The sequence below is a fragment of the Perca fluviatilis genome, chromosome 18, assembly GCF_010015445.1.
Source record: "Perca fluviatilis chromosome 18, GENO_Pfluv_1.0, whole genome shotgun sequence".
Classification (NCBI taxonomy): domain Eukaryota; kingdom Metazoa; phylum Chordata; class Actinopteri; order Perciformes; family Percidae; genus Perca; species Perca fluviatilis.
In genome coordinates, this window is record NC_053129.1 from 17,272,398 (window position 1) to 17,340,370 (window position 67,973).

A 67,973-nucleotide genomic window follows, 5' to 3' on the forward strand; every position below is an offset into this window, starting at 1 on the left:
AAAGCAAAATATACTTCTAAAGCAAAATTGCAAAACACAGCCTCACCATTCCTGTTTACTTCCTGGAAGCTTCCTGGGCTCGATGCTTGTCTGCACAAGCCCATTGGGGTAGAGCAACTGCTGCCACGGTAACCGTAAGAATGCTTCGGTGGGTACTGTGATGTCATGACATTGAAGGCAGAGTCACTAGGATCTACAGCGTAGCGCTTGGAGTCCACTGGTGGGTCACATAAGAAATCTTCAGGCATCGACGTCTCTGCTGGAGGAGGAACGACAGGAAGTGGCATCACTAAAGGTCCAATGTGTGGGAATTTCTCCCATAGGGTTGAGATCATATATCGCAATCAACTCTTCAACTCATTACAGCTACGGTAGCCTTCACGCTTTTTTTCTGATGACGCCAGTCTCTTGCTCTTTTCAATATCCTTTTTCTTTTTCTGGGCGAAGAAGAAGACTCCTGTTACTGAAATTTGGATTTTGAATACGTGTGGTTCTCCATGTTTCCTTCTTTAAACTTGCCGGGGCCCGGGAAGCTACGATACCCATTAGCAGCATTAGCAGCACCTGTGAGTTTATCATGTGACAGCGAAAACGCAAAAGGCGGAGCAGTATGTCCTGTATGTCCCTTACCGGCTAACGTATTTCAAGATGGTGCGTGAATATGGAGCGTCTACCCAAGGGGGTAAGCTTCGCTTCAGAACTCGAACCTCCGATGGCGCCATTTTGTTGCTACAAAGGTATCACCTCCTGTTAGCATTCCACTGACCACCTTTTTTTTTTTTACGTCACTTGACTGCGAATAACTTTACATCTGAAGCGTTTAAAGACTCTATTTGTCCATTGTTTAGTTCTAAAGAAACACGATAATGTATAAAAGGCTCCATTACCTTGTACCTCACGTTATGGCTCCGTAGCAGACATTTTTGTAAAAATAGGCTAACGATTGTGTCATAACCAAGTGACTTACTGTCGCACAGTAGAGGAATTACCGTATAGTACAGGAGAAGCTTGCAGGCAGTTTCGACTTACATTAGCTGTTTAGGTTTAATTGCTAATGTTAACTAGCATGTTAGTTAGCAATAATTAGCCTGTGCTTATGTTATCTCCTTACATATACCTACACTCTCCGTCTCTGTAAGATTGGGAATGATTGAGATTTCTCTTGGCACAGCTACCAGAAGACTTACAACTTTCAGACACGTTGCTCACGTCACATTTACGTTGTCTCCGTCAGTTGGAGGCTGCGCAGTAAAGCAAGGGATCACCGCAAAAGTGCTTCTAATAGCCTTCACTAGTCTCCGTCCAGAGCAACGGGATCTATTGGTCCATTATATATATGTCAATGCGTCTACCCCAGTTCATGCAAATGCAAATGTAAAATTGATGAATTATTGTTCATCACGCCCCTAACCCGGCACCGTCAGACACCGCCTACCAAGAGCCTGGGTCTGTCCGAGGTTTCTCCCTAAAAGGGAGTTTTTCCTCGCCACTGTCGCACTAAATGCTTGCTCTTGGGGGAATTACTGGAATTGTTGGGTCTTTGTAAATTATAGAGTGTGGTCTAGACCTACTCTATCTGTAAAGTGTCCTGAGATAACTCTTGTTATGATTTGATACCATAAATAAAAATTTAATTGAATTTAAAATTTCAAGCCAATAGGAATTCTTGGAATTGATGGTGATGGTAAATATTCATGAAAAAGGACAAGTTTGTGAACATGCAACACTGATTTTGATAATGAACAACTACAAACGTTACACACTGGACCTTTAAAGCCTAGCCCATCTGGGAAATGTTGTCTTTTTTTGTCTGTCAGCAAGGATACGTCGTCATTCATCGTGTTAAATATATCAACGTCAAAGGGTTTTACTTTGTGCTCAGATCAATATAACATCTGCAGACTATGCGCTGCATTAAACAGCAGATACATTTTTCATGTCTTTTAACTACTGAGTTAAATGAATACACAGCTAAGATGTGTTGAAGCTCCTTCAGCCTGTAACTGTATGGATGTAAAACGGCTGAAAGGTAGTCAGTAATTCCTCTGAATCTGCTCCCTTTGTGCCAACCGTTTTTCAGATCGTCAATAATGTAGATGCCTGCTGGTTATGCTAGGGATGGGCAGTTATGAATTCACTTGATGAGAGATTTATAAAATGGAAATGCTCCACTGAGATCATTTTGAATTGCCTCTACTTTGTGCTCACACAAAGGTCAAACGTACTTTATTGTATTCTGAAAAATCTATTATGTGATAGGATCTGCGCATGTGAGTTTGGAAGCTTATATATTGACACACACCAGACACACACAAGGTGCAGAACTGCCTTCATAGCCTACAGTAAATGCTTAAAATTTCCATCCAAACATCTGAAATATTGTTAAATGAACCCTGTAAATATTATAAAAGATAATAAAATGGTATGTTTTTTAATAAATTAACCTTAAAAGTGACAAAATTATCAGTATTTGAAAGGGAGCGTACATTGCTTAGACAGTATCCCAAAAAACACCATGAAATGTGTGTGTGTGTGTGTGTGTGTGTGTGTGTGTGTGTGTGTGTGTGTGTGTGTGTGTGTGTGTGTGTGTGTGTGTGTGTGTGTGTGTGTTTTTGAATGTCTACAGTCTGACATCAAACACCTTTTACGATTTGCAAGAGCAAAGAGAAAACTGCTGGTCCTTGACACATGAGATTCCCATTCCCACCTCAAATACACTAAAGGCAGTCTTTAAATATTTCCTTATTCAGAGCAGGACAGACCGAGAGGGAAAAAAGGAGAGAAAAAAATGAAAGCGAGACAGAAAGAATCGCTGTGTATTTTAATTTTGTGAAAGAATTAAAAATGTCTCCAGAGCAAAAGCAGGAAAGCAAAGCTTGGTGAGAAGATTGAAAGGGAATAAGAAATGACATGTTTGGGTTGTGTTTGAAGGCATGTATTTCTCATTTGAATGTACATTACGTAAACATAGTAAACCCATCTATGGGTTTACTATGTTTGTCTTTGATTCAACAAGCAGACATGCACAAGAGTGTAATGTTTTACATCCATATGCTTTTGGATGTTTTACATCCAAAAGCATATCTCGTCACAGAGAACAAGTCATCTGTGTATTTTAGAGAACAAAGAAGAAAGACACCACACTGACAGGCGTGCATTTTAGCACTGAATTTAAGTCGCAGTCAGAGCAGGGTAGCAGACAGATGAAAAAGATAAGATACAAAAATAAAAGAGAGGAAGGGAGGGCGCATTTCATATCACAAACACACCATCAAATTAAGCTGTGAGTGTATAATACGTGTTCAAATATTAGGAACCCCATCCTCATACTGAATAGATCCAGGTCTCAAGGCCTAAAAACATCATCAGACCTCAGAACTTGAATCAACCCGCTTGCTTCTTACCATTAAATGTCCTGATTAGGATTTTATTTAGTACAGACACATTATTGTTTATGAGCATGTTACTGGATAGCTGCAGTGGTGTAGTCTAATGTATTGTAGTAGGCATACTGTACTGTATATTGGCCAGATTCTGCCTTTTGGGTGGGTGAGGGGGGCATATCATAGTGGGGGGTGGGGGGCATATCATAGTGGGGGGGTCTGGGTGTCCTCCCCCAGGGAAGTTTTGAGCATCAACGACTTCATTTCCTGTATTCGGATACACTTTTATGCACCAATTTATGGTGAAAATACCTTTATTTAGCCTATGTGAAGAAGAAAAACACAGATGACAATTCAAATTATATAAAAAATATAATGGAAAGTGTGTTGTTGCGTGTCATTGGGCATTTTTAAGTGGGTATATGTAAATCCTGGTGCTTTCTTAGTGCGTATCACGTAGACTACACCACTGCTGGATAGAAAAACTTATGAAGGTTAAGATGTATGTGGTGGTGTTACCTGTTAGCACTTGAGGTGTGGCAGAGTGGGGGACAATAGCAGCATCCTGTGGGATGGAGCCCATCTCAGGCTCCGGTGTGCTGCTGGGAGGAGAGTTAGCTAGTGGGGACATCACCATCCTGGGCTTCAGCTACAGGCACACACACACACACACACACACACACACACACACACACACACACACACACACACACACACACGTACACATATGCACATTATTTAATGATGAATGATTCTCGAAACACATCAGAAAACAACAATTGTTGGATCTGTGAAAATTCTTAGATCCTTACTGCTACTCGGGCAAAAAAAGCGCCACAGTGTGCTGTGGTAGCAAATATTGCTGACGCTAATGAGAATATCATCAGTTTTAGAAATATTCATCCACTTAAGTGTTAAAAGGGTGTACATTTTGACCCATAGGTGGCACTAGATGAAAGGTCAGGGGACTGAGAAGGCACTGGCACCACTCAAACCTATAACATTACTAACAGTAGGCTACTACCACTAAATATATCAGCACCATACCAATAATAATATCAATGCCATAATATAATGGTTAGGACGCATACCAACGTCCAAACGTACCCGATTCATTTCTGGCTTAGGACGTGTGTTGCATACCATACCCTCTCCCTCCCAATGCTTGCTGTTTATGTCTACACTGTAGGCTGATCAATAAAGGCAAAATAGTGGAAAATGATCTAAAGAAATCCCGCTAAAACTACCAATAACAATACCAGTGCCAATATCAATACCATTATTAATGACAAAAATAAAACCAGTACTAACATTGATGTGACATTCACACTGTATTTCTACTGACAGTTTTCATTGACAGTTGGAGGGGGTATCGTGACATCAAACCTAGCAAAGCACCAGCTAAAGGCACAGAAGAAGACTGCTAGCTATGCAAATGTGGATGTAAACAATGCAGGTTTTTTATATATTTATAAATTGTGTTATGCAAAAATATTTCTTGAGGAAGGAAATGCTTTCAACACATTTGTTCAGCCACCAGGAAACACAAACTACCGTTCAATGAGAAATTGAATGTGAAAATAACATTTGTTTTTCAAGAAAACTTGAGAGTGTAGCTTTAAAATATGGCATTGATGCAAAGAATTATAAATAAATATAATGATGACTGCCTAACTGACCTTAAAGCCGGGTTTCCTGCCTCTCTTCTTCGGGACCTTGAGAGGCGACAGAGGCTCAACATAGTGACTCTGGAACTCCAGCTTACGGATAGGAGGCCGTCCCCTCTTCCTGCCAGGTACCTTACCCTGGGGCCCCGCTATGAACTGGGGGCAGAGAGCTGGAGTCTGCATCTCTGAGCCGGCGGACAAGGTATTCATCAGACCTGAGAGAGATAGAGAGATTATTAAATGCAATTTCAAAGTAACAGGAAGTGTCAGCTTTAAACTGCACCCACCACTGCCTCAGCTCCAAACTGGAACGGAAACTTATGTACATGTGAGACTACCCCGTCCACACACACACACACACACACACACACACACACAAACAAACACACACACGTCGTGAGACTACCCCGTCCACACACACACACACACACACACACACACACACACACACACACACACACACACACACACACACACACAAACGCTCGTGAGACTACCCCCGTTCCACACACACACACAACACACACACACACACACACACACACACACACACACACACACACACACACACACACACACACACACACACACACACACACACTATAGGAAATAGCAGAAACAAAGCCACATAGAGCTTTGTACTCCATCACACCCCTCCCCCTCTCCAACTGCAAAGATTGCAATAAATATCATTACTGCACAGACAAAGCCTCACACACACACACACACACACACACACACACACACACACACACACACGGCAGTGGTTTCAAGTGTTTGTCTTGGTATCATTAATTCACATGGTTATGACTTTCACAATACATCCCTTTCGCCATCATTTCATTCATGCCACACAATCCCTTACCAGAGATGGCCTTTTAAACTGAAGCTAAGTCGCTCTGTGCTGATTGTGCTTTTTACAGAGGCTGATGTTCTACTAATTAGCCGGCATATGCCTATTAGTCTTCTGTTTCTAATGGCTAAATAATATTATGCAGAACTGACTGGATTTCAATGCAGAGAGATGTTAGAGAATAAAATCCTCTTCTTGTGATGACAAAGTGTTTGTCATTGAGGAAAAACAGGAACAGAGACCGACAGAGCACGTGAATTTGCATGATGCCTCTCAGACCAAATCACACGAAAAAAGCTTCAAAATTAGCACAATATGATCATTGCTTACCATGCACACAGCCGTCTGGTAATCGCTGTCTGTGAGATGCTCCTCTGCAGCAGCAGGTTTCTGAATAATCCCCTGAAGGATCTCCCACAGCCTGTCTCTACTATTCTCTGCTGCAACACACTGTCAGGACGCCGGCAACTCTGTGTGGGGCTCTCTCTCTCTCTTCCTCAATCTTCAACCACCTTCCTCTGAAACAACCCCCTCCTCTACTTTCCTTCTACCCTAACCCCCTTCCTCTGTGTCCCCTTTCAGTTGTCATGGCAACACGCCTCTAACATCCCGCGGCAGCCGGCAGACGTGCTGAGCTCAAAACGATGTGTTTTGTGTGTAGGGGGTGGAGTGTAATGTAATTACAGCTGCCGCAGCTCAGGATTTTTCTTTTCGGTCTTCAAAAAAAGCTTAGAACGGGTGACAAGGGATTCACGCTGTGCAGTGTTTTGTGCTCCAAGCGCTCGAGTTACAAACTGTAATCTGTCCTCAAATTATTTCAGAACAATTCCATTTTCTGCGCAGGAAGCATGTTCTCATGTCCAAAGATTTTACCAAAATCCTAATATGTGAGATCTTTTAATCACTCCTAAATGCTTGAACTGTTCTGGTACAGTCTGGCTTACAAGGTGAAGGGATCAATGTCTCGGTACACCTTCGGCTGCTTTTCTTTCTGATAAAAAAATGATTGCTGGCAAAGCTCACAGCCTTCATTTCATTTATAGACTTCTTCTTCCTTTGTGTCAGCTGGTGTATGCTGCTTTTGTTTTTATCTGTAATAAAAAAATAATAAAATACAAACAAAAAAGACCAGCCAAAGGCAAGGTAGAAGGTAGCTGAGGTGTAGGTATTAAAAGAAAAAGCAGGCTCCAGAGGGATTATTTGTTCTTATAGTCTACAAAAGTACAACTTAGGTTTTCCCCCTTCACCACCACATATCGATTAGTTATTTACTCAGGTTGCTATGCCGATTCCCATTCGTGGTCAAAGAAGCTACACTGGTGGGTCTTAACGCTCAATCAAAATCAGGTCAACCTTTCACAGGGAGGATCAAACGCCGGCGTGCCCTCGCTCCAACACAGAAGCGCTGCCAGTGTGTAAAGAGATTTGTCAGGGGTTGGCTGCAAAGCGGTTGCGTTTGAATACTGAATGTGACAGGCCAGGCAAACTGCAGTATTTCATTACTTGAGGCCCATACTGTACATGATAATAAAAAAAGGGAAAATAAACAGCAAGGTCAGGACAATAAGGCTGAGATACTGAGTGCTGGCACACACTGACCATGATGGTAGGAGCGTGCGTGTGTGTGTGTGTGTGTGTGTGTGTGTGTGTGTGTGTGTGTGTGTGTGTGTGTGTGTGTGTGTGTGTGTGTGTGTGTGTGTGTGTGTGTGTGTGTGTGTGAAGGAAGAGACCCATAAATCATAAAAGTAATTACACAGTGAGATTAATCCTGATGTCCCTCCTCAATCAGCCCTGTCCCATTACAGTGCATCACATTACAGACAAAGACAGACTGAGAGAGAACAGATAATCACCTTTTACTTAAAAAGAATTGGATATGACGGGGGAAGCCCATTAATACCGTCTGACAATATTAGGCAGTAACACCATTTTTGCAGGCGAGGGGAAAGATTTGCACCTTAACACAATACATTTGGGGCCGCAGCCTCATTTTTTTATGGCTAATTTAGCAATTAAGAGATCGGTGAACCCCTACGCCCAATTTCATTTTCCGACTAAGGGATATTGTCTCTTTTTTGGAAGCTGAATGTTAGAGGAAGGCATGTGTTATGGACACAGTTATGCAGCAATGATCAGCAATGATTAGCATAACTTAATCACCAGCTTCAGGGGATGGAGATTTGTATCTGTTTTCACTTATGCAGAAGAAAAACTGCAATGAAGTGAACTATGCCTCACTAGACTGCACACCTACACACATATAAACAGTCTAAACACAGTGTCACAAACACACACACACACACACATACTAAATTGCATGCATAGAATGATCGCACTTTAACTAGAAACTATATACCCCCCGCCTGCTTGCCTAGCATAGATTAGTGTGTGTGTGTGTGTGTTTTCTCTAATCAATGTAACCAACCCCCTGAATTTATTTACAGCTCAGGCAGGGCGTCGCCATGGTAACAGACAGTGAAATCGGATTCTGTGCCAGAGACTTGTGATAAGGTGGGAATAAATAAACGCATAAACAACAATGTGTGTATTAAATAAGGCACGCTCACACACACACACACACATGCACACGCGCACACACACACACACACACACACACACACACACACACACACACTGCCCCTCCTTATCTCCACTGAGCTCCTTCATAACACAACACACTCCAAAAGAAAGGGAAGGTGGAGAGTATTGCTCTTTTCATCAGCTATGGATCAGGGAGAGAGGGGGAAATGAGAGAATTTGATACATAACATCCAGGAATACCTAAATGTCCTCTTCTCACAATCTCACACACACACACACACACACACGCACACACACACATACACACACACATAAACTGCACACTTTTGAAAATGACTACTTGAGTTGACTTGCTCTATTTCCTCTTAAACAGTGGTTGCATACATTTACTCAAGTACTGTACTTCAGTTCATTATTTAGGTATTAGAAGTATTTCCATTTCCACTACTTTTTACTTCAAGTACTGGAAAGTATTTCTGTATTTTCAACTCCCCTACATTTTTTTCTACCAGATGCAGTTATTTTACAGATTTGAGCTTCATATACAAAATATAGGAAGACCTTGCAAATATGATGCATTGTTTTAAATAAAACTCAACACACTTTAATGCGTCATTAATAAGGATCCAGTAATATAATTTATAATAATATAACAGTGACATTCGGCCACCATAACAAGTATTTACTAATAATTCTTACATACTTTTAGCTAAGACACATTTTTAATGTAGTATTTTTACATTGTGTTATTCCTACTTTTACTTAAGTAAAGGATCCGAGGACTTCTTCCACCACTGATGTTAAACTGAAACACCAACAGACTACCAATTACATTCCAGCAGATACTGGCTGTCTGGCCAAATCACCCCTTCAAAGTAAAGTGCCGAGAATCATTTTTTAAGAATCAGCTCTTACTTTGAGTGCAGGTGTCGGGGGCCCGGCTCCTCAGCCTCCGCCCAACTGGCTCTGACCCCGCCTCCAAGTCCACCAGCTGCCAGCAGCTCCGCCCCCGGTTGTCACGGCGATCCAAACGCAGACGAAGGCGTACACCCTTGCTGAGGACGCCAGGTAACCAAGCAACAGGATGGGGAGGAGAATGGGCCAGTTCCAGGTAGGAGTCAGGGTTGAAATCCCGGCCGCCTCGCAGTCTCATGCCCTCGCAGCCCGCCATGGGAAAGCGAGATACATCACACTGGAGAAAACAACAATGCACGTAAAATGTTGTACACAGGTACAGTACAGGCCAAAAGTTTGGACACACCTTCTCATTCAATGCGTTTTCTCTATTTACATTGTAGATTCTCACTGAAGGCATCAAAACTATGAATGAACAGATATGCAATTATGTACTTAACAAAAAATTGTGAAATAACTGAAAACATGTCTTATATTTTAGATTCCTCAAAGTAGCCACCCTTTGCTTTTTTGATAGCGCTACAAACCCTTGGTGTTCTCTCAATGAGCTTCATGAGGTAGTCACCTGAAATGGTTTTCACTTCACAGGTGTGCCTTGTCAGGGTTAATTAGTGGAATTATTTCCCTTATTAATGGGGTTGGGACCATCAGTTGTGTTGTGCAGAAGTCAGGTTGATACACAGCCGACAGCCCTACTGTTAGAATTCATATTATGGCAAGAACCAATCAGCTAAGTAAAGAGAAATGAGTGGCCATCCTTACTTTAACAAATGAAGGTCAGTCAGTCCGGAAAATTGAGAAAACTTTGAATGTGTCCCCAAGTGCAGTCGCAAAAACCATCAAGCGCTACAACAAAACTGGCTCACATGAGGAGCGCCCCAGGAAAGGAAGACCAAGAGTCACCTCTGCTGCTGAGGATAAGTTCATCCGAGTCACCAGCCTCAGAAATCGCAAGTTAACAGCAGCTCAGATTAGAGACCAGATGAATGCCACACAGAGTTCTAGCAGCAGACACATCTCTAGAACAACTGTTAAGAGGAGACTGCGCGAATCAGGCCTTCATGGTCAAGTAGCTGCTAGGAAGCCACTGCTAAGGAGAGGCAACAAGCAGAAGAGATTTGTTTAGGCCAAGAAACACAAGGAATGGACATTAGACCAGTGGAAATCTGTGCTTTGGTCTGATGAGTCTAAATTTGAGATCTTTGGTTCCAACCGCTGTGTCTTTGTGCGACGCAGAAAAGGTGAACGGATGGATTCTACATGCCTGGTTCCCACCGTGAAGCATGGAGGAGGAGGTGTGATGGTGTGGGGGTGCTTTGCTGGTGACACTGTTGGGGATTTATTCAAAATTGAAGGCATACTGAACCAGCATGGCTACCACAGCATCCTGCAGCGACATGCCATCCCATCCGGTTTGCATTTAGTTGGACCATCATTTATTTTTCAACAGGACAATGACCCCAAACACACCTCCAGGCTGTGTAAGGGCTATTTGACCAAGAAGGAGAGTGATGGAGTGCTGCGCCAGATGACCTGGCCTCCATAGTCACCGGACCTGAACCCAATCGAGATGGTTTGGGGTGAGCTGGACCGCAGAGTGAAGGCAAAAGGGCCAACAAGTGCTCAAAGCATCTCTGGGAACTCCTTCAAGACTGTTGGAAAACCATTTCAGGTGACTAACTCTTGAAGCTCATCCAGAGAATGCCAAGATTGTGCAAAGCAGTAATCAGAGCAAAGGTTGGCTACTTTGAAGAAACTAGACTATAAGACTTGTTTTCAGTTATTTCACACTTTTTTGTTAAGTACATAATTCCACATGTGTTCATTCATAGTTTTGATGCCTTCAGTGAGAATCTACAATGTAAATAGTCATGAAAATAAAGAAAACGCATTGAATGAGAAGGTGTGTCCAAACTTTTGGCCTATACTGTATATAAACCTGCTGTCAAATGTGAATGTATTCACAGTTCATTTTTTTAATCAATCTGAATTCTACTTATCACCCTTTGCTCATGATGAAGTGCTCTAATATAAGCTTTTTAAAAAAAAATTAGTTTTAAATCCACAAAAAAATTAATTGGGGTAAACGGTTATGTAATTACACCAGTGGGTTTTCAGAGGTCAAAGAAATAAAGAATATGACTTTGCTAATGATAAAAGTATTGGGGACAATGCATCTATTGTGCTGTAAAGTAAATGCAATTTGGCCAGCAGGGTGCTGGTGTACTGATTGACGTTTAACTAACTGAGCTTTCAGTCTCCCCTGTATTGGATGGAACAAAGGCAGGTAAAGAGGGGGAAGAGGGAAACTGTGAAAGGTTTAAAAGCTGATGAAAATGTTCGCATTATCACCCATTTCCCCATTTTGCATGCAGATCTTTTTTCTGTTTGGTGGTTGTTAGTCCTACCCAGGGCTTTTTTTTTTTTTTTTTACCACTATCAGTCTTAGAGCAAATAATGTGTACAATGGTATATCATATTTGGTTAGATTTTAGGTTGTACCATTAGACAACATTACTGCTACAGCATTCTGTCCCATCACAAAACGTATATACAGTAAAGGCTTCTTCTGCTTCCTTCCAAAGATTTGTGGATTATCAGCAAATACAATTTGACAGCAATGGAAGGAATTCATTACATATAATTAAATGAATTTATCTAAACTGTAATCAAATATTATGTGATATATATACTCTGTCACGCTCTACTTAGCCTTCGCAAGAATGACAGCAGCATGCAGGACTCGTACTGTTGGCTACTGGAGGAAGCTGTATCGAACACAGAGATCCGTGTCGGATAATGAATCCGGATGCTAACATGCTAACAATGACAATGCAAACATTTTGACATTTAGCAGGTATAATATTTAACACATCGACCAATCATAGTTTAGGGTGCCAACATTAGCTAATTAGCTGTAAACAAAGTACAGCTGAAGCTGATAATAATGTCATTATGGTATCATTTGTTTATTGGACTCATCCTCTGGTGACCATGAATGTCTGTACCAATTTCTATGGCAATCCACCCAACAGTTATTGAGATATTTCACTAAAAACCAAAAATGTCAACCTCATGGTGGCGCTAGAGGAACAGCCAGGGGATCCTCAACGTCAGTAGGATCCATCACCTGGGGACCATGGATGGTTGTACAAAATATCCTACAGTTGTTGAGATATTTCAGTCTTCAGTGGTGGACCTCGCAAAAAAATACTCACAAAGTACAGGCCCACTAAAAGATACTCAGTTAAAAACAGTGAATGTAGTAAATAACTTATACTTGTCCTATATATACAGAGGAGAGAGATATGAGAAAAGAACATGCAGTGGAAAACTGGGACATTTAAAGAGCAGATAAAACATTTTTTTAAGGGATGAACTGTCAGCCTGCCAACTGTCAGGTTGGTATTCCATATTACCAAAAAAGAAATCAGAAACATCAAACAGTCATCCTGAAAAACATGAAAGAAGATGGTTCTTCCACACACACACACACACACACACACACACACACACACACACACACACACACACACACACACACACACACACACAGAGACAAACATTCTATCTGTAGTACTGTGAAATAACAAGAATAAAAAAAGTTAAGAATTGATGAAACAGAGTGCAACCCAGCACACACACACACACACACACACACACACACACACACACACACACACACACACACACACACACACACACACACACACACACACACACACACACACACACATACAATGGGGAATGCTTCTGTTTCTATCTAAAGGCTCTGAGTCCCATGAGAGCAGGAAACTACTTTGTCTTGCCACTCTAGCAAAACACTTGTGGCTTGGAGCCCTGCCAGAAGTGTAGCTGAAATCAAATATGAACACACACACACACACACACACACACACACACACACACACACACACACACACACACACACACACACACACACACACACACACACACACACACTTGCTGTTCATTCCCAAAAGCTGTGGAAGAGCTAAGCAGTGATGGAGAAAATGCCTGAGTGGAGGAGAAACTCAGTTTTATGGCTTTACTAGAATGACCTACATACTAATACTTACATAAATAGTTCTTAGTCAGAAGTGAGAACTGTAAATTTTGTGCAAAGCAGAGGAAAAACCAATTACTATTATATCACATTTGTAAATAATAGATTTAATAGATTGATTGATTGGCTCAGTGGGTAGAGCAGGTGCACATATACTGAGAGGTTTATGCCTCGATGTTGAGGTCCCCGGTTCAAATCTGACCTCTGATGATTTCCTGCATGTTTTCACCCTCTCTCTCCCCTTTCTCACCTAGCTGTCCTGTCAAATTAAAGGTGGAAAAGCCCAAAAAAACAATACTTGTACAGGACCCTTTTGCCAATTAAGTCCTGGTATTGGTGTATAGTGCCTTGCAAAGAGGCTCAAAACAAACTCTCCCTGTGGTTGAGCCATAACTGCAGCAACTGGCTACTCTGCAATGCCTGTCTTTTCAAAAGAGTATGCACTTTATAAGAAATAAGTAATGAAATCAATACATTCAGTTAGACCCCACAACTGCAGACGTGCAGCGCCATCTGAAACATAAACACAGCTCAGGCTGGACTTGGTGAAATGATGGGTTACAAACTTCGTCCATGATATAACTTTGATCTCATGGCCTTGGTTTTAGATCTGCTAAACTCTTGCCACCCATCATTTTGTATCCCGGGAAATGTGAAAAGAAAAATGGATGACAAAAAAATCACACACCCACTGTGTTTATTTATGTGTTTATTTATATTAAGAGTCTGCAAAGGTGTGCATGTTGTCTGCATGGACTGTTTCTTTGTGTGGAAATGCAGTCATTCTGTAAAGTGCAATCATTTCTTAAACTTTTAATTTCAGTGTGCATGTTTCAAATTCACTGACCGGGCTTCAAATCCCCAAAAACACAGACCAAAATGTTCCTGGTGAGATGAGTAAAGAGGGACATCTGTTAAATTTGTTGCTACACTATTTGCATTATTGCACACACATTACCACCACTGCAGGTTGGCAGTGTGGTCTCAAGCTAATTTTGGTTTGAGGGGGAGTCAACGGTTAGAATATTCAGAATAATCAATGTGAGCCCACTGCTATCTTAAAAATGTGCATGTGCATTTAGGTAAATGAGGATTTATCAAGTTCATGCAGCACTCTGCAATCAACTTTTCTGTAATGAACTTAAGTAGGCTATTATATATTTTTTATGTCTAATGGACATTTGATAGTATATTAAATAAGTCCTCTTATAGGAAAATATAAGTCTAAAGTAGCCTAGTAGTATGATATCATCATGACATGCAAGCACCAAGCAGTCAGGTATTCTCTAGAGACTTCTATAGGGACTAAAGTGAGTTTAACCTTGTTGCAGTCTGCGTTTAATAATTTTACATTGACGTGTTCTATGCAATTTCATTTTACAAAATGTTAGGATAAAGGATGCCTTTAAGTTCGTGTTTGTGATATAGTCTCATATCTTTACCTATCTCGATTGGGTCGGTTCGACGACGGGAATCCAATTCTCCACAGCAGGCTGACAGACGCTGAGTCGGTGCATGGAGCAGCAGAAGCGGCAGGCACACAAGGGGAACTCTCGGCTTGGGTCTGTCCGGGTTCCACCCCTGCATATGCGGCAGGGAAGCGAGCGAGTACCGCTGGCTGGTCTAGAGTCTGCGGGGCGGGGAAGCAAAGCCGCAGTTTGACCTTCCCAACGTTGTCCGGAGGTTTTTGGTAGGCGTTAACGTGCTCAAGGGCGCAAGTTGGATGGGAAACGTGTTACTGACTCGTTAGCGGGTCTGTTGTTGAGGATAATTTTCCTATCTGGCTTTAAAGCTGCATCTCATTTACCTGCAGAGGGAGAGACAGCACGGTAAATGAAATAGGAGCACTCAATCTGAAGACGTTCAGCCCCCTCTTGATAACCCCCCAAAAACTCCTCGATAGAGATGGAGTGTTTGAGTCGAACCCAGAGTTTATGGTACGTTGCTTTTTATTGTTTCTCATAATAATAGTTGTGGTATAGCTATAGGCTATACATATCTATACAATATGCTTTGTCGTTTCACTTCATTAGCCAAAAAGTACAGATTTAGCCTCTCTTGAATAGCATTAAGATGTCTTTCAATCATTCAATTCAATTTTATTTATAGTATCAAATCATAACAGAGTTATCTCGTGACACTTTACAGATAGAGTAGGTCTAGACCACACTCTATAAATTCCAAAACCCCAACAATTACAGTAATTCCCTCAAGAGCAAGCATTAGCAGTGGCTGTTGAGACAGTGGCGAGGAAAAACTCCCTTTTAGGAAGAAACCTCGGCAGACCCAGACTCTTGGTAGGCGGTGTCTGACGGGGCCGGTTGGGGGTGTGATGAACAGTAGCAAATAATAGTCACGTTAAAGATAATGGAACAGTGACTTCGAAGGTCATCGAGGAAGTTCATGTCATAGCAGGGCACATCGTGTCATACTGAGTAGTGCAGTCTCCTATACCGGATCCTGACTACTACTCTGTGCATATGAACATCACAGCAGGGCGTTGCGGGATGTAACGTGGCGCTGCAGAGCATGGGTGGATGTGGCGGACGTCATGCTATCTTGAGGAACTGAACCCAAATTTGCAAACCATACTGTCAGGGAATTCCCACACCTGTTCAAATGAAACTGGTCTGCATAGCCGTTGCTGTCTCCAAGTAGAATGATTAATATGCTAAGACTAGAGTTTGACAGGGTCCCAATCAGGGGCGTCGGACTGGGGGGAAAAAGGGGACTGAGTACCCAGGGCCCTCATGTGAGGAGGACCCAAAAAGATGCTAGAATGAATAGCTGTGGATGCGGGGAGTGGCCCATAGAAAATGCCTTTCTACAGGGCCCAGAATGTTGTGCTACACCCATGGTCCCAGTATTAGGTAATAATGCAGGACCCACTTTAGTTGATATTGTGGTTTTCAACAGGTTTGAAATTCATTAAAATACCCGAAAAAAGAAAATCCTATGACAGGCATCCTCTCTGTAATTAGCTACCTACAGTCTATATGGAAAATAATGACACCATCTCATTTAAAAGTTTTTATTTGAAATGATTTTAAATACAAATAATATACTTTTCCATTTACAATGACAGTTCCTTTGTAAACAAAAGTGGCAGATAGATAGTCATTATTGGGTAGTTTGTCCAAACTGAGGCGGCCTGCCGGCCAGTCGCCTGGACAAGGTCTGTCATGGGAGAGATGGTGTCGCATTTAACCTCACTGCAGTTTTTTTTTTTTTTTTCCCCACACAGCGTCAATCACTGATGCTACATTCTATTGCAGAGCGATCAATACTCAAGAGTACAATATAACCTGTTAACATACACCTGCTTTGAACACAATTACGGGAGAGTAGTGGCGTGCATGTGAGTTTGTGTGTATGTGGTGTCAGGAGAGTGTGTCCAGAAATATTCATACCTTTATCTCTCCCACACTAACATGACACACAAGTATATACGGCAAAAGAAAACTTGTAACTGTTGAAAGCAGATATTCATGGTAAAAGATTAGTCATTTCTTTTAAACACTGTAAAGTCATCAACATACAGGAAGAGCCCATAGAGCTAAACAAGGAAGCTCTGATTTCTTTCTTTTTTTGCACTCGTGAGTCTAACGCATGTAAAAAACCAAGGTTAGATTGGAACAAAACAAGACAATGTGTTGCATGTTATAACTAGAGCTTAAGTGAGATGAAACAACTCATTTTGAATGAAAGGGGGTTCTTTTGGCTGGCCAGAACTGTTCTGTATTCCACAGACAGACAAACCTTTCCTTCTGAAATGGCAGTTGCACTAACAAAACTGAGCTTGTTCCGCTTTAATGAACAAAGAGAAAATGTGCTGGACAGAATATGCTTAGTCTTACACGAAAAGTTCCTTTTGACAGGTTCTTGTTAGCAACACTTTCATCCAGCTCATGAGTGCTGTGCGTGTCAGGGACCTCATACTCCAATCCCTTTAACACAGGGCCGCTCACATCACATCACGTACGATTGCTAATCCTCTTCCAGCGGGCAAAACTTCTTATTAGAGGCTTTGTCGTAGCAAGATCAGTGATATGTATACCAAGACTGGTGGAGCTAGAGTTTACTATGAAGAAACAAAAACACTTACAAAACACAAAAGAAGTTTTTTTCTGCTTTCCCAAGAACCTCTGGCGCATAGCACCCAAGGACTTGTATGTGGTGGTATTTCAGTTGTATTCATAAGGCCTTTTTGGACAATGAGTATACACTGGAATGTGCTACAATTGTAAAAGGAAAAAAAGGATGAAGAGAAAGGAAGTCACTTCACTGGAAAGCCACAAGTATGTATCAGTATCTGAGCCCCTTAAAAAGACTGAAAACTCACAACCTGAATGTAGTATATGGACAAGAAGAGTACTCAATAATTCAAACAAATCTTAACACTGCAAGTTTTGCCATTCCCCATTATACTTGAGGTCAATTCATTTCAAGAGCCACGTGCTTTCAACCTTTTCAAACAGTTTGGCGTGGATCTCAGGGGCAGAACAGGCATCACTAACAGAACTGACTGGAGATCAGTGTCTATTGGTAGTCGTCTCCTTAAACATACAGTGAGTATAAGTACATACAAGTGACTGGCTGGTTTTGACAGCGAAAAAAAAAAAGAATGAAATGTGAAGAGACTCAACTGTGCCCCCCGTGCTCTGAAAGGAGCAAACGTCCCAATGGTTGACGTGATCCGCGACGAAAAGGGCTAAGGCTCTTCTGCAGTTTTAAGTGTACATTAGAAAGTATCATTTGCGTGGAAAACATCAGTGCCGAGTGATTTTTAAAATTAGGAGCAAGAGCGAGGTCATGATTTCCATATGGAGGTCATGTATTTTTGTAAATTTTGCAAACGGAATTAGTTGTTCTACATCCCCCTCTCCCCCTCAAGAAAAGAAGAAAAAAACAACCAGATAATAGGTCCTTCAGTCCACAGTGTGTCAATCGTTCATACCTGTACAAACACATACAAGGTTACACACACACACACACACACACACACACACACACACACACACACACACACACACACACACACACACACACACACACACACACACACACACACACACACACACACACACACACAAAAAAAAAAAAAAAAAAAACACACACACCCACACACACACACACACACACACCCCCACCCCCACACACACACACAAAAAACCCACACCGGTAAGTATTCACAGAATTCTCTTCCGCCAGCAACGGAAAGAAAATGAACAAGTCTCTGTAGAAAAGGGGAAATGGAGGGGAGGGGGGGTCGCAGTCCATGAAAAGATAAAAAGGAAGGAGAAGAAGGAGGGATCTGTGTGTATAAATTGTCCCCGGTAATTCTGTGTGTGCGTTTGGTGTGTGTGTTGCAGGCACAGCTTTACTGCTCCTTGTTCACTGCTCTTGGGTACTGTTTGGGGCGGGGGGCTGAGTGTGTGTGTGTGTGTGTGTGTGTGTGTGTGTGTGTGTGTGCGCGTGTGTGTGTGTGTGTGCGTGTGTATCCGCATTCAGTCGTTGTCCTCGTCATCGTCCTCGCTCTCCTCGATACCGTCGCTGTCCTCCTGCTCCTCGTCCTCCTCCTCCGTGTCTGGGATGTCCCACTGTGGGTGGTTGTCCAGCATGGCTTTGGCCTCGTGGACCTCCAGCTGGGAAATCACAAGATGTATACGTATAAGCGCATGGAACTCCTACGTTTGGACATTTAACACAGGCCGGTACTAACTCTCTAGTCGTTGACCACTGGAAAGCAGTATTCATCAACATCTTGACTTGTTTCAACCATTTCACAAATAAAGCAGGAATGACTTATAAATTTAAATGACACTGGACAAAAAAAACAAAAAAAAAAAACAACTAATTTTAAACTGCAAACTGAATGTGCAACAGAGAGCACATCGAGGCACCTTGTCTAAATTAATTACAAAATCACTTTCTGCACTGTGGACAACCTTTCAAATAGCATTAAAAAGGTATGTTCTCATTATCTCTGAAACTCATCAATGTCTGACCAATTACAGCAACAATTGCACTCTATGTTACTATCTATCAGGCTGTATGAAATAACAGTACAATTTATGCTCCGTTTGGCTTGTAACATACGCGCTTGTTCCTAACACCTTGGCAGCAATTAACACCAATGTTCAGCGAGCTGCTGGTGCATTTTGGTGGTGGCCGCTGGCGGGTCTATTGTCTCAGCCGATTAGCAGGCAAACTGTAGGGGAAAGTGGCAGGCATCCTCCAAGCAATCACACACACAAGCACACGCACACACATACACACAGCTTTTTTTGTCACCTTGAGTGGTTTGATCTGGTCCAGTCCCAGGTAGGAATCAGAACGAAGGATGACAGAATATTGGTAATTGCCTGTTTTGGAGGGGGCTGGAAACTTCAGCTCCACCTGGGGAACAACACACACAAACAGCTGTCAAAAATCTAATCACACGAGCACTCCAGGTGAGGGCATGATTGCTGGATGTATTAAGTATAGTGTCAAAGTAAAGCATGTGGCGATGTTACTGTTGATGGCTAAATAAAATTAACACCACATAAAGAAACAAGGTGACTGTTATCAGCAGTTAAGCAATGTTCGCCTTCATTTTTTCTACATCAACAACAGAAACAGTAAGCGAAGCAACAAAAAGGAGGCAGACCTGTAAAAGGACAAACAATCTTACACTGCTGAATATTAGAAACATTCAAAAGACAACGTGCCGTTACTGATGACGCACTGATGCCATTACTTCAACATCGTTGAGCTGCAGAGGGACGCAGTGGTAGGTAATCACAAATTAACCATCTAAGGATATGATGTCCTATGCGGTACAGATTGCAAAGCCCCCTGAGGCAAATTTGTGATTTGTGAAATTGGGCTATATATGAATAATATTGACCTGACATGATGATGGGGTCCAACTGTAAATATTAGACTAGCATTACCTCAGGCTGCGATTGCTATGTAGTGCAATTTACATACGGCAAACATCTAATTATCAGCACAATGAGGCTAATTATTATTCAGCGGGTGAGCGGAGAATGAGCCGTGCCGACAGCGGCAATTTACTGCCCCTTCCTTGTTGATGAAAGAAAATCTGCCCTCCCTAAAAAATATGTCTGTCAAACATGCAGCGTATAAGCAGCCACACAACACAAACAACAGAAGGAATTGTTGAAGTGACAGACTAATTGATTGCTAGACAGTCAACTGTTCTGCATGGGCAGGTCACCTCTTGCCATAACATTCCTTCAGAGAGGGGACAGCTGGTCATGCAGACTTACACGAGCCTCATTAGGCTTTCACCTCGCTGTCAATTCTTATTGTTGCTGGATAACACCAGGACCAGAGGTGCAAAATAAACACACACACGCGCACACACCCTCCTCTGAGGGACATAATGACACAAGCGCAAAGGGTTGCCTAGCAACAGGATGTGCAAGAGGCTACGGTGCACAGGAAACAAAAACACACACACTTGAACTTATTAAGACCTTTCTACTCCAGACAGATTAAAGTATATGCCACATTACAACCTCAAAGTATTTTAATATAACACACTGATAAACCTGACTTTATAATAATGTGTATTACAATGGAGGAAAATGAATAGACTTTAATTTTGATAATCAACTCATGGTTTAAGTGAAGAAGAAATGCCAAACGTTTGTTGGTTCCAGCTTCTGAAATGTGAGTAGTTTCAGATTTTTATCAGTTTAATATCATCGTAAATTTAATATATTTTGGTTTCGGTCCGTTTGTTGGGACATCACAAGTAATTTGAAAAATGTCACCTTGGGCTCTCAGAAAATATAATGCCTCTTGACGGGTCAATGTTATGCTATATAATATACTACAAATTAATAGAAAATCTTGACAGAGTCATACTCCTGTGTGCTATCTAAACTCAGGTACACACACACACACACACACACACCTCTTCTGTGTCTTTTAGTGTGCAGACGTGGTAGGGCATGGAGACCAGGGTCTGATCTCGGCGGTCGGCGATGTAGAGCCACCACCACTCCTGCTTCTCCTCGGGGAAGTACAGGCTGTAGACGGGGTGCGTCACCTTGGACTTGGTCTCCAGCAGGGCCCGCTCTCGCCGCTGGATGCTTTGCTGCAACGCCTCCCACTCCTGACGGGCAGGTGTGGAAGAGTGGAGGATTAGGTTGGGTACAGGTACAAGCAGTGGTTCCTTTTCTTGTATATTCATATATTCATTAGCTTGACTGGGAAATGTTTAGGAAATACACAGGTACACAGACTGAGCGCTGCATTTTTGTGCTTCCAGGTGTGGAATTTATCAGGACTGAAACACAAGACCTAATGATATCTTCATCATAAAAGGTGCTCTAAGTGATTGGACAGGTTTTTTAGGCAAAACATTTTTTTGTCACACGCCAACCTGCCCCACGAACCATAACAAAACAGTGTTCCAGCCAATAACTGACAAGAAGGAGCTGGTTGAGCCATCACTGCAGCAGCGTTAGCACGTAGGCTACTTCAACAATGCGTATTCATGACTCAACCAGCTCCTTCTTGTCGGTTATTGGCTGGAACGGTTACTGTTTGTTATGGTTCCTTGTGCAGGTTGGCGCGGTTTGTTTTTGTTGCCATTTGTGGAGTCTGGGGTGTCTACAGAGACCGCGTTTTTTTACAGTGTGTTCAGGGGACAGGCAGCTAGCGGATAGTGAGGAGATGTTTGCTGTACGTGAACAAAAATGTTGTAGCCTAAAAAATGCGTCACATCACTTAGAGCACCTTTAAGCCTTAAACCAACATATGCCCCCATTTATAGTTCTCTGACCTCTTCATCGTCGCCAGCTATCTCGTCCACCTCTGTGTCGCTTTGTTTGTCGCTGTCTTCGTCTCTCTCGCTGGGAGAGTCCTTGTTGGCTTCGCCCTCGTCCGACTCGCTGCCCTTGTCTGAGACCTCGTCCTCGTCCTCCTTCACTACTGCTGCTGCTGTTGTTGTTGTTGTTGCTGCTGCTGCTACGACTTCCTGTGGCATCAACATCAACAACAGCAATTTATGATTTAAGCGGCGGTTAAATGTGTGTAAAAATACACCAAGCAGCAACGTGACTGGACACGTACATTTCCTGCCACGTTGCCATTGGCCTGTTTGGTTTTGGCGGGTGCAGGAGTGGCCTTCTTCTTGGTTAATTTTTTCTTCTTGGACTTGGCTGTCTTCTTTGCCCCTTTACTCTTGTTCTGCCACACTTTTGTTTTGGTTTTACTCGAGTCTCCCTGCTGCACACACACACACACACACACACACACACACACACACACACACACACACACACACACACACACACACACACACACACACACACACACACACACACACACACACACACACACACACACACAGTAAACACTACACAATTTCTTGAACAATTAAGCTTTTAATCTTGGCTAAATCAGACATGAACAGAGTGAATGTGTTGTCTAAATGGGTCTGAGTTGACATGTGCTGTGTGTGTGTGTGTGTGTGTGTGTGTGTGTGTGTGTGTGTTTTTTTTGTGTGTGTGTTGTCCTTACTGCTTCCTCTGTAGTGGCAGCCTCTTCTGTTAGACATGGTGTTGAGTCCTGCTCCTTTTCAAACATCTCCTACATACACACGGTACACAGGATACAGTTAAGGCGTGCTTTTCAACAATGCATGCAGTCAACAGTACACTCTAGTGGTCATCCATAGAAGTGTGTCTCCAAGGCCACATAAAAAAAAAATCCATTTGATTCACAAATGTTGCTTTTTTTAGTAACTCATTAATATGTCAGATAATGTCAGTCAATCATTCCTTACCGCCATCCGTTTTCTGGTTAAGGTGACAGTTACTGTAACAATAGAGCCTGCTGTGATGTTATTGCTGTCTTCATCATCAAGGACTGCAAAGACAGGAAGACAAAGAAATATATCTTTTAATATCCAAATAAGAGATGCATCGATTGACTGGCCGGTGACCGGAATTGGCCGATTTCCACGTGACCGGCCATGACCGGCGACCGGCCGGTCAGTCTGACATATGCCGATTTTATGCTGGTCAAATGCACTCGGGCGCCGCACGATTAACATCACGCAACATCAGCGCACCGCCGCTCAATCAGCCGTTTATGAAATGTCATAAAGTCGTAATTCCGGTGTTCTGACGGAACACCATACCCATCAGAATGGGATACCTTCGGTTAATGCACATGTGCAGCAGTGAAATTAGTGGAATTACGCATGCATTAAATTTAAACCATCATTTCAGCGTACCTAAGATTACAAGCGGTAAATGTTGGTGTATTATATCGCATTACCTAATTGCATGCCTTGTACAATCACAAGAAATGTTGACAGATGTTTTCAAAATATTATTTTTAGCAAGTGGAGTCGTTAAGTTGCGTAATGTCGTGTTAAAACGTTAAATCTGGTGTTAACTCGAGGTTCTAGCGTTTGGCACCATCTAATGTTTTGCTTTTAAATGATTAATGCTTATTTTTCTGCTAACTGTAGTTTAACCATGGAAAATAAGTGGGAGGAAATTTTCAATTACCTTTTAAAGGGTTCATACCCTGCAGAGCTAAATAAAGGGCAGAAGCAAAGCCTAAGGAAATACTCCTCGAAATTCAGGATTCACGGTCAGTATTTACCATCAAAATACGTCTATAATACTGACAGGAATATGCACGTGTTCATATTTTGTATTATTTATGATTGGTTATGTCAATATTCCTTAAAGATGGAGAACTACTCTTTGGCAGTCACAGAAGAGTCATAAAGACAAAGGAGGAGGCTATGAATTTATTTAAAGAATTTCATGCCTCACCTATTGGAGGACATACAGGAACCTTAAAAACACAAGCTGCCATGTGTTCACGGTTCTACTGGTATGGCATGACAGTGGACATTGACAAATGGGTATGTAGTTTATCTGTTCATCCATAAGCCAAAATTTGTAATTTTATGTCTATATCTACATATTAATAGCTATGTGAAAGTTACTGTTGGTAATTTGAGCTTTTTTTTTTTCCCCAAGATATCTGAATGTGACCAATGTCAACAGGTGGGACCACCCCTGAATGTAGTTAAAACTCTGGACTGCATCAAGGTCACCATCTTTTGTAATCGACTAGATTTTAACAATGCTAAGCATTATTTTATTTAATCTATTATGCATTCAAATCACTAATAGGTATCTGCTGTTTGGGAGCTCATCGGAATTGATCTCACTGGCCCACTCCAAAAAACATGTACTGGGTATCAGTATACGGTATATTGACAGTCACTGACTATTTTTCCAAGTGGGTGGAGGCCTTTCCTCAAAAGACAAAGTCTGCATTGGAAGTAGCCAAAAACTTTTGTACAGTCATTTATAGGCATGGCTGCCCTAAGCGCATACTGTCAGACCAAGGACGGGAGTTTGTCAATCAAGTAAGCTTCACTTTATGCATTTTGTTCTGATGATGTCATTTGTAATTTGGTGCTCAACAAATAAAGATTTATTGATTGAAATATTTGACAGAAGTACTATAAACCAAATGAAAATAATGTTCCGATTTGCTGTCAAACTGTATTTTTATTAAACAATGGGCTATCAAAACAGCATACCCCTTTATAAACTGTATTTTTATTAAACAAGGGGCTATCAAAACAGCATACCCTTCACAAACACTGGTATGCTTTCCAGGTTAGTGGGGATGCATACCACTCCAAACCAACATTAAAAAACGTAGTAATCTTCCCCCAGCATTTAGTTTGTTGCTAAACTGTGTGTAAAATGAGCGGTGACGTTTATTTTTTCAGGTAACGTTACAGTTGACGTTCAAACAGGCCTGCGTGTGTGTTTTGAGAAATATCTTTATACTGCAAGGCTATATTTATTTTACTTTTAGTTGTTATGTATGTATGTATGTATGTATGTATGTATGTATGTATGTATTTTAATTAGTGTGATATTGGATGTGAAAAGAAAGAAATGGTTCTAACATTGCACTTTAGATCTGTGTGAATGTCCCACACCAGGAGTAATTTATATAGTTCTGTTTTATAGTGATCGATTATCTGTTCAAAAAATGTTCTATTAAAGAAAAGATAGAAAATAAATATTTGTGTGTGCTGGAAAGTGGTTAGAAAATATGAAATTGGAATCGGCTAAAATCGGTATCGGCAGTTCAAACTCAATGAAAAATCGGAATCGGCCTAGAAAGTTGAAATCAGTGCATCTCTAATCCAAATGTATGACAAAGACGAGTGCAGAATCGGAACAGTTCCACAATGCATTCGTGGTCATTATTAGCAGTTAAACTAGACTGCGTCACTTTTTTCAAACTGCATGCAAGACTGACTGAATCATCTCCAAAGAAACTGCTGTCTTTTTCTCAAAAGACACTATATGTTATGCACCTTTCTCTATGTATTAACGCCATCTTTCTTGTACTCCATAGTTAAGTAGCACCAGCATCTATAATGACAACAATCATACTTAAAGGGGTGATAGAATGCAAAACCGATTGTATCCTGTCATAGTTGAATAACGACAGTTTGGAGGGTAAATAGGACATACATAGAACCTCAAAATCCCATTGACACCCCTTTCCTCTGCAAATCTCACAATTTGAAACTGCCTCTGAAAACGGGCGAATCTGAACAAAGCTGGAAGTTGACGTCAACCTCCCAAATCCTCCTCATTTGGCTCAACCTTCTATCTTTGTAACGCCCCCAAATTTACATAGGCCACTAACAGTAGAGGTCAGTTAGTCTTCTAAATCTAGGTCGTGCAGATCTCTGCTATTCCATTACAAAATTCACTTAGACTTTTTTTATGCGAGAAATCAACTATGTAAAACTCAAATATGGGCCGTTTTATGAAAATTGATGGCTAATTGCAAATTTGGTAAGTCAGTGTCGGACTTCACAAGCTCCACAATCTGCCGAGACAGGCGGCGGCTGCTGGCCGGGTTTGCTGCCTTCCCTGTCGGCCTCTCCCCCTTCACAGACCCAGCTGAGCTGGAGCTCTGTCAGGATCTCCCACACGAGCTGCGCTGTGTACTTTAGAAAAGAAGAAAGTTTGGAGGTTTTGCAAAGATATTGAAAATGAACCACGGTCGTAAATGCAGTGTTCCAGACTGTACAACGGAATAGCCTACTGGCCGAGAGAAAAGGGTTTAGAACGAGTACATCGGACGAGAGGGAGTTGTTGATCTAACGCAGCGCTGCAGAGGCACTGGCAGAGGACAGGCTTGCAGGGGTTCACTCTCCTCTCCCCACACTTACTAGCTACACGGTGAGTTAATTCTTTGGTGGAGGTTTTTTTATGTCGCAAGAGTAACGTTAGAACAACACTAGTTATAATGAAAGTGTCGAAACTTTTTTATTTGGTCTCGACTGTTTTAGCCTCTGCGGCTCTCGCCTGGGCATGTAACAGACAGTGTGCCTGTGCGCTGTGCAGCGGAGTGTGTCAGTGTGTGTGTGTCTGTTTTGTGCGGTATGCAGCGGTGTGTGAGTGTGTGTGGGTCTGTGTTTGTGTGTGTGCGTTGTGCAGCGGTGTGTGAGTGTGTGTGTGTCTGTGTTTGTGTGTGTGCGCAGGGCAGCAGTGTGTGTGTGTGTGTCTCTAATGTGTTTGTATTGGATTCGCTCAACCAATCAGCGCGTGTCTCTAATGTGTGTGTATTGCAATTCTCCTCAACCAATCAGCACGCAGCTCATCTAAATATTCACGAGCATACCATATTTGGAAGAAAAGCGGTCGTTCCAAATAGAGCCAAAACACAGGGATGCATAAGGGCCAAAAAAAAATAGCACCTGGGCCATTTTCAGCCCAACCAATGTTACAAACCCCATTAGGAGACCATAAGGAACTACCCTATATAATCATTCTATCACCCCTTTAAGTGAAGTATCATAAAGTGACCAAGACTAAGATGGAACTACTGCATGTGGAGGTGCAGACATGTCACAGGTCAGCGGGTGGGCCAAACAAAGGGTGTTTGTATGTGTGTATTTTAGGACTAACCCTGCAGTTTGGTGTCCATGGTGATGTGAGGGAAGCTGCCCAGCACAGACAGGACCTCGTCGTACTTCTCCTCCCCCAAGAAACGCAGCATGCTGCGTCTGTCCGAGTCCTTGAGACTCACCAGGTCCTGTAGGCTCCGGACTTTATACTAGAGAGAAGAGGGCAAATTATCCATTGACCCATTGCCCGACTAAAACCTCTCTTCATCTTTTTTCTCTCGAAACTGCTAAAGTGCCGTGTATATGTGCATGCACAGACAATGTGCAGTTACCTTCTTAGAGATGCAGTAGCGGAGGTGCTCCTCCTCAAAGTGGGGCAGCTGCAACAGGGGTGACTTTGACTCCTGCAGACCCTGCACTATCATTTGGGTCAGCTTCATACAATTCTCTATGGTTACCAGCCGAGGAGCATGGAAACCTGAAAAGCAATGGGCAAAATTATCAATTAAGTTGTTATGTGGGTTGTGAGAATTGTATTCAAAGTGATAACTGTGTGTGTGTGTGTGTGTGTGTGTGTGTGTGTGTGTGTGTGTGTGTGTGTGTGTGTGTGTGTGTGTGTGTGTGTGTGTACTGTACCTCCTCTGCTGTTGGCCATCATGGTAAGCTGACAGCCCACGTTGATCATCTCCTGGAGAAGAGCTGGACTCTTCCTCACCACAAACCTCTGATCTGGAACCGAAACACACACACACACACACAATGTTCTAAATAACATGTCCCTGACCGTCCTCATATTTCATATTATTTTATTGGGAAATCTTAAAAAAAAAAAAAGTATAGCATTATTACGCAGTTCATGTTTGAATATTGTCCTCTACTTCTGAATGTCATTAAAACCTTGCCAGTGTCTGGATAACATGCACAAAAGTCCCAACTGTGTGTTCACATCATACACAGTGTATCAACTACTGCAGCGCTAACTCAGCCTTCTCCAAAACAACAGAGCTTGCCAGAATTGTGATCTTTACAGTTCACAAACAACTGGGGAAACTACTAAAACTACTCTAAACAGCTTGTCCTAGTTGAGTATGTAACCTTTCCTGTGTGTAGGAGTGTAAACATATAAACAGGGTAGGGTTGTGTATTTGTAATGAAATATTGTGTCCTCACAACATTTCTCCAAACAGCTTGTTGCAGCCGTTTTGTTTCCCATTTTTGGAGCTCTAAAGAACCAGTTGCTGACCACTTGCATTGCTTTGGGGAAGGCTGACATGAAGCTACATGAGCAAACTCATTGTGCTATCATGTGAAAGTGTTACCACATATTTCTTCCAAGAAACTTTCATCTTAAGAGACAGCAATTGTAATAGCTCATTGGATCGTAAAGCATTAGGGTCTTACCTTCCTCCAACTCCTCTGATACTTCCATGCGTGCCAGATGAGCAAGCACTAAGACCCTGGCCTTCAAACTGTAAGGATAGCAGAATGGAGGCTCCTTCTTCTTTACATTGATATTTCCCAACTCGCGAATCAACTGCAAGACCGACAGGAGAAAGTTAATCTGGCCTTGTTAAAGTTGAGTTCCTTTTGAATTTCTCACACACAGATACAAACATTTGCAAGTCTGATAAAGTTGTTTACAATACATAAGCATTTGTTCTTTTATTACCTGTGGCACCTCAATGTTGTCTGTTGGTCGTATGGTGGCGTCTTTATTGCTGCGAGGGTCAAACTCAAATGCTGCTGTCAACACCATGGCTAACCCTGGAGGGCAGAGTTAGTGAAAATCTGAATTAGTCACATAAAAAAAGGTTGACAGGAAACCGATTCATTAACCTGTTTGATAGATAGATAGATAGATAGATAGATAGATAATAATCCATTGCTAATCATAACCGTTTCCCAACTTAAACCATATAAGTCTTGGTTTGCCAGACCCTCCTCCAAAGCGCGCTGAAGGAGGGTCTGGCTACTCCGCACAGCATTCGGGGATGGGAGAAAAACATGCTCTGGTTTAATGGAATTTCTTTAAACCGATCACAATCTTCACGGGCGGCGCTAAACTCCGCACAGAGCCACTGCAAAATAGTCTTGCGAGAGAAAACTCAGATTGGACAGATAGTCTTACTAGCTGTCTGGATTTACCCTGCAGAGATCTGAGGAGCAGTCAACAATAGTCCTCATAAATCCCCTGGAGTTTAAAATTCCAACACAAAGACAGTGGAAGGAAACGGAAAATACATGCATCTGGAGGAATTTCCTTCAGCACCGGAGCAATCCCGGAAGTGGAACGCGAAGGATATAGACTAAAACCATATTAACCACATGAACACTCATTGTATCCCAGTTTTACTGCTTGTACAGTTTAAATTGTGGTTGTATCTGGTATTCTTGTTTTACATATTGCGTGACACTGCAACATAGGAAGGGAAACTCACGCTTCATGTTCATGTTGGGCGTCTTGTACATGAAATGCATGAAGAGCTGGGTGGTGTTGATGAGGATCTGGTCTCCGCTGTATCGGATGGAGCGGTACCACCATGTGCCCTACAATATAGAAGCAAAAACAAAAAAAGGAAGAGAGAGAAAAGTGAGAAATCCTGGGATTGAAAAAGAAGAGAGGGCATCTGTTACATATAATCTACTGCACAGGAGACGATGGGGACTTACCACAACAACAGGAAGGATGACCATAAAGGCTAGTCCATATACCAACAGCACCTACAGAAGAAAGCAACACTCTTTGGGTTATTGACGACATTGGCGCACTGCTACTAGAATACAGACCATTTCAAGAAAATGACGCTAGGTTTATCAGTTATAACTATATTGACATCATCAATAATTATATACCAGCATTGAGTTCTTCTGGTCAACAATCCAGGCAGGCAGGGCAATACCAAAGCTGGTTGCTAGACAGGGAGACATAAGAGGCAATGGACAAAAATGGCAAAATCTCGTATTGCAGTAAAGCACCCTGCAACAGCACTGGGCTGTGTGGCAACTTTGTGTAGGCTCAGCTCTTACTGGAATAAATTGGGCTGCCACGTTTTAATTCATCTTCCATTGTTCAACACATCACTGACCACAAGACGCTGGATCACCAGTATCGAGCAAAGAAGGTGGACAAAATGCAAGTGTGTGAGATTTAAAGTAGCTTCACTCACCTCCTGGACCATCTGGGTTACCATATATTTCCCAGTTCTGTCGTGACTGTTCATTGGTTAAACTGCAGAAAAAAAGAGATGAGTAAAAACTTAAGGAATCGCCTAAAAATTCTGGGTTTTCAATTACTGAATCTGTTTATTGAATATTCAAATGCAGTCTTGCTGCCTGGCTTACAAAGTCAAGACCTGACTGACACTTACGCAGCATAGGCTTTGGCAATTCTCATGAATGTGGCCTCATTACCACCTTTGTCAGGATGGTACTTGAGTGACAGTACACGGTACTGCTTCTTGATTTCTGACAGCGATGCACCCTGGAGACAGAAATATATTTACAACTCCTTACCACACAGGTGTAAGTAGCAGTAAAAATAGAGATTACTATGGAGTCTCAAAAGTCCTGAAAGATGATATTTTTATCTTGTGTTTTATCTTAGACAAGTTATCTTCATCCCACAAGATAAAAAGGGTCTTTTGGGACTTCAGAGGCTCTGTAGAATACAGCAGACTTTGTTTTGTGTGTGTTTACCGGGTCCAAGTTGAGGACTTCATATGGATTATACTCCTGGTACTCCCTGTCCAGCTTGGACACCTTGTAGGCTAGCAGCAGGAACACAGCCCAGCCAAATAACAAGGCTGCTTTCCTGAAAATGGCAACACACACACAAGCAAGAAAAAGATGTCACACATAAACGTCTGGATTCAAACCTGGGCCGCTGGCAAGGACTAAGCCTACATGGGGAGCACGCTCTACCAGGTGAGCTAGAGGTTGCCCCAGGCCTGTCTCATTCTTACAAGACATAATTGTTTGGAGTTAGGATATTAGCAGAACCAATCTGCAATCCTAACTAGCCCTCAGTATTTAAAGTCATTTGAAAGACTACAGGAAGTTTAATCTACTGCATAGTGCAAGTAGAAGGCCAGGACCTGTTTTGACGTTGTTGTTGTTGTTTGGTATTTATGCATAGAAGTTGAACTTGTTTCCATGACAATAGAAAACCCTATGGCCGGCTCTGCAGCATCCGTTGCCATGACAACCACTCACTGGCCTGAGTTGTCTCGATGGCTTTACAAGGAAAATACATGATGGATTCCCATACTAAACACCATGGTTGTGATACAGTTTGTGAAGAGGAAACAGATACTGAGATTTTTAGAGAAAGGCTGATTCATTCCACCTAATAAAACATGCTGGATGCTTCCACCAGCTTTAGTCACAAATGCAACCATGCAAATGAAGAATTTAGGAATTTTGAGACTAAAAACTAAATGTATGTCTCGTGACAGAAGGAGTGGAAAGTGAAAGCATGAAGACAAACAGACGAGGAGGCAGAGACTGAACAAGGTGGAGATGCTCAGACAGAAACATTGTGACGGAGGAGGCAAATGAGTGAGAGAAAACAGGCAGAGTGAGACGCTGAGCCGAACTTGAACACCCATCCTTCCATTAACTCACACACGCAGAATGAACAAACACTGAGAAAACAGGGTTGTGTTAAGAGAAATTTTAAACAGTACAACACTATGTTTACACTGACAGCACACGCTACTGAGTGGTTTACATGTGAAAACAACATAAGACGAATTTGTGCCAAAAATGACCCAATATAAAAACACACTCATGAGCTCGAGTCTGCCTACGTTATGGACAGCGTGGCCTTTGCCTCATCATCACACAACGACGTCTCAGTCCATCTGGAAACACTCATTGAGTGAATCAGTAACATATCAGGAACAGCTCCAGAGACTGTAGGATGGATGAGTGAGATTTCTCAATGCAAATAGCTCAGGCATGTCAAACACCCAAACAACAGGGGTGATGTGCCATTTGACAACAAAGGAGACGGGAGCATACAACCGAGGAAACAAGCCAATCATATGTCAAGAAATGTATACAGCATTAAACCGAAGCTGCACTTGGACTAGTTCCATAAATAACTACAAACAGTGAATAAGTCAAATGTATAATCAACTCAAGTCGCCTCAGAACCAACTTTAAGTAAAGAGAGCATAAAAATTCACCCTCCTTGAATTTGTGTACATGATATTTATTTTTTTACAATGAAAACTAAAAACCCAAATCATTGGACTCACTTTAGTGTTGGGACAAAGCTCTGCTGTGACTTCATCAGCCTGAGCCGGTACCACAGGCACCTGCCATGTACCCTCCTCAGGCTCTTCAGACGCAGTTGTTCTGGTAAGAAGATGGACAGAGAGAGATTACGGACACATTAGTACCATCAAACCAGTCACAATAGTTGACGTTAACAATCTAAATCAGGGCCAGGGGTGAGTGATATTTTCACTGAGAACATAGGCCTATAATTATTGTGGATATATTAACCAAGCAGGGAGAGGCAAATGTTACCTTCATTCAGCTAGGAATAGGAAATTTGTATTAATGTGTTAATGCCATGATGTTACCTAAGATAGCCTAACTAAAAATACCATATTTTGTCTTAAATCAACATATCAATATAATAACTGTTAGCAACGTCATAAGCTCCAATCTATGGTGACCGGTCATTCAACTATTCCCAGTAGACCAGCTGAGTAAACTTTGCTAGCATAATGTTAACGTGATATAACCCATGTTAGATATGGCTTGTTGTTGACCGATAGGAACGGATAGCTGTAGTCACTAAGATATGGATATATCGGAATAAGGTCAATAAAAGCTACAAAAGGTAAACTTGAGAACCTGTGAAAGTGCTGGCTTTTGGTGTTGAAGCTCTATCTTAACTAGCTAGCTAACGTTAGCCAACACTTAGCGTTAGCTTCATTTTCACCCACTGATGAAGGCTATACTGACTAGATACGTGACGTTAAGACAGATGGCTAACCAATGGGATGGCAATTGGTAAAGCCGGTGTGGTAGTTAACTATGTTAACACTGACTGGCTTGTACTAAACTCTGAACTCTCATCTCATCTAGCTATGCAACGTATGCTATCTTGAAATTACAAAATAATGTAACGTGAAGGTTGGATTAGCTCGTACAGCCTCTGCATCTAGCTAGTTAGCTAACAGCAAACTAGCCAGATTAACAGACGGCCAACTGGTGAGCTTTTAACGTTAATTTACAAGACAAGCTGCTGACTGAACACTTCACGTTACACTAGCTGTGGTTAGTAAGTTAGCTAAGTTAGCACTGAGCAAGACATCGGGCCTTACCAGCATTCTGATCCCGGGGCCAGAGGTAATATGTTGCTGGGATCACAATAAGTCCGACGAAGGACGTTAGGAAATAGAAAAAGGTGTTGCCGCTGTCATCGTACTGGAACTGTTGCCCGGCCATTTCGTAGCGGCGCTTGGGTCGCCCTTCTTCTCCACCGCTGCGCTTCCCCCTTGTAGCCCAATGTGTGCGACTTGACAGACCGTAAGATAGCCAACAGCTAGCATCCAGCCAAGACAGCTTTGATTATCGGTGTACGTGGTGTACGCCTGCGCAATGTGGCCTTTCTTCTTCTTCACTGGGTGATTCACTGATTTTGTGCTTTTCCTTGGCGCTACTGACCCCTAGATGTGGCAACGTAGGCAGGGCAGAGATGCGGAGTGTGACTTTTTAAACTCTATTAAAGCAGTCAAATGGATATGATGTTAGACATAACACAACCGATGACATCATTAAGAGCTACATGGTCAGATTCTGCAATTCTCTCACATACTGTAGCTTGTAGTAAAGAGATGATTTAGCGGTACTATATTCTTTCAGAGTTGGGTAATGATTTTGTTAGTCTGGCATTGCCAGACCTACCTTTTGTAGAATAATCTAACCTTATTGAGTAGCTATGCTTAGCCTATATGCTAAAATAACAAAGATGTAACCATACCCCACTCATCAAGAGGTGTTGTCCCCACTCTGAAAACATGCAGTGTGGTAGGCCTACACAGCTACATATAATACATGTAATCGTGTGCATATACATTATTTATAATAATAATAAGAGATACTTTTATCAATCCCCAAGGGGAAATTACAGTTTAGGGTTAACCCTAACCCTAATTCATGTGGAAAAGAAAAAATATAGAATAGCTATTTTAATGTAGTTTTTTATATTAAGTCTGGTGGGCATTAGACCAAGAGATAACTTAAACTCTTTATTTGATGCTTAAGGACATTACATTTCTTAACTATTTTGGTCAGCTCTGTTATAGTTACAAGAAGAAATTACACAAGCAATCACAGAGCAAACAACTGAAAACAGATTGTACTTTATTCTTGTCAGCAGTGCTGGAACCCGTCTAGATCTCACTTTTTGATAAGAGCGTGGTTGACCTTGTGCTTGTTTGACTGATTTAACATTTGTACTGGTGGATATTATATTGCAGTGAGATGTCATCCCATATAATGATGCACAAGGTTTACACCTGTTTCTTTAAACCATAACAGTGTGTTAAAATGATTAGGATTAAGACACAAAATGGACTGTAAAATATATTAGTATGATGAAACAAAAAAAGGAATTACCTTTATTAAATGTTTATTGTTTGCATCAAATAGTAGTTCTACTAAGAGAAACTCAACAGGATTGGCTGTTTATTTCCCCATTTATTAACTCTGGACATAGCAGAATTAAACAGTATAGGGCTACTTTCCCTTCAAAATAAAAGTAATGGCATATTAAACTATGCTTGTCAATCAGGTGTTTATTTTGAAGTCTATAAAGAGATTGATGGCATCCATTTTAAAACATTTCTAATTACATTATGTTATATGTTTTCAGCTGTGGGCAAAGAAGATGATGGAGAAAAAAACATTCTCTGCAGACTGGTTTTGTTATATGTGCACCATAATATCATCCAGCGGCTTGCGTTTTAAGTCAGGGACTGTAGCGTCAGAAGCAGGATAACCTACAGGAAGTAAAATCAACAGCTTCTCATTGGCTGGCCGTTTGAGGAGGAGCCTGAGCTGGGGGCCACAGTTTAGGGGCGTCGTTGTGACGGTGACAAGACCCACGTTCTGATTAGCAAATGGACAGAAAGAACAGTCATTCAGCCGCTTTACCAGACATGTAAAGTACTAGTTAATCCTTAATTGCATCCTTATTACATTTATAAGTCCATATAGTTCTATACAATCTTAACTGTGTTATTCTTTACCTGTAATGCAGCCAACAGTAGTCCACAGGATATGGAGACACTGATTTCGTTGTAGTAATGTGTCCTTTTCTTGCCGTTTGGTAGAATCCCATAGGTCTGTTTGAAGACGAGGACTAGATATGGAGCAACATCCAAGTACTCCTTGATCCAGTTTGTCCTGCATGAAGAAGGATGTTGTGAGAAAGGGTGAAGATGTGGGTGAAATTAGAAAATAAGGTTAGACTTTGCATTGGTCCTAAATAACCCATAATCATTGTGTATGTTAGGCTTACATTTAGGATAAGGGGACAGGCATTTAATGCTGTTAGTGCAGTTACAGTTGCTTGTTCTGTGTGTGGAATAAGTATGGGTGCTCACTTTAACTTGGCCAAATCATGGACCCACTTGTCCCCCATCCTCTGACGGTAGTTGACCTCCTCCTCTTCTTCCACTATCCGTCTGATCTGGTGCTTCGTCTCTGTGTCTGACACCACGACAAACGTCCAGGGCTCTGTGTGTGCTCCACTAGGGGCCGTACCTGTCCAGAGGAAGGAGAGGTGGTGGGGCAAGTAGTCCGAAAATAATTAGAAAGACCCAAACATTACAGCTGCATCTAACACTAGACCAATTTCATTTTTTATTTAGTTTGATAGCAGATTACAAGTGGCCTATTTGTTTTAAATTTGCACATGCCTGCAGTGCGGATGACATTATCGATGACTTCCTGTGGGAACGGCTCTGGGCTGATGAAGCGGACAGACCTCCGCTGGTTCATCAGCGTGTACAAATCCTTGGATCTCGCCAGCATCGTCTCCTCGGGGTAACGTGGTGGTGAGTAAGGCACATGTAAAAGGTCTTCATCCTCATTACTGTCCGCCCAGTCACCATCCTCTAAAAAAAGGTTGACAGACAGAAAGCAGGACCAGTGAACAGCTTCGGATATGAACAATGAATGTGTAAATAAGGGCATTTGTAAAATCAGCACTCTTGCATTGTGATGTAGAGTTAAAGACACATTTGATAAGGCAAAAAATAATGATTCAGTTTAAAACTTAGATGACATTATGTTGACACACACATATGTACGGATACATTGTGACAGACTGGCACCTTACACATTATAACAGTTAATTCACCCCAGACTGACTATTAAGCAAAATTATTATACACCAGGTCTTCTAAGCTCATTTCTGTCTGTTGTAGCCAGAGTCGACTTAACCTGCTCGTACATTGTGTACATTGTTTAAGTGCCCCCTTACCTTAAAGTACCCATCAAGTACATGGCAGACTACAAGAGTCAGCTTCATTATATTTTGCCTGCTGCATCAGACACCTTTTTTTTGTATTAATCACAAACATATTTAGAAATATGCCTCATGTAAGCAGAATTTTCTGTATGCAATTATGTATATTATATTAATATTATATTATTGGATTACACTTACTGAAGCATTTATGTGTAAACATTTAATGTTAGCTGGTAAAGGGCGGGCTTATTTTAACTACTTCATATCCTGCAGGGTAACTTGTCAATTTGCCTGGGGAATAAAGTTTGAATGTAGAATATAATCATTTATTAGTTATTAGTTGATTATATGTTGTTGGTCTATTGAATCTACAAAGTAACTAGTAATTTAAGTTATCAAACAAATGTAGTGGAGTAAAAAGTACAAAAAGTTCAAGTAGCTAAAAAAGTGTACTTAGTTAGGCTACTGTCCACCACTGGTTATGTTTCATAACGCAGGAAGTTTGTCATACACCACTCTACTTGAACAACTTTTTGGAAACCGGGTAGCCTACAAAGGTGTAAAACTAACATTAAGTATTTATTTTGTGCAGTCTTTCATTAACCGCATGCTTTTTTAATTAAATTGGAGGAAAGATAGTCATTCTCTCTATCGATGTCAATTTTACGTCCACACATGCTACAGGCCACTTACCATTAGGCCTATAGATTAACCCAGCTGTAAATGAATAGCCTGTGTCCAAAATAACACACATAGGCCTACACTTGATAAAGGGTTTTTACATTATTCCAAGTGTGTTTATATTGTGATGATATGGTGGTTTGGCCAAGGGCAAGGCTACATATCATTAGTTTCAACCAGCCTGTAAACAGTTAGAGAAAGTAGGGGGAGTTTCTGTTCAGCGCCTACCTTCCTCTTTTGCTGTTATTTCTGTATCGTCCTGTAAGTCCTGGTCCACCCACGGTCTAAAGTCCGCTTTTGAAGCACCTTCGGTTTTTCCCTGGGAGGTCGAGGTGGTCTTCGTCTCCCGTGACCCCAGCAGTATGAAGCCTATCACCAGGCACAGGACCACCGCCAAGACAGGCGTGAGGACGGAGAGCAGAGCCATGACTGCATACCAGAGGGGAGAGAAGAGGAAACGGGTACTCAGCCGAGTGCAGACCTGATGTTATGAAACGCTACTGTTACATGGGGTGGGTCTAAATGCTGAGTCAGAGCTATGTTAGCTTTGTTAGAATGTTACCTCAGCTTGCAGCTCTGCCCCACTGCGACCAGCAGCTGCTAATTTATGTCAAGAAATCCGACTACGGCCAACATATAGGCTAGACTTTAGTTTTTACATGTGCTACAAAGTTAAAACTCACCTGTGTTGAGCCCTCAATGCGTTGTTTCATTGTAACATTGAGTCTAAAGTTCACATATAATGCACTTCTTACTCTTAAAGTGCTCATATAATGCTTTTTGGCCTTTTCCCTTTCCTTTATTGTGTTATATATATTTTTGTGCACATTATAGGTTTACAAAGTGAAAAAGCCCAAAGTCCACCCCAAAGGGACTTACCATCTCCAACAGAAAACACTGTTCACAAACAGCTTTTTTTACTTTTACTTCTGTGACAAACATGCGTCACTTTGTAACACACATTATAATGCTCGCCTAGCTGCTAGCATGGCACGCCCTTATACTCTGCAACTGACTAGCTAGTAGTCCTTACCTAGGTACTGCGCACGTGCGACTCCCAACAAAGATTGAGTGTGATACGCCTCACTCTGTAGCTAAAACAGAGAGCTCAACACACAGGGTGAAAAGAGGAGCTGCAGCAATGTGCAGTACAACAAAAATAGTTTTTTTTTGAAAATTAAACCACATAAACCTATTGTCATACAACCTCTAAATACAATTATGAACCTGAAAATGAGCATAATATGAGCACTTTAAAGCTATTATAGTGCGTAGTTGTTGCCGCCCGCATGAGGAATTCTAAGTAATTATTTTAATAATAATTAGTAATTAATTTCACTCGAATTTCTGCATGGGTAAGTCACCGGACGCCACAATCTTCTGAACATAGCCATAGGCTACTGAGATATACAGAGTGTTTTGTGGAGCCGATAGTCTTAATTAGCTGTGTAGCAACTCATTTGGCAATGGCTTGAATGTAACAAAAATAAAAATAAAACATTATGCTGAATGAACGCTTTAAGAGTTTTGCTGTAGGCTACTTTCATTTTTTCAATAATTTGACTATTTCATATTCTCAATACTATGTTATGAAAATAGAGCTCCAAATGCCAGTGCATAATTATGTGTCATGTTTTTCTTTTATTGATGTTTTATTTTAGTTGAACAAACATGACTTTATCCAAAAGTGAGAAACGCATACATGGATTAAGATACAGTTGCACAACTCTCTACACACATTTGCATGTTTTGCTACAATAATGGCCCCATAGGATATGTAAATACTGTGTATATGATCAAGCTTATGCTGAGGATCTTCATACAGTAGCCTATGTGGCTAAACCAAATCTTCTCCCGATGACCAACAGGTGGCGCAAATAAACTCTTCCTATGGCAGGCTAGAATCTTTGGGCTCAAAATTGTTTATTTAAAAAAGATGCGGATACTTTTAGACACATATGTGAATCACACAAACATAAATACTCAAAAGATGCATTTCAATGAATGAAAAATAACATAAGGTGGCAGAAAAGCATGGCTAGAACTGGGAAAGACCCTCTGCTCAAGCTTTCCAGCATCTGCTCGCTCTTCAGTGCGCGCTGGTGCAGAGACAAGCACCATTGAGGGAATCTGTCTGGTGCACTGCAAAAAATACCAACATTAAGAATAAAATATCACTATTTAAAAATATTTTTACTGTCTAAAACAAGCTTTTGAGCATGTGAATGGCGTCTTTCAGAATGTCCTCAATTAAAATAATAGCATGACTTCCCTCAATACTAGTGCCAATTTGAGCAATAATGGAGTGGTCATGTCTTTCCATGTTTTACAATTATTAGCCTACTTGAAACCCCCCTCTTGAAACATAGTGTTGGAAACATTTATTTTTTAAGACCACTCCACAGAAGAGGGTTTCCTTTTTTAATGGAAACATCGATTTCAATTTTAACACGAGACAAGCGCCTCGGATGGTCATTTCTTGCAGTGTTCGCTCCGCCTTCTCGGCTGTCTCCGGCGCTGCGCTTTAAATAGCAGCTGTTTAAAAGCTCCTCGCCATCCTCCTGTCTGCTGTGCAGCTCGCAGTCTCACTCAGCACAGCAGTACCCCACTCTTTCACACACTTCTTAAATCATAAGCCCTCGCATCCCGCAATGTCGGCCGCCAGCACAGAGACTAGCGCCCCGCTGCCCACCGCCGGCAGCCGCGTCTTCTTCCAAGGTGCGCCCGGAGTTGGCTGCGTGGGGTCCGGCCCCATCACCGGGGACGACCCGGTCCAGAAGAAACAGGGCAAAGTGACGGTCAAGTACGACAGGAAAGAGCTGCGGAAAAGACTCGTCCTGGAGGAGTGGATCATCGAGCAGCTCAGCGAGTTGTATGACTGTGAGGTGAGTGGGGCATACATCTTAAATCATACAGAATGGCACACAGTGGAAATGGTCCTGAATACCTGCTTTATCAATTTGATGGGTTTATGGGTTAAACCCAACCGTAGGCTATATGTCAAATTTAGACTCACTTCATTTGACCGAGTTTACACTTCATGTCTGCCTTGATAGTTGCATTATCTGGATCAGATAGAACTGCAGTTCATCTCATGCGATTTTTGATGCTCAGATCCTTTGCAAATGAGTCAGAATAAGGCACCCATATTTAAAGCGAACCCTAACATCCTTCATTAAACAGTCAGTGTCTTTGAGTTTAACGGTGTCTCTTTGTCCTCTGCAACACTGATACCTGCTGGATTATGGCTGAGGCGAGAATAGCAGGGGTGTCTGAGCGACACAAAAGCTGTTTGGTTTAATGTTGTTGGTCTTTACACTCTGACTTTGACACAATGTATTGTCTTATCCTTTATGTCGCTGAGAGAGACACAGAGAGAGAGAGAGAGAGAGAGAGAGAGAGAGAGAGAGATGGCTGGTTTACCTAAACCGAGAATGAGAAAGGTGAGAGAAACCGCACGTTTGCGCCTTTTACGCACCGTTCGCCTTGGTCTTTTTTGGATTGTGTCCATTTTCGTATTGTTTTTCTAAATCGGATACTCCTCGAGAGCAAAAGGCCTGTTAAGAGGCCATGATAGTCTTTCAGTTTCCATTTGAAGCAACGTTCTGTGCGTTGGAATTAATTCCTCACTCTATTCTGAGGCAGATTTCTGACCCTTTAAACACTCTTCACCTTTCGAGGGATGATCTGTCGCAGACGATACTGACAGTCCCATTATTCTTTGCTCTCACGTTCACAAGTGGCAAGTGAGTGTGTGTGTGTGTGTGTGTGTGTGTGTGGGGGGCATGCAGATCTGAGTGTGTGGACAGAGATGGGGGTGCAGAAAGAGAGAGATTCTATGGTTGATGTGTAAGTGCATGTATGAGTGTGCCCTATAGTATGCTGCTGGGGGATGGGGTGGACTGGAGAAGAGGAAAGAAGGGCAGTGGGTTAAGGATGTGCTGATGCTGTGACTCTCATCACCAGCCAATCACCTCCTCTGGCTCTGACCCCCTTCCTCGCAACAGAGGGTCTGCACAAGCGCACACATATGCAGCACACATACACACCGCAGGCACACAGTTAGCCTGTCAACGCAGACTCAGCCAATGAGAGATGAAACAGGCAGTGTGAGCGTGCATCCACACATGATGCACACATGAACCTGTCAAACTACACTATGGGGATGCATTTTATTTAAATATGAAGCTGTGTGTGTGTGTGTGTGTGTGTGTGTGTGTGTGTTTGTGTGTGTGGGGACACATTGATGTGCATGCGGATGTTCATTTATGTGATATGCTGCATCTCTTACCGTAACTAAGATTGATTACAGTGTGCGTCCATGTGCAGAAGGGAAACCTGCACAAATCACAGCAGGACATTGAACGTCAACATTATTGTCTGTCCCAGTAGTTTGTCTGCTATAGAGCATTGCAATGCAAATATCTCTTCCTCATACTGAATGCAAATAGACTGTCTGCATGTGTGCAAAGCAATTACAATTTCCCGCAGCTCCAAAACTGCTTCCATCTACCATCACCGAAAGCGAATCGTCATCTATAAACCTAAGCTGCTGTTTTTACAGCCGTCGTCTTGTTTCCAAGCTTCCTCCTCTCTTTCTAGTCCTGCTGCTGTGGTTCTCACTTAAGTTGAAAAGAGCTGCATAGCCCATCTGAGTGTGGACTGGTTTACATTTCAAAGCCGGCTGAGCTCTTGGCTGCGTGTCAGTCTGCCATCAGCAGGTGCACTTGATCTACAAGTCGTATGATGCCTCCCCACGTGGATCGACTGATCTATTTGATGTTGTGATGAGGGCTGGAGTGCATTGGCCCAGCATGCATCTAGAGTCATATCTCGGTCGTGCAATATTTGGATCCAATGGATGTTAGCCTGGTTTTTGTTTAATGCAAATAGCTCATTAGTCAAAAACGTGCTGTCTTGCTAGAGTGTTGCAGTAAGTCTCTATTGCCATTGCTGGATGGAAATCAATCTTTTATTTCACTATTGTAGCATTACTGTTGAAAAAGACTCCACTCGGTTGTCTGCAGACGTCCCTTTTTTCCCTGACTTCAATCCAGATTTCAGGAGATATTCCCAGCAGCATGACACCTCCTCATATTATATCTTTCACACAGCAAATGGGATAATATGATAATCCCCCAGTCTGAAATCATGCTGGTTGCTGCAATAAGCACAGTGTTGACTGGTGGTAGAAACATATACAAGCTGGCTGCATTTCAGAGGACAGTAGGTAATAAAACCAGTACATCATTATTTTGACACGTTGTCACCGTGGTGCATTGTTAAGGCTTACTTTCATCTGTTCATCCATGAATAGATACATGACGGCAGTGTTTAAGCAGGTGGACTTTACTGCTTTAGATGATGATGATGATCACATGAGTGTAAACAGGAAGTCACACTCCCTTCATGCCTGTTAACACCTCCATGTTCAGACCTAAGATAGACAAGGTGTGTGTTTGTTGTGCGATGTGTGTGTGTGTGTGTGTGTGTGTGTGTGTGTGTGTGTGTGTGTGTGTGTGTGTGTTAGATAGAGGGAGAGACTGCTGATTTGGCGGTGCTGGTCTGGCTTAAAGGTCAGCCTCTGTATCAGTTTCATAAGAAAACCTGATACTACAGAGCATCACAGCGTGTTTGTGTGGGGGTGGAGGCCCTGTGATGATGCTGAAGGTAATGGAGTGCAGAAGAAGTTCAACTCAGATGAAATTGGATTTTGTTCTCAATAAAAGCTGGGTGAGAATCTCCGTTACCAATTTGTCCTGTCCAAAATATGTCTCAGGTCGTGGGTTGAAAGGACAAGCAAAGACCTAAAGTATCCTCAAACAATACCTGCAAGTCCGATACGCTCATCTCTTGCCGAGGGCTGAGAAGATTGGTACACCTCTCATTTTTGTATGCTAAATATGAAGCTAAAGCTAGTAGTCAATTAGCTTAGCTTAGCTTAAAGCCTGGATACAGGGGAGCCTGGCTGTGTCCAAAGGTAACTAATTTAATTTGTACAAAAACCAAAGTGTAATGAAACAATTTGTTGGGAGGGGGTTTACGGAACATTAGGTGCAGAGCTAGCGGTTTCCAGTCTTTATGCTAAGCTAAGCTAACCGTCTCCCAGATGTAGCTTCATATTCAGCATACAGACATAAGAGTGGTATCAATCTTCTCATCTACAGTAAGTCTCTGCAAGAAAGCTATAATAAAAACCTCCATACAATCGATGGAAGTTGTTGAGAAACAGACGTTGGTCTTTACTTGGTGTGTGTGAGAGAGTCTAACAGAGCGACAGAGATTGATAGAGCGGTAAATCTGACTCTGCAGTTTCATGTGTGTTTTGTTGGGGTGCATGCTGCAGAATGAGGGGAGAGAGAGAGATTTTGTAATGCCCTACTTTTTCATGGCTCTGCGTAAATAGAACCCCACTCAATGAAGCTTATTCATGTGTGCGAGTGCAGACACTGCCGACATACAGCGCTCTGCCCCTCGGGCCTTGTGTGTGTTTGTGTCTGTCTCTGGCTTTGTATGGATTTGTGTAATTGAGGCGCTACATGCTTTTTTGGGTTGATGATATTCCGCTGCTCTTTGGCAGATATGGGGTGGTGAGCGGTTCCTTTTCCATGAATGGATGAGTATGAGCCCTTGAACTCAAATGTAACACACACACACACACACACACGTGCATATTTGGACCAAATAGAGCAAGAGGAACTAAAAGATGGGGCATCTTCTCGTGGATAATACTAACTCTTAGGTCTGCTGCCCTCTTTCTCTCTAGATCATTCCCACATTATGGGGGGTTGATTAATTTCCATACTGTTTTGTGTAGGAGGGCTGTCTCAAGGCAGAGTTTGTGTGTGTGTGTGTGTGTGTGTGTGTGTGTGTGTGTGTGTGTGTGTGTGTGTGTGCGTGCGCGCCATGGACAGAGGAATGTGGGTTTTGTTCCTGACATCAACACTGACTTCTACTGTAGGTAGAAAACCCCCCATCTTCATCTCTTTCTGTGTGCATCATTATCCCCTCTCCTCCCCCTGCTTTTCCTTTGCCCTTGTCAATAACATTCCCCTTCGCTCGCCTTTCATGTTTTTCTTGCTGGGAAGGAGGACGGCCGTATATCATGTGAACCTCATTGGGCAGCAGAGGTGGAGGTGCAATTCAAGCCAAGTCATTAGCAACGTTCAATAGGTTTAAGAATAGCACGCTGGGGATACACACACAAAATATTGACACACAAAGGCATTGTGTTACCATTAAAGTTATACTGGATATACTATATGTACACATACTTTAGACATACAGTACATCTGCAAGCAGATAATATTGTATGATGTAGGATACTGTTATGCTGCAGTAGAGCTGGGCAATAGATCGATATTATATCGATATCGTGATATGTGACTAGATATTGTCCTAGATTTTTTTGGATATCGTAATATGGTAATATGGCATAAGTGTTGTCTTTTCCTGGTTTTAAAAGCTGCATTACAGCAAAGCGATGTACTTTTCTGAACTTACCAGACTGTTGTAACTGTTCTATTATTTGCCTTTACCCACTTAGTCATTATATCCACATTACTGATGATTAATTATATCAAAACTCTCATTGTGTAAATATTTTGCGAAAGCACCAATAGCCAACACTACAATATCGTTGCGGTATTGATATCGAGGTATTTGGTCAAAAATATCGTGATATTTGATTTTCTCCCTATCGCCCAGCCCTATGCTGCAGGTATATAAGGGGTGTCCTCATTATTTCCCCCTTTATTAGCCCATTTAAATGTGCATCCATCAACTGTCAGAGGTGAATTCAGTGATCAATTGAACCCATCTCACTCTGACTGATGACAGGAAGTGGGCTAAGCTTGATTACCTCATTACAGCTCAGAGTCCATTTATAATCAGCCGAAGACACAAAAAAAAAGCAAGCGAGGGGAAAGAGCACTGAGGAAGTGTGGGAATTAAACTGAAAAAGAGGAAGAAACATACATGCACACCTTAAAACTTGGATATGGAATGGCCACCATTCATTTAAATACAGCCGGGCTGACAGAGCCGCCCCCAGTGGGAGACTTAGTCAATTGGATGTTTGTTTTAATGGGTGACCCTGATGTGTTTATGGATCTGGTGGGGAAGGTCATTCTTGTGTTTGTTATCTGTGCTTGGCAAGGAAGACACGTATCTCTCTGCCATTTAAATTACACGGACAAAAATAGATACTCACTTAGCGTCTGTGTCCGAGGAGCACGCGTTGACACATTTCATGCAGCACCTGCAGACACATGCATCTGCTGCTAAACAAATCAGAGGTGTTGACAAGATGGCCTTTTAGCGAGCGGAGAGCCCCCAGCTGTTGAAACGGTTATAAACAGCAGAAAGGCGTCAAATGTCTATCTCAAAAGCAAAACAGAGTGCAAAGGTTACAATGTGCTTGTTCCCCTTTTTGTCATCTCCCTGCATGCTTCGCCCTGCAGTTATTCCCTACCCTTTCCCTCCTCTCTCTCGTCTCAACTTCCAACCCACCGGGACACCAACCCACCTGTTTTCTTATCATCTTCCCTCTCCTCTCCCTTTTGTTCTGCTGTCATCCATGTGGCTTTCCCATATATGGAGATTAGCCATTTTATGTCTGTAATTGACACTGTTTATCGCATATACCTTCCAAGTATACAAAAGGGTTTATTTGCGATATAACGATACTGTGATAACCTCGCCAAGAATGATGCCACCACAGAACACAGTGCTGAAATATATCATTACAAATTTAAAATGATTTCATCTTCACCCTGTACGCTGTGTTTATGGCTTCAACTGTGATACTACAAGGCTGTCATGGTGGTTTTTAGACGTTTCTACAAACTCCAGGGAGGCATATCAGTCTGTCTGCTGCATGGAAAAGAAAATAAAGATGGATAGGGTGACAATTTAAAAGAACAACCTTATAGGTCTTGCAAATATAGCCATCGAGTCCCAAGACATAGTGGTACGTAAAAAAAAAAAAAAAAAAATCAAAACCTTAAAATGGCAAGTGCAATTGGCGAACATAATCGAGTGACATGCTGTGGAAATGCAAAAATGGAAAGCTGCTGAGACCTTGAAAGGTAAGAAATGTTGAATTTTCACACTCACACACTGACTTTCTTGTCTTCCTATGACATCCCCTCCCCCCCATCCCAAGATGATCCAGTTAATCACTGGTTTCATTGTCGGCAGGCCGACACAATTTATAAACTGGCTGTGTACAAACACTGACTCACTCTCTGTGGTTGGCACTGTGAAAGAAGATGCAAAAACACTGTCGTCATTCACGCGTGTCTGAGAATGAGACCGAGGGGAAGACAGAGAGAAGGAAGATTATTGTTTTGACTTTCAAAGTCGGTGGGGTGTGTTCATGTGGGTGTGTAGTTTTCTTTGTAGGTCTACCTTTGTATGTGAATGACACTTACACTCTGTCCTCACAACAAAGGGGTTTCTAATTGCCTCCGGAATTTAATAAACCCATTAATTTGACTGGCTGACAGCATATGACCCTGGTGCTATTGACGTTTTAAGTCCAGTTTGACTGGAAGCTTTGCTTTGCACTGAGAGCAAAGGTCCAAATGGGCCCCAGCTGTCAATACATTAGCCTCAGGGAGAAACTGTGCCTGGTAAACACAGTAAAATGAATCATGCGCCCCTGAAATCACAAAACTGTGAAATGGGAGTCACAAGACAGATGCTGACAGTTTCATGGTTGAATCCACAACAATACTTGGTCTGAGCTTTAAATCAGGATTTTGACCAAAGGAGGATGAGATGATTGCATGGTTTTTGACCTTGCACAGTTATAGCACAAGACAGCATGTGCACGTCAGCAGTGGCTACACAAAGCTTTAAGAAAGAATTGTTTGAGGTGAATGTGAGATGCCAATAGTGTTTGTCAAATCTACTGTTTATGCACATCAAGCTGCTCCTGATGTCTGGGCGAGTCCTCGTTTAGTGACAGTGTCGTGGCATCTCTGCTGTTTGCAGATGATGTTGTCTTTCTAGCTTTAAAGTACATGATATTGTTTGATATTGTTTAAATATGGGGACAACGGTGCGCATTTTCAGACTTACCTGGTAGGCATTCATAGTGTTGTACTCGGGTGTTTACATGAAAAATGGCAGATATAGTTGCGTAACAACAAATGGACAGACACAGCCCTCCACAATCCGACATCGGAAAGGTGTCGGGGTTTCCCGAAGTTATTTGACCATCCGATAAGTGCTTCTGAGGAAGCATACTGGCACCTTAGAGGCATAGCTAACCATCACTCTGTATCAATAAGTGAAAAGAATGTAAAGACGGTTACTGTGGGGAATATAATTTAAGCACAATACGGTCTTATCACGTATAACACAATCTGACTCTTACTGTAACTTTAAATAAAAACTACGCCATAGGTATCTACAGTGGGACTGCTGTTAACCACTTTTTAAGTTTGTGGCTTTCTCCCTAGATAATAATAGGATGAATGAATGAATGAATGAGGAGTGCAAGATGAGGACATGGTTGGACACCAATGCCTAGCTGGTCTGAGGAAAATGACAACAGGGCTACTAAAAACCCTATTGTGGAGAAGCAACCACCACAATGAGCACTGAATAAATCACTAAGACAATTACATCATAATTAGCATCCAAAAATTCAGCCTGCTACAGTATTTTTTGACTGGAATTCTCCTTTGAGGATTTACTCCTCCCTTCCAACCCTCTCTGATATACAATGTCCTCTAAAGTAGAGCTGAATCAGCGTGGGAAAGAGCTTTTGCTGCAGCAGCTAACTTTATCCAGTGAAGTCACATCATCCGTGCCGTATGGTTTCTGCAAATTGCATCGCCGGAGGGGGAGGAGGGAGGTGGTCCAAAACGGAGGAGGGAGGAAAGGGAGGGGGAAATAGCTATAGAAACACTTCTTCCTAACATTGCACCCTCTGTCGTTAGTGTTCCAAGTATACACGTTGGTTTTCCTATACTTTGTGAGACATGAAAACATTTGTCCTCTTGTCCCATCCTCACCCTCCATTCTCTGGCGTACAGTAGTTTCTCTCTCTCCCTCAGCTCGCACGGTCTCCTAAGATAAATTTGTCCCTTTGATGTGACACAGCATGGTGGTGTAGACGGAGGAAGAAAGCTGAGCTGTGAGGTTTTACTTTGTTGCACAATCCTCCTCTGCCTCTTCATCACAGTGACCCACTTATCTCTGCGCTCTCCATCTCCCTGCATCTTATTTTCTCCCCTTATGTTTTCTAATTATTGCTCTCATACATAGCTCTCTTCAATTCTTTTCACTTTTGCCGTCTTGTTTACATCTCTGTTACTCTCATATCTTTTTATTTCATTGTTTGAGTTATGGAATCATTTCCTCATTTGCTTTCTGTTCTTTGTTACTTTTTTCTTTTGTGCCCTTCTTTTTTTAATGACTTTGATATTTTAGCATATTTTACTATTAAAATTCCCCTTACTTGTGTTTCTCTGCCAATTCTGTTTTTAATGTTTCTCTATAATCTTTATCACTTGCATGCAGACCTGTGATTAAAGAAGGCATGGGTGTTATTATTTTATTTATTCACTTTGAAAACTTTGCAGACTATGTGTGTGTGAAAAACCACACAGAAAATAACCACACTGTCTCTGTCTCTCTTTCTCACACACACACACACACACACACACACACACACACACACACACACACACACACACACACACACACACACACACACAGAAAATGCCAACTGATTAATCAGTTATATTTCTTCACTTTAAAATGCATTCTTCAACATTGCACATTCAACCTAGCTAGATTGACAAATTTTGGCAAAAAGGTTTCAAGTAACGGAAGGGGGTAGCCAACCTAGCACTACCGCTAGCAAGCTAATCTACTAGCATGTTTGCTGCCTGCTGAGCAAGCTATTATAGCAATGTTATCGTATAGACTACACTGGCTGTGGGTTTGACTACATTGTTTTATGTGTTTTTATTTAGAAAAATGAGAAATGTAGGCCTACTGCCAACATTTCAGGTGTTTCGGGTGTAGCCAGCGGATATCTGGGCCAAGGCTTCCTCTTCCATGCGTCAGTTATTGATAACAGTCCGATTAGCAACCAGATCCAGGTCCAGACGACATTTTGACTAATCTCTATAAACAGATATCTGCATATGAATGCAGATAAAAAAAAGCTATTAAGAAGCTCAATCGTCATCAGGCGATAGATCAGTTCTCAGATTGCATTTTGGCCGATGCGTTCTGCCTTTTCTGCTCTCCACATAGATTGTTTACCTGCATGCAACCAAAGCCCGCTCAAACATGATTGGTCAATACTACTTGGGCTACAAACAGAAATCAAATTTCTTCCTATACCAAAATCTTATCACGTTGCCTACAGATTCTGCATACATATGCAGATAACTGTTTATAGAGATGATCTAATCATTAACTAGATATGATCTAATTATTAACTGTAGCTTGTGGACTTTTGTGCATGGCATACTTAAAATGAAACCTCAACAAAAAAAATACTGAACCCGCCAAACATAATAATCTTACTACTGACCTAAGCAATTATCTTTTCGGGAAGTTTTTTAGCTGCAGTTCAATACAACTGGTAGCTCTAGTTCATGTAAGTAGGCTATGAATAGGAATAATCATGAATCACTTGACCTGAGTGAAGTGATTCCCTGTCACAAGGAGTTTGACTCTTTGTTCGTGGAGAGTGTTTTGAATAGAGTCTGAAAAGAGTTTGTGGTGAGTCACAGGGTCGGGCCGCTTACATTACCTTTGATTCAGTTCATCGCAGTTGAACCAGACTGAGAACGTTGCCGGCTGCTTAGCTGTCAGTGAAAACAAGTCTGACACACATGCACACACTTTCTCTGCACAAACACAACAACCAACAAACTGGCTGGCCTGTCTCGCTCTCTTTTGCTTGCTGGCTCTCACACGAAGTCGACTCAAAGTTGCCTTCATTACAACAAACACTTAGCTCCTTGTTATCGTCTACACATAGCATACACACTAACTTTTTCTTTTCCCGTTTTCATCGCTATGTCTTTCTTCTGCATTATGCAAACAAATTGGCAACAAATGGCGCTTCTATTTGTCTCTAATACATATACACAAAAATTCGTATTGCTTCTTAATTTCACACTACTGTATATAGATGTTGTAAACTATACATACTACTAAACACACATGAGTCAATGGCAGAATAACCTGTTTGGCAATGGCAGAAAAGATTTGGCAAATTTTTCATGGGCGCAACCCACATACTCAGTGCTACTGCTCATCCCACAAATGCAAGGGAACTAAACAGGCTTTCCAACGGTATTATTGCCAAGAGTTATTGCCAAAAGGCATTGTTACCACAGAGAAATAATCTACCAAACACAAAACTCCTTTACTAAGTTTATAATGTTGCCATTGCAATATTTTGGCACTCACTATATATCCCATAAAACTATTATTAGGATGAGGTTCTGTATGAGTACAATTAGATCTTATTTAGGCTTATTTTGGTACTATTTGGAATGTAGTCCTTTGAGTGACTGCATCTTGCCTGTCCCTTTATGTCTTCTGGCATTGTGCGCTGTCATTTTGTCGCGCTTCCACTGCTGGCAAGATGGAAAATGATTTTCCCCGGGGGCAGTGGGTGTGACCTCAACTATTTCAGGCTCTCAATCACCAGCAGGACGGTGGCAAGTTCAGTGTTTATCTTCATGTTAAGTGTGTATGAGTGTGTCCGTTCTTGTCATTGCATGCAGTGTATTTGCCACAGTACGGTACTTTCTCACAAGCTCCACAGAGAGACAATGCCCTGTGGTGAGCATTTCTCTGATTGATGGTGGCAAACACTTATTTATGTGTGTGTGTGTGTGTGTGTGTGTGTAGATTTGCACGTCGTTGGCGATTGCCTGCAGTCATGCTTCAGACACATAGGCCATGCATGCCCTAGTCATCACCAATCACAGTGACAGAGGGTGACGGACTGCTGCTTTCAAGTGGAATAGTCTCTCACACACACACACACACACACACACACACACACACACACACACACACACACACACACACACACACACACACACACACACACACTTACTATAGATATATTAATCTGTATTATTATGTTAAAGTTTCTCTCTGTAGCCTATGGAACTCAACAGACAGTATGTGAGCAGTACTCCACCCACTGTTTTTTTTTTTGTTTTTTTTTATACATCTTGTATCCTGTTTTTGGTATTCATGACTGAGGCCATGATCTTTGTGCTCTGCTCACATTTCAGAACTGGCAGGTAGCTGCTGTCAGGTGTAAACAAGCTGACCTTTGAAGAAGGAGCAGCCGTAATGATTCGTTCTTGAAATTCTAGTTTGGATCTCTAATGGGTTTCATCTGTCCTAAGGGAATGAAACTTGCTCGAACTCATCTGGCGACATTTTTGGGGCCTAAATTGAGAATATTGTTGCCTGGCCATTGTAAGTTTTTCTAATAAGCCAAATGGTGGGGGATTTTCCAAACTCATACCGAGTTACAGAGATAAGTTACTACAGAAACAGTGGAGTTGAGGGGAAAGAGTTTGAAGTTGTTGTAAAACCTTAAATGTATGCCTGTTCAGGCTGATTATTAATAATAATTACAGTCTTTACATACAACCTAGTCTCCCATTGCCAGACCTATCTCCACAGCCCTGTGGGGTAAGGTCTTACCACACCACATATACATTATGGGATAGGAGAAAAAAATGCTGTGGGTTGTTTGCAGTTCTTGAAACCAATCACAAGTGACAATCATCCTGGGCGACGCTAAGCTCTGGATGCAGTGACGGTGGCTCTGCAAAATGGTCTCGGGAAGGAACTTGTTTTGGTGGAACATTTGCACCCCACAAAAGAAAATGCCACATACAATATTAACTGAAGTTAACTGTTCTATAGCTGGATACATGGTTAAACGTAATTTGCTCTTACCAGTGTATCGCCGTGTGTACTTCGTACGAAGCAATCCCCACCGATCGGTCCCATAACGTCCCAGTTAGAGAGTAAATGCCGTGAACATATTCTTTGTAAATCTTTACAATCATTCCTCGAAAGAACCAAGCAGGCCTGCCTTGTTTCATGATCCAAATTTTCTTTCACATCAACTTCTCTTATGTGTTTTTACATTTGCATATAACCTCAGTCCTCTGGTTCCACAACGCACACACTTCTATACTAATAAATGAGGGGCTATGATATGTTCTGTAACATTCCCTTGTTTCTCCACCTTACTTTTTTGTTTCCTTAATGAGGGGGGATTTAGAGCGAGACCCTCTTGCTAAGACGCGGAGAGAGATTTCAAAGAAAGAGGTCGAAGGGGGCGCTCGTCTGTAGAGAGACTGAGATGATTAAAATGCAGGTTGTGTAAATGCCTCTTAACGGCTCAGGAATGATGATTAAGGTGGGGTAGCATTGTGTGCAAACGTCTGTGTATGAATGCCAAGTGTGTGTGTGTATGTGTGTGATCAAATTCAAATGAGATATGTGCACAAGGTGTGAGTGTCACTTATGTCATGTGGGATTTTTGAGGTAGGTTCTCTGTGTTTACTGCTTGAACCAGAACCATATACATTCCTGCTGTTTTTCTCATTTTCATCCTCACAGTTAAGGCTTGATATGAAAAACTCCAGTTGGAAATTCATCTGTAGTCATGCTATCAAACACAGAGCACATAATGTACCACTCTTGCCACTGGTCTTACTTGTCTTTGGTATTGTAAATTCAAAGGTATAATTGTGAGTGAATTCTATTCTCTGCACATCAATCATCTTTAATGCTGAGAGCTAAAATCAAATTACCAGTGCATGCTCCAGGCAAAAGCATAGATGAGTCCTCTGAGAGGACACACACACACACACACACACACACACACACACACACACACACACACACACACACACACACACACACACACACACACACACACACACACACACACACACACACGCACACAATTTAAAACTGATAAATGTTTTAGCCAGGGAAAAGGGAACCAGGGATCATCCACCATGCATCACAAATGGTATTAAAGTATTTTTCGCTGCCGAACAAGGGTGTTCAGTCTAAAATAGCAGCATGGCATCATGACTTTGCGTAAATGTACACGCCACTTTCCTAAAGCCAAGGGTTGTGTTATCTGTACGCATTTTCAGCTATCTGCGTGTATGCCTACGCTGTATACAGCGGATGGCAGTCTGCAACGTCACAGCGTAAACACACACGCCACTTTCTAAAGCCACGTGGCGTATTATCACGAGGCTACGTGGTATCACGAGGCTGGGTTTCGGAAACGTCACATGCATTGGGTTTAGGAAAAGAAGAATCGGTTGGCTTCAGGAAAAGAATAAAGCTATGGTTGGGTTTAGGAAACGTGACACTCGGGTTGGGTTTAGGAAAAGAGCAAACGGTCCTCCCTACGCGGATTTTAGCCATTTCATACTACTCGCTACGGCGTCAATTCACACGCAATCGCAAGGTAATGTAAGTCAATGGAGGCCGAACAGCGTTGATAAACACTAAAAAGCGTGTATTCGTCTTCATAACACGCCAATAATGGTATACGAATTGGCCTGTCGTGCATTGGCCACTTCATGAGATCAGTTTGAAAATAGCCCTTCTTTATTTTGGTGTAGGTTATGCGTAACAACTTGAATTGAACCATTGAACCTATTTTTGATCATCGAGGGCATGAGAAACTTTCAAACAACAACAAAACCTTTATATATACACAATATGACAGGTGTACCATCAGCCAGTTATTTACTGTGGCAGTCAGCTGCTGTGAATGTATTTGCTGGAAACAGCTGAGTGCGGTTTTATATGATCATGGATTAGTGAAAGCCATTATCAACCAAATACCAAATCAATAAGCTGAAAGAGACCTAATACCCTAAATAGCTGAAGAGTTAGGTGTTGATTCTCAGTGGGATTATAAAAATGGCAAAAATAAACTAAATGGAGCTTGGACATGGCTCTTCATTTGAACCTGACTGCACTGATGGAAGGAGCTGCTGAATAGCCAGGAAGACAAGCGCGTCTATATTGGAAGATTCTACACAACCCCAAAATACGTTCAGTATCAAAGTCCAATGCCTACATTTTTAAATTGCTTGCTCTTGCTCGATATTTGATATTGGTTATGGCATTAAATTAACTAGAAGGTAAGGCCACTAACTTGGTTAAAGTTAGGAAATAAAAAGGCAAACATAATTGCATGTCTGCAATGGAACGCAAATGGTATGGAAGTCCCATTTGTTACATGCCCATTCACCTTCACTTTCCACCTCACTACATAAAGGGCACACTACTTCCTGCATTGACAATGAATGTTAGCATTGGTTATAACTTGTGAGGTGCGGATTCATCCAATAAGGACGCATTTCTGAGTCATACTGGGGTGAAATAGCAGAGTCCATTTAGTTGCAACCATGCAGTATGTTGTTACTGAGCAGTTCATCTGTTGGTAAAGGCAACCACTTGGATGAAGAAGCTGCACTTGTACATGGTTTCTTTGGCTTTAATTCCCAGAAGGGAGACTTTGTAAGATACATTACGTGGTAGTTGGGAGGAAAGGGTTGATCCTCCCTGCGTGCCTCTTTTGCACAAGCCCTGTGGTGAAATAAAATGAACCGTAGGAACACAGGACCTTTGAAGTGGTGTTGAGCAGAATACAGCCTGTAACCACCGAGCCACTAAACGGCCCAGCCCCGGCAGCGCGGCATAGCACAATGACATTTCCATGTCTGCTCCTGATAGGCAAATACATGTTCGGGCTGTTTGGAGCTTGGTGTGCAGAGATGTGGAAACAGTGTTTTAAATAAAGAGGTGAAATGAAGGAACTGAAAGTGAGAGAAAGTGTGTATTTGGGGTTGGCTTTGGTGAGGGGTTAGAGTCTAAAAAAAGAAAAAGGGTGTAAAAACATGAGTCAGCGCCTCAGCATCTTTCCTATTTGATTTCCTCTCCTCTCCTCTTGCTGCTTTTCATGTCACTGTCTTCGTGACATGAATCTGTTTTAGCAGCTCACTAACCAAGAGTGTTTTTGTGTTTCAGGAGGAAGAGATGCCAGAGGTAGAGATAGACATAGATGATCTGTTGGAGGTCAACAGTGACGACGAGAGAGCCAGCAAACTGCAGGTATGCTTCTGAGACTGTGTGTCTGTCTCTGTGCCTACACATCATCTGAATACACCTTAAGAATTAGACAGCATGTTTACTAGATGAGATGAAGCCAAATCCTCACTTTGTAGTCAAACTTCTCATGTGACTGCTTTGCATGCTGGTCTATTGAGTACAGTATGTCAGTGGAGAAATCGGCATTGCTGCCTTTTTTACTGTTGGATTTCTCTCTGTAGGATTCTTAATGCCGGTGCATTCAAGGACACTCTTGTTTGATTCTGGCAAAATGATACCAAAGCCTGACATCATGCTCACCAACCACTGAAAAACCGAATTGTACATTAACTTTACATTTTGCCTTAGTGAATAAACAGTTTCCCCTGTTTTGCTTTTTAAACAGGAATCATTAATAGACTGCTACAAACCAACAGAGGTGAGTGTGTTTAGTGTCTGTCATACCATGAAACACTCCATATCACTGGCCCAGCAGCTTGTGTGTAGATAGACATTATTAATGCTCACATGCACCGTTCGATTTGCAGTATATAGAGCACTGTATGTTGAAGCATCGTGCCCCACATGTGTATGTGTGTGCTTAATTAATTTCTTGTGACATTCACATTCATTTTCTCTTTCTACTGTCATCCTGACCTAAATACGACAAAAGATTGAAAGGACTTCTTACGAATGCACAAAGCTGTTAGCAAAATAACGTGTACACACACACTAAATTGTTTACTAGTGAAGGGATTTGAGTGTGTGTGTGTGTGTGTGTGTGAAGGTGAGTGTGTGAAGGTGAGTGTGTGTATGTGTATAGAGGTGTTAAGCATTTGGGTTAGGGAGAGGTGGGGTTAAGCCTGGACTCCCCATCTGTCGTCTGCGAGTGTGTGTGTTTGTATGTGTGTGTGTGTGTGTGTGTGTGTGTGTGTGTGTGTGTGTGTGTGTGTGTGTGTGTGTGTGTGTGTGTCATTGTCATTAGGTCAGACTGTGACCTACAACACCTACAAGGTCACTGGTATCCAAAGCTACAGAAGTGTCCAATCAGGTTGACAGACGCCAATATGTCACACACACACACACACACACACACACACACACACACACACACACACACACACACACACACACACACACACACACACACACACACACACACACACACACACACACACAGGTATCTACATAAGAGTGTCACGGTCATGAAACATGAACCCTAACCCTAATCCTAACCATAAATTGTCATGACAAAAACCAAATGAGACTTACTAAAAGAAGCATTATGTCAGAAACGTTTATGACTTGTTTATAATGTTCATGGCAGTGTCATGTCACTCTTATGTGGACTGCAGATGGAAATTAGCCCTTGGGCTACAATCTGGCATTTTTTACGTGTACTGTTGTACATGTTCATCAAATGTGCATTGTCCTGAAAAATAAAATAAATGTAGACACCTTCAAGTAAAGTGTAACCGAAAAAGGTACACTGGGAAAATACCAGGAGATGAAGTGAGGGATGCAGAGGGATATACAAAAAGACAGTTAGAGGCAGAACAACAGACAAGAGTGTAGGGTAGAGAGAAGAAGGAGAGGGACAGAGGGACAGAGAGGAGGGGGAGGCATCATTAATTGGGTCATGAGCAGAGTCATCCCTGATATAATGAGGGGGATTATATTCCAACATTTTCTCCACCTCAGTCAGGCCTCTATACAACCTCTTGCTTAAAAGATGTGGGTTCTTTGTTCTTCTTCCTTACTGACTTAGTTTCTTCATAATCTAGTTTTTCCTTATTGTCATTTAAAAGGGCAAAACCACCATAATTCAGAGTATGTTGCTCTGCCCCCCCCATCCCTTTAATATTACTTCTGACTGATGCCAGTATTACACTATAAAACAAACTACTGCTTGGTCGATGTTTCTCCTAAAGGAATGCAATAGTTTGACATTTTGGAAAATACATATATTCACTTTTTTGTATACCACCCTCATGACTGCACACTAAATTGGAAGCTAAAAGCAGCAGCTGGTTATCTTAGCTTAGTATAAACATAGACACATGGGGAAACAGCTAGTCTGGTTTTGTCTGGAGGTAACTAAATCTGCCCACCAGCACCTCCAAAGCTGGTAGATGGAATTTTTCTTTGTTGGACAAGGCTAGCAGTTTTACCGTGTTTCGACTCTTTATGCTAAGCTAAGCTAACCCATTTGTAGTTATAGTTATAGCTTCATATTTAGTGTAGAGACATGAGAGTGGTATCAATCTTCTTGCCCACCTCTCATCAAGAAAGCTAAGAAGTGTATTTCCTTAAATGTTGAACTATTTCTTTAAAAATGAACCCTTTGCCAATTGCGTATATTCTCTACAGTTATGCAGGACCCGTCTTCGGTCGATCACATCCCATCTAAGCCATCACACAAATGAAAGCAGGACACTTTTGCCTGCTTTAGTCTGGAAAATCAAATAGAAACGGAAGATAGCTTGTGGACATCTAAAGATTCAAATTATGGTCTTCTTTACTGGGAGCATTTACTGTTATAATCCGATTTTAAAACTTTGTTGCATCTTAAACAATTAAAGAAAGAAACATGATCAACTCTAGTGTGAATGGGTGTGTGTTTGTCTAACTCTTTTTTCCTCTCTTCCTTGCAGGTCTTTGTCCGCGAGTTGCTGGGCAGGATAAGGGGAATGAGAAAACTCAGTGCGCCAACTAAGAAGGGCCTATAATGGCTTTGATTTCAACTATCAATCAACCATAAACTCATCTCAGCTCCACCTACTTAACCCACTCAACCTGGACTGTCATCACACAGAAAAACGTATCTAAACATAACAGCATTACTAACTATCCTGCAACTTGCAAACAGGCACCATAAACTCCATGCATATAGCACTAGCCATTCATTTCACAATCACGTAGAATAACAAGGTGTATTATAATATTTGTCTGTTGAAAGGTACGTAAGCAAAACAGAGCCAACATGGTTAAATAGCATTACAGCCACAATAAAATGTCATGCCCTGGAACGTGCCAGAACTGCAACTGTGCTTTAACACGAATACCACCTTATTCCACATTTCAGAGCCATGTTACAATCTGATGCTGTAATCCCAACAGGCATATAGCATAAACACAGAGGTGGTAAAAAAATGTTTGTACTGCAGTAGGTGTGAAATTAGCTGAAGCACTATGTAAACATGGTGCTTCATGGTTTTGTCATTTTTTTACTGAGGTATTTTGCTGTTACTTCTTTTAAATAAAATGTACTGTATGTTGCCATTTATTGTTCATGTGATTGAAATGTGGTCTTCAACAGTTTTCATTTCTCCTACTTTAAAGTCACCCTGCTTATTCTTACTCCGTCAGTGCTTGCAAACATAAGGGAGCTCTGTAGTTTTATTTTAAGCTCAAAGCATTAATACATAAATTCTGTCCTTGTGTGATGTGTAAACTCTGGAAAGAGGAAAAGGGATATTTTAGCAAGTTAGGCTAAAATAGTGTGAAGATTTTTGCTTTTTACCCACTGTTCTACAATACTTTTCACTACAGCAAGGCATGATGGGTGTTGCACTTCTTGTGTAAAACACCTGTATGATTGGCAGCCTTTCACTTATAATGTTATGCAGTGTTCTCTCCTTCATCAGTATACATATCAGTTGGTAATTTAGGTTTAAACACAAAGCCCATATATTGCAGTTGTTTCTTACACTCTGGCTCACTTAACCCGGCTAACTTGCCTCTCTAATAGTGGTTGATGTTGCCTTTAAGGACATTCAGGATCAGTTAACTTTTTTTCTCAGCACTGAACTTTACTACTGACAACCTAAAAGGCAAATATGGTTGAGTCAGAACCTGAGGACAACTTGAAACTTTGACACTGAAACCTGTCAGGTCCTGTAAGGGAAGGTGTGCCAAAACTGGGAGTATTACATCTTAAATGTCATATGTCATAGCGACATTAGTGTGATAAAGCATTTCCACAGAGATTGTTTGTCAAGTTTGTGAAACATCTTCCAAGTGGACGGGGAATTTTTAGATGATTAAAACTTTTCCAGGTTGCAGAAAATATGTTGTTTTTGCATAATCCCAGGTTTGAGAGGTGAATTTAGTTATATACTGTTGTTAATGTGCACCAACACATTCTAAAACCTTTAAGCTCTGGTACAATCATGACTCTGTTATGGAGTTGGGCCCGGTTTCACTTCCGAGCAGTCAATCGTGTACCGACTGGAGTAGAGCGGACCTAAATCTGCCCTATGATATACCCTCAGCTGCCAAAGACAAAAGCAGGGCAATGTTTGATTTTAACATAACACTTGCAGAGCACCCTTCTTGCATGCTAAGAACAGAGAAAAAACACTAATAAAGAGTATAGATATTATGAACCTATAATCAAGCAAAAACTACTTTTGGACTTAGCTACCATGTCTAACTTTATAGAACTTTTTTCTGTTGAAACAACGTGAAGGTCACGTTGGAGAGAATGCAGGAACATTTTTAAAATGGTGCTGTTTTTGATGTTTTTCCCAGGTTTTGGTTGTATAAAACACAATTTCACTGTCAGTTGATGCCAGAGAAATATGTCTGAAAGAAACGTGTCTGTATTATTTAAGGGGTGCATACAGTCTAAAGTGGCGTCCTCTTTGCATTTCCGTTCCTCAATCTGGACTGGGCTGGATGGGTGTCACCACACTCAGCTAGCAATGGTTGATTTGTATGAAAAAGATCATGTGTTTTCTAGATCAGTGAATTGAAAGGAAAAGTTGAAGAGGAAGCCATTATAGGCAACTACATCCAGGTCTCAAGTCGAGGTACTCTATAGGATTTTCTCTGTCAAGAAACAGTTCAGGGGCAATAGGCTGATATTTTATAATTTATGGGATTTGTTGGACAAATTGTTTATTTTGTGGAGTGTGATTTGTTTGCCCAAACGTTTTATTTAATAAACCTTTCTTATTATTAAGATAATTTCAGTTTTTTTTTGTACATCCCAAAGCGTTCTTGTTTTTAAATTGTAATGTAGTGTGTGGTTTGTTTTTGCTGAAAATAAAAATGCAGAAGGACTGTCATAACTGTTTAAACATATGCCATTCCTGTGTGTTTTTTGTTTTTTTTTTTTTAAAAGTTTTTATGTGAGTAAGTTGTTTTGCCATACAGTTAGATGAGAAGAGCAATACCACTCTCATGTACAGCCAAGTTACAGCCAGTCGCCGGTTAGCTTAGCCTAGCATAAAGACTGGAAACAGCTAGCCTGGCTCTGTCCAAAGCTAACAAAAGCTCACTAATTAACACTCTATAACTTATTTGTTTAAACCGTACATACACCTAAGTGTAAAAATGACAAGTTCCCGTCTCCCTCCCCTGGTTTTTAGTCTTTTTGCTAAGCTAAGCTAATTGGCTGCTGGTTATAGCTGTAGTTAGAGGACAGATATGAGAGTGCTATTGATCCTTCTATCTAATTCTAAGCCAGAAAGGGAATAAGCATATTTCCCAAAATATCACTTGTGTGTGTGTGTATGTGTGTGTGTTGTGTGTGTGTGTGTGTGTGCTTTCACATGCCTGTGTTTCTTCACAAGGGCCATATTAGAGCATGGTGGTTACCAATGTGTTCAGTGCCACACAATGTGGCAGTAGTTTAGTAGGACAGCCCGGTCTGATTCTGTAAAGAGCTCATCAGGGTATGACATTATTGCTCAATGTGCGCATGATTAGCCTTTCTCTGCAGCATGTCTAGCCCCATATGGACTGGCCTACTGTACATTGTTGCTAGGTAGAAAGTGTTCATTGATCTCAGATTTAAGAGGGCGCAAAGAAAGAATAATCACATTGAAACTTAAATGTTGCATCACCAATCTGGGAGGGAACAAGTCAACCTCACTGCAAATCAAAGCTCAAACATTTTAATTTCTAAAAGGAAGTCATGTGGAAGAATATAGACCAGTTTACAGAGACAGACAGCGAGAATGACACACTTAGTGAACGTTCCACAGCTTTTATTCCCGCAGAGAACGTGATAATGAATGTCTTCTGATTCACTCATACGCATTCCCAAACAGCCTCGTGGATTTCACTGCAGGAAACAGAATTGCACACACATACTGCATGTCGGGAGGAACAGAAAGCCAAAGCGGTGACAGCGCGGCTGTGCAGTGCAACAAGGCTGCGTGTGCCTTTAAATTCTATGACCCACTTTTCACAGCTGGGACTGGCTGGCAGGGAGCGCTCGTGCACGCGGCTTTGAATAATTGGGACTGCAAGGTGAATGTGAGGAGAATAGTTAAGGACGGGAGCATCCCCCTCTCTGACAGCCAGAGCGCCCGGATCAGTCAGCTGGCTGCACACCAGCAAATCTCACACCAGCTCCGTCGCTGTCGGTCATGGTGTTTCAGACTATTAAAACTGGTGTAAATCGAGACAGTTGTTTGACAGAAGAAAGGAAATTGTATGGATGTATGAATTGAAATGAAAGCAAAGAGGTGCCATTTTAGGAGCTGTCAATGGCTATTACTGTGTAAAGCCACTGTAAGTTCCCAATGAATACAACAGCAACACATCATATCTCCTAATGTGAAATAGTACAGCAGACCCTAGTCTAAATCTTACGTCTTCCCATCCCCCTTTTCATTTTGCCACTCTCTCTCTTGATCCTATCCTTCCCTCTGCCACACGACTCTCTTCTACTACTTGACTATATCCCCCCCCGCCCCCCCGTTCCCTTGTAGATGCAGTGATCCATCATGCCAATACTTCAGGGAGATAGTAAGAGAGAGAATGGGGGAGCAGATTGAGAATAAAAAAACACAGACAGACACTGTATATGACCAAGGCGGTAATGAGATAGATGGGAGATATGACATCAGCAGCGACTCCCCTCCAGTTCCCTTCATCTGGAAGACGGATCCCGTCTCCTCTCCACTGCTGTGGAACCCAACTGCAGCATCAGACAAATGCTGGGCCGACGTGTCACACTGTTATAGCCTGCTCATTCATTCACATAACAGGCAATCCAGCCATACAGCGTCGCTTATTACCCAGACAGAGAGAAAGAGGGGTTGAATCTGTCCGTCACCTCCATGGCTGCATTGTGGGTAAGGAGGACATGTCATGCAGGACTCCAGGACTCCCTACCATCTCTACTGTAACCTGCATGTGATCTAGTACGACGGGAATATTACTCGAAATGAATAAAGTGCATTTGCAAAGTGGGCCAGACAGAGTTAAACAAAATTGAGTCATTTCCAGCAAGATTGTGTGTTTTTGACACTTCCTGAATATTTGATTCTACTTCAACTTTAAGTACAACCGAATCCTGGGAACAACCTCCTTTCTCAAACTCTGTAAATACTTTATAACACACATGCATGTGTTCCACTTACACAGCTTGCATGTGTGTGTGTGTGGCTAAACCTGCAGTGCATCTTGTGGGAAATCTATTTAATTTCACTACGCTGAGTTCATTCCATTTCCCAGCACTCCAGACATAAATGTTACAACTCTTGCTCTTCAAGCATAAAAAAGATGTAGGTGTGTAAATGATCACACAGACTTCGTTGCCAACATTTTCCATTTCTACTATTACTACTACTACAGCTGGAGGCGAACACACATAGCAGATTTGACTGAATTCAGTGAGATCAAGTTCAAAGCCTTTATACTAATATTTACCTCAGTTACTGTCATCACTAGTGGTAGATGATGGGTTCAACAAAGGAATAGGGTATTCACAGGGTTAGTCATATTTTGTGTAGCAGTGGCAGAAGAAGCAATTAGATACTTTACTTAAGTAAATGTACCAGCACAACAATATAAAAAATACTCCATCATTTAAAATCCTGCTTATGTAAATGTACAGAAGTGTCATGGTGGTAGACAATATTCAGCAGGGAAGCATACAGAACCAAGATGTTGTGTATTTAAAGCTTTATAGTTCAGCAGCCCACTAAGCCTATCCAACACAATAAATGCCTGGATGTCAGTAAACACTGCTGTTATAAACACTGCAGTGTAGACAATGCTACACAGACCGCCAAAGGGATTAATAGAGAGAGATTTAGAATTAATAGCACTATTTACTCTGGTCACAAAGCCATATGTCTGCTGGCCTGTTTGTGCAAAAAAACTACTTGTTTTTGAGGTTTGTTTTCTTTCTTGTGATTGGCCCTTTCTGTGCATATCCAGAGGGAGGAGATTGGTCCGCTGTAAAAGGGTCTCATACTTAGATACAGCATACACTGTACAGCTGAGAGAGAGAGAGAGTGTGTGTGTGTGTGTGTGTGTGTGTGTGTGTGTGTGTGTGTGTGTGTGTGTGTGTGTGTGTGTGTGTGTGTGTGTGTAAGAGTGTGCTCAAGGCAGGGCAAGTCTATTTAGACAACATGGGGGGAGTCCTGCTGGGGGATCTGTCTATCTGCAGGGGGTGTTCAGATCATTCTCTATTATGCCATCTGTTTCTAGTTAATTATGTAGAGACAAAGATCATTAAAGAGGCTATAATGTTACCAAAACAACACTGACTACATGCCTTACATGGTCTTATTTGATCCATACATAAATTATTATTTAATCAAATGAAAAAGAAAAATTCCAAAGGGAAACCACAGAATGGCATTCCTGGCAAGTTAAAGTACATGAATCATCTGATTTGCTGTGCCCTTTGTTTTATAAATATGATCAGAAAAATGAACAGTGAGATTTCAGAAACTGCTCTCAAAGCAATGACACAAGTGAGGTGTTGCTATGGAGAGATGTCAATATGTGTCTGCTGGTTGAAAGGTAATACGGGGATAAAGAGACAGGGCAACAGAGGCAGACGTAGCGACAGAGACAAAGAGACAGGTGGAGCCAGAAAGCAAGAATGATAAGATAAAAAGACAGTGAAAATGTACTGTGTGGTGCAACCATGGCAATAAAATGTATAGTTTTTTTTAATGATTATTTTTTGGGCTTTTCTGCCTTTATTTGATAGGACAGCTAGGTGAGAAAGGGGAGAGAGAGGGGGAAGACATGCACAAAATCGTCACTGATCAGATTCGAACCCTGGACCTCTGCGTTGAGGCATAAACCTCTAAGTATATGTGCACCTGCTCTACCCACTGAACCAACCCGGCCTCATAAAATGTATAGTTAATCATCTGCTTTTGTCTCTACTATGAAAAGGCAGCACTGTCAGAATGTGCTTCATTATTATTTGGCCAGAGAATGTGTGATTTCACCATCATGAAAACATCTGAAAAACTGAATGAATGTAAAATGAAGCTCATTCTTGTTTTGTGATGCAATATATGCAATAAAAAGGTTATGGGACTTGTGAAAATTGGCAGCTAAGCTGTGAATATCCATTGCTAAAGAGATATAACCACTACACTGACATCTATTTATTTGCCTTTCCTGCAGTGCTGCCGAGTAGGTGGCAATGTGTCCACATAACATCGACATGTCTCTACAGGCTGGTTTTTAATGAATTTTTGCAGCCTATGCATTGTTTACCTCATTATCTCCTTGATTTTCTACACCTGTTCAGCACCATATAATTAGCTGCTATGCTGCCTTTAATTAGCCTCGTGAGACCATCCTGATCTCGCGAGCTCCAGTTTTCCACTTGCAGATCAGTCTGGCATCTTGAGATAGAGAAAATTTGGTTCGCCAAACAACCGACCAATCAGCGTTGGTTTTGAGGCGGGTTTAGGTGTGACGCAACGAGAAGCGACTGTTAGTCTAAACAACATGGCAGCTTAGTGATCGCGCAAGTTTTATCCGAATAAGAAAAGTATTCCTCCATTGAAAGAAGAGCAAAAAACGGCACTAGAGGCTTTTCTCGAACAAGATGTTCTTGCTCTTCTCCCGACTGGTTTTGGCAAGAGTTTGATCTGATTGGTTGATTTGGCCCGTCTTAGACCAACATAGGTGGTGATAGACAGATGGTTTATCCAATCAGTTAACCAGTATTTTCGCCCCTTCCCAAAAGTTCTCCAACGGAAAGTTCCCAGATGGATATGTCGAGCAAATGCGAAGCAGTCCATCTGGCAGAGTCAGTTTAGCCTTTAATTGCTGTCGGAAATATTGCAATGACAGATCATGATTTAACAGCCTAGTTATAGCCTACTGTAAGTACAAATAGGAATAGCTGGATTTTACATGACACTCAAAATTTAAAAGATGTCCCATTCTCACTTCTACAAAACAGATTTCTTTCATAAGGTAATATCAATAATGGTTATTTTTGGTTATATCCCATATTCTCCTCTAATCCAAAACAGTTTGAAGAATAGTAGTCCCTTATCAGAGACTTTAAAGGCTCTAAAAACATATGTTCTCATTCAGCTTTTTACTATGAGCGATGCGCTTCTACATGAACACACTTCCTGCCAAAGCTTGAACAATTCGGGTTATTTCACATTAGGGATTTGTTTGTGTGTTTTGTCTGTGCTCGTCTCACACATATTTTGGGAGATATATACAAGATATTTTTTCTCAAACTTAAACGTTGATTGTTGCTTGTTTAGTCATGGATAGGTAATGTTATATAGAAAGAGTTTTAATGTTCTTTATTACCACATCCTTTCAGATATAAAAATATGCAGTTTGTCCCTGGATTGTTGATCTTGCTTGGTAAACCAGCCTGCTTAATCTAGAAACTTATCTGATCTCCACTCTGATGTTTGCTGGCCCATGCTGTGGGTCCTGTGCAAGCGTATACACAAACACATAAGCGCACAAATTAATCCAAATAAATCCAAATAAATCAGTGAGGAGCAAAGAGGCCGCTTGTCCTCAAAACCAATCAGTTCCTCGATCTGCTTATTCCTCAGCAGCCCACTGCTGCCCTTATTGATAGTAGAGCCTTGAGCATTAATCAACCAGAGGATCAGCATCCCAAAGTGGAAATGTCTGACATCCATTCCCTTTAAATCTTGCACACATTTAGGTTAAGCAAATACACAACATCTTTTTGTGTCTTCAGATCATCAATTAAATAATCCATGCAACTCAGTGTGTATATTCTTTTCATTGTGTGGATTGATTCCTGTGTGGGGAGATCCCTCTCCATTGGGAACCAATTACAGACAGTTTGGGGAGGCTTTCATCATGCACGTGACCCCGAACGTCACTCCGGGCTTAACCACCACCTACTGACTGAGCCCTGTACCCTCTGTCTAACCTTCTGGGCTTCTGACACAAGCAGCAAGCAAAAACAGACACTAATCTCTAAAGAAGAGGAGCAGGGGGTAGCTTTGTCTAGAAGGGTTTTGTCTAAAAAATACTATATAAGGCTTGGGTTAAATATGACTAATTAAATAAGTAAAGTTCTCTGTTGAAATCAGCATTTTCCCATCTTTTGTGTGTGTGTTTGTCGGTCTGTCAGTCAGTGTGTAAGTCTGCAAGTATATACCTTCCAGGCCAAAATCTTCTCCTGTCTCCTCCATCAGAGGAATTGCCAAACAGCTGGTTGCCATGGTTTCAATTTTCTGTACACCAATCAGTAGCCATTTTACTGGAGGTCCAGAGGGGGGGGTAATCCTGCACAGTTGGCAAATAGCAGCGATATGCGCGGAGATTAGCATACATCCAGCCAGGAACAGCAAATCCTTGTTCAAATGACTACAGACTACTTAGTTGAAATAACAGAGGTCTGGTTTATTTTTGTCTCACGTCTCATTTTGTATAATTGAAATGCTTCTTTGTGAGGTGAAACCGCCTTTCGTATTTCTATGAACTGTGTGATTCATTGACATGTTTGGCAAACACCAGATTTTGATGTCTGGTGAATTGATGAATCTGTGGGAATGTGACATCATGGATAAATCAAAGCCATTCATGCATAAATATTCTGGGCATTAAACAATACCTCATGCATTCTAAATAGCTCTGCAATTAGCTGAATCTTGTGTTTCAAGATTCAGCTAATTTTATTAATCATTTATTTTATTGTATCAATAAAACATAATGAGAAAGGCATTGAATCCCTATTACTGTAAAAGCTAGTTTTGATGAGTCAAACATTATTAATGTAAGAGGAGGGCTCCCTCTGCTGGACATATAGGACAATAGTAATACATTGAATGGTTTGCCAGTATAAAACCTCTGGCTATTACTATATCATTGTTCCCTAATCACTGTATAGTGAATGTATCAGATTTGTTCATACAAATTAAAGAGGAAGTGTTCCTTATTGGGTTGAAAAAAATTATCCTACTTGTTAATCCAAATAATACTTAAAAAAAACATTGAATCATTAGAATAATGCATAGTCACAAAGCTGACAACAGTGCTGTTTTTTTTCTGGGA

General features: G+C 41.6%; 4 protein-coding genes across 5 annotated transcripts in view; 1 reads left to right on the top strand and 3 right to left on the bottom strand.

Annotated features, from left to right (window-relative positions):
- The window catches only part of scml4 (Scm polycomb group protein like 4), a 17,781-nt gene extending 2,537 nt beyond the window's left edge, over positions 1-15,244 (bottom strand). The window contains exons 1-5 of one of the 2 annotated variants that reach the window (XM_039781812.1): positions 14,868-15,244; positions 9,360-9,636; positions 5,063-5,265; positions 3,903-4,032; positions 47-256 (exon numbers count right to left, since the gene is read on the bottom strand). In XM_039781812.1, the coding sequence (XP_039637746.1) occupies positions 47-256; positions 3,903-4,032; positions 5,063-5,265; positions 9,360-9,615 (799 nt within the window). In that variant the 5' untranslated portion in view covers positions 9,616-9,636; positions 14,868-15,244. Of the gene's footprint in view, positions 1-46; positions 260-3,902; positions 4,033-5,062; positions 5,266-9,359; positions 9,637-14,867 lie in introns of both variants that reach the window. The other variant, XM_039781811.1, reaches the window with a different exon arrangement.
- A 3,524-nt stretch (positions 15,245-18,768) lies between these two features.
- On the bottom strand, positions 18,769-33,829 carry sec63 (SEC63 homolog, protein translocation regulator). Its single transcript, XM_039781813.1, has 20 exons — positions 33,706-33,829; positions 32,626-32,725; positions 31,061-31,175; positions 30,733-30,845; positions 30,532-30,593; positions 30,218-30,276; positions 30,035-30,085; positions 29,803-29,911; positions 29,034-29,128; positions 28,766-28,898; positions 28,001-28,093; positions 27,697-27,842; positions 27,426-27,573; positions 23,234-23,316; positions 22,969-23,037; positions 22,519-22,674; positions 22,229-22,423; positions 21,356-21,556; positions 19,720-19,824; positions 18,769-19,070 (listed from the first exon to the last, which is right to left on the bottom strand). The coding sequence occupies exons 1-20, from the start codon at positions 33,827-33,829 to the stop codon at positions 18,933-18,935; spliced, it is 2,295 nt and encodes a 764-aa protein (XP_039637747.1). The 3' UTR covers positions 18,769-18,932.
- An 885-nt stretch (positions 33,830-34,714) lies between these two features.
- Positions 34,715-38,050, bottom strand: iyd (iodotyrosine deiodinase). Its single transcript, XM_039781014.1, has 5 exons — positions 37,770-38,050; positions 36,307-36,504; positions 35,992-36,151; positions 35,635-35,791; positions 34,715-35,494 (listed from the first exon to the last, which is right to left on the bottom strand). Exons 1-5 carry the CDS (start codon positions 37,966-37,968, stop codon positions 35,312-35,314), a joined length of 897 nt encoding a protein of 298 aa, XP_039636948.1. The 5' UTR covers positions 37,969-38,050; the 3' UTR covers positions 34,715-35,311.
- A 2,026-nt stretch (positions 38,051-40,076) lies between these two features.
- ppp1r14c (protein phosphatase 1, regulatory (inhibitor) subunit 14C) lies at positions 40,077-58,970 on the top strand. The gene is made up of 4 exons (XM_039781016.1): positions 40,077-40,426; positions 55,629-55,712; positions 56,095-56,127; positions 58,343-58,970. The coding sequence occupies exons 1-4, from the start codon at positions 40,193-40,195 to the stop codon at positions 58,415-58,417; spliced, it is 426 nt and encodes a 141-aa protein (XP_039636950.1). The 5' UTR covers positions 40,077-40,192; the 3' UTR covers positions 58,418-58,970.
- The last annotated feature ends 9,003 nt before the right edge of the window (positions 58,971-67,973 follow it).

Bases quoted from the DNA above. Each gene is read 5' to 3' on its own strand.
- ppp1r14c (XM_039781016.1), top strand. From the start codon at position 40,193: ATGTCGGCCGCCAGCACAGAGACTAGCGCCCCGCTGCCCACCGCCGGC. The intron at 40,427-55,628 runs GTGAGTGGGGCA...TTTGTGTTTCAG, and splicing joins GCGAGTTGTATGACTGTGAG to GAGGAAGAGATGCCAGAGGT. The intron at 55,713-56,094 runs GTATGCTTCTGA...CTTTTTAAACAG, and splicing joins AGAGAGCCAGCAAACTGCAG to GAATCATTAATAGACTGCTA.
- sec63 (XM_039781813.1), bottom strand. From the start codon at position 33,829: ATGGCCGGGCAACAGTTCCAGTACGATGACAGCGGCAACACCTTTTTC. The intron at 27,843-28,000 runs GTACAGTACACA...ATTGCTTTTCAG, and splicing joins GATGGCCAACAGCAGAGGAG to GTTTCCATGCTCCTCGGCTG. The intron at 23,317-27,425 runs GTTAGTCCTAAA...CTGTCTTTGCAG, and splicing joins CATGGACACCAAACTGCAGG to TCCTTGATGATGAAGACAGC.
- iyd (XM_039781014.1), bottom strand. From the start codon at position 37,968: ATGGCTCTGCTCTCCGTCCTCACGCCTGTCTTGGCGGTGGTCCTGTGC. The intron at 36,505-37,769 runs GTAGGCGCTGAA...ACCTTTTTTTAG, and splicing joins AATAACAGCAAAAGAGGAAG to AGGATGGTGACTGGGCGGAC. The intron at 36,152-36,306 runs GCATGTGCAAAT...TCCTCTGGACAG, and splicing joins TAATGTCATCCGCACTGCAG to GTACGGCCCCTAGTGGAGCA.